Source organism: Pteronotus mesoamericanus, unplaced genomic scaffold, assembly GCF_021234165.1.
Source record: "Pteronotus mesoamericanus isolate MK-2021 breed Mesoamerican mustached bat unplaced genomic scaffold, CSHL_Meso_final contig_181, whole genome shotgun sequence".
Taxonomy (NCBI): domain Eukaryota; kingdom Metazoa; phylum Chordata; class Mammalia; order Chiroptera; family Mormoopidae; genus Pteronotus; species Pteronotus mesoamericanus.
The window spans coordinates 8918314-8990402 of record NW_026555077.1 but is presented as its reverse complement, the minus strand read 5'-3'; the positions used below and the strand labels follow the sequence as shown (position 1 = coordinate 8990402).

At 35.0% G+C, this 72089-nt stretch overlaps 1 pseudogene; it reads right to left on the bottom strand.

The window, feature by feature from the left end:
• Nucleotides 1-29682: 29682 nt before the first annotated feature.
• On the bottom strand, nucleotides 29683-40518 carry LOC129065603 (probable phospholipid-transporting ATPase IIB; annotated as a pseudogene).
• Nucleotides 40519-72089: the final 31571 nt, after the last annotated feature.

The window sequence follows — 72089 nt, the reverse complement described above, 5'->3', positions numbered from 1 at the left end:
AAGACAATAAGTGAGATCATGTCATGACTCTGTTACTTTTGTTTAAAATCCTCTAATAGATTCCCTAACATTATGAGTAAATATCAAAGTCTTTATATTGGCCTAACAATTTATATAGCCAAATTTTCTTCTCTCTTTCCTTTCATTACCTCTCTGATCTCAGCTCCCACTATTCCTCCTCCCTGGCTGCTCTCTGTCATATTGACCTCCTCAGTGCTCCTGCCTCAGTGCTTTTGCTCTTGCTCTTCACATTCTCTAGAGTACTTTTTCCCAGAAAACCCCATGGCTTGCTCCTTGACATTTTATAAACTTTTACACAAAGTTAACTTCAAGGTGAGGTATCCTGAAGACAACCTCAGGTCTCAATGGAGCCTGAATGAGTTTTCCATTACTAAAGATATTCCCATTTATTCAGAACACAGAATTTCATCTATTTATCTGCTCCTCTAGCATATTATACGTAAGAGATGTTATGATTGCAGTGGTTTTGACACGAACTAAGGACTGTGAAAATTGTGGTAGTACAAACACAGGGATCTATAACTTTCAGTAGATAATAAATAGGATATATATAATTTTTAAAAATTTAAATTTCTTTATTGATATAAATATTCTTAGAACTGGGAAATGGGAAAATATCACTGAATCACAGTGATCTATGACGGGGCTGTCATCGTTAGTCTGTGCACATCTATTTCTTCCTCATCCTTTGTGATCAGGCCTCTGTTCTAAGTACTTTGACACACAATTAGACACAGGAGTCTTTATGAAGCTTGCTGGTCTGGCCCTCATCTGGTAACTCATTTGGTTAGAGCATCATTCTGATACATCAAGGTTGTCAGTTTGATCCTTGGTCAGGACACATACAAGAATCAACCAACAAATGCATAAATAAGTGGAACAATAAGTCAATGTTTCTCTAGCTCTTGTTCTCACTCTCGCTCTCTCTCAAATCAATATTTTTTTAAAAGAAGATTGCTGGTCTAATAAGATCGAAAATACTCCCTATAACATATCCTTGCCTTGACCCATGAGACCTTAGGAGGTTTAGAAAATCATGAATGACATAACAAAAATTTTCCTCTGTTTGGAAGTTTAGTTACTTTCAGAAATAAGGAGAAATGTCTTCCTTTACCATTTGTTTCAGTTTCTAATGTAGTGCAAAAAGTGACATTAATAATGACGTGAGATAAATGCCTTTTTTTTCTGATGTAGTCTTTTTTCCAGACATGGTTGTGTCAGCAATGAACAGTAAAAACAAAAGCTAGTCACTTTGTATTTTCATAGCATGGTAAAAATTCTGACTCAGCTTCTTACAGGGCTTCTCTAGTCCCCCCAAATTATGAATTCTGTAGATCATAGATTAGCAATAAACAAAGTAATGAAGAATCACTTCATGTAGCCTATTTCAAGGTAGATTCTAGAAAATTCCATGGCAGAGATTCTTCAGAGGAGAAAAGTAGTAGAACTTTCTCCAAGCTAGAAGTCTGTCAGATATTCTCTTCTGCCACAAACAAAAGTTTTCTGTCACTCTGTTTCTTAATTTATTATATTACCAACATTGTTTTGATGACCACTATCATGTGTAGTCAGTGAGCACTTTCTATATTCTAGGCACAGAACAACAGAACTACTCACAGTGGGCAGGTACAGGACAGGGGCAAAAAAGAACAATACATCCCTCCAGTGTCTTTCCACATAACTGAGACTATAAGGCATCTAAATTTTTTAAAAAAAACTAAGATAATAAGTGTTATAATAGTTCAAAGAGTAGGATTCAACAGGAGAATGTAAGAGTCTTCCTCTCAGTCTCTTTAAAGCAGAGGAAATAACTATTTCATGAAGTTAGAAGTAATGTGTGCAAATTGTCCCACAAAAGGCCTGGTTTATAATTGGTTGCTAATAATAATAGTTACAATTCATTGAGAGTTTTCTATATATTAGGTATCATCCTAAGCTTTACATACATGTACTTATTTAATTGAAAAATGACTATGAGGTGAACACTCTTATGAGAAAACTGAGGCACAAAAAAGGTTAAGTGACTTGCCCAAAGTTGGATTAGAAGTGATGGACATGCATGTGAACATAAACACTCTGGCTCCAGACAATATACTCAAACACAACACTACATTATGAGAGATATTTGCAACAGCTTGACTAGAAGAAGGAAGGATGGGTTTTCTTTGGTATCTTCTCTCTATAGTCCATCAAGCACATCGTCAATGGATTGTTCTCCATACAAAGTGAAATTTTGATTATTAATTCTCTTTATCATGGAAGAGTGCAGTGAAACAAACATGGCTTTTAGAACCAGAAAGGCTCAGGATTAAATCCTGTCTTTTCTACCTGCTAGTTGAATGACGTAGGCACAGAACACAAACTTTCTGAGGTTAGTATGAAAAGTAAAGAAACATCTATTTCTCAGAGTCTTTGTAAACATAATAGTGCATGTCAAAGCACTTTAAGAACTGTGAAACAGAGTACAAATATTAGTTATTTTTTCTGTCATCCTGAAGGCTCCCTACATCTGCCTTCACCTTCAGCTTATATCTTAGTACCCCCTGACAACCTGTATTTGTGGCCAAAAATGCCATGGGTTTTCTTACCTGGATGACTTTGTTTATGCCCTTGATTTCCTCAAAAGCAAAAAAAAACCCCAAAACTCTGACACTAAGATTGTATGTATCCATAGGACCTCCTCACATTTCTCAGGTAAATATGATCCGATCATGTAAATTTACCCAACCACTGTAGAGAGTGAATTCTGAGATGAGCTTTATGTATCAGCTTGGAGTTCATAGGAATCTTAACAACAATTAACTAGGACTTGGCAAATATCAGACTAAGAATCAAAGATTAATAATGAGGAAAACAAAATCAATCAATTAACCAAACAAGAAATAAATAAAATCAAAATCTTTAGGGACAAAAAAAATTAACATTTTTTTTAAAAAAGAAGATAAGCTTGTATAATTAAATATTGTTGACATATAATTGAAACTCAAACTAGGGCATTAATAAAATAGTGTAAACAAATACTCTCCAAAATAAAAAGAAAGATTATTACAAGGCAACACAGTCAAATGAAAAGAAAGTAGCTGAAATAAAAACTGATATAAGAAAACTAACAATGTCATGGTAATATTAAATACAGCATACTATTAGCAACAAAAGTCGCTCTGGTATTGTTGAAACAGTACAAAATTAGTCTGATATTTCTGTAGGGCAATTTTTCGATGTAGATAAAACACACTTGAAATTATAAATATCCTTTTATCCATTGATTCCATTTCTGATTTTGTATTCTACAAAAATACTCTTCAGAGATATATAAAATGATTTCTTAACAAGGATGCTCATTTAAAATGCTAGGCTTTATTTTTTTTTTCCCCCAAAAAATGGATCTTGCTTTACTTAACACTCTATAGCTTATTTTTTTCCTCCAGCCTATTTTAAATTTGTTTTTATGGTTTAAAAATTTGAAGAAATAGATAAAACATGTAAAAAATATCTGTGCTTATATACATTCTAAATGACTATATAGTTGAGTGTGGAAAACTACACACCAAATATTGATCATAGAACACCACAGGAGTGTAGAGGGGAGAATTTGGTAGGAGAAAAGGGAGAATCAAGGGGAAAGGAAAGTTGTTGGCTGTTTCTTAATACATCCCAGGCATTTTGTTAAAAAAAAAAGAATATATTGTTTTCATAGTTTAAAAGAAAAAAAATCAATGAAGTATTTTTTAAAATTGTGTTTAAGAAGACAAAAATTTGGGAATTATCTGTAACAGTTAATTAAGATCTAATCAGTTGCTTAGCATACGAACTCCCCCATCTTAGCGAATTATAATAAAAGTTATTACTTGCTCAGGTTCACAGAGGATGTTTGGTGGGCCACTGCCACATAGTGAAACAGATCCTATTCCTTCCCTCATGAGTCACCTTATGTCTTGTAGTCCTTTGCTCCCTATAGCCTAAGAACAGGAAAAGAAAGGAAGTGGAGAAGAGAGAAGGGGAAGGAGTCTTTTAAAGGTCAATGCAGTAAGGGGTATATATCTTTATTGCCCAATTCTATTTTAACAGAAAACAGTTACATGACCCCGCCAAGATGCAAAGAAATGCTGAGAAATAGAGTTCCAGACTGAGCAGCCACTTCCCAGCAACTCAGTATCATGTGAAGGGCATACAGCCTCAGTAGACATTTCTGCAACTCATCTACATGTCTCAAACATGCTATCAACTTAAAAAAATGATAATAAATCTAATAATATTTGGGTAAGAGAAAAATATGTGATAATGTAGAAGGTATAATAACAACAAATTTGTAACAGGTTTTAAAATGATATTATAATACCATTTTATTAAAAAAGAAAAAGAAAAAAGAATATATGTTTGAAATCTGCTAGATGAAGCAGAGGAATGAATCAGCAAGCTGGAGAATGAGGTAGAAAAGAGCTCTCAGAAAGAGCAAGAAAATGAAAAAAGACTCAAAAAGACTGCAGAGGCATTTAGGGAAATGCAGGACAACCTGAAACATAATAATATCCATATAATAGGGATACCAGAAGGAGAAGAGGAGGAAGGGGGGGAGAACCTGTTTGAAAATGTCATGATGGAAAACTTCCCTAATTGGAGGAGAGAAAAAGTCACTCAAGTCCAGGAAGCACAAAGGGTCCCATTCAAGAGGAACCCAATGAGGCCCACTCCAAGACACATCATCATTAAATAGCAAAGATCTAAGACAGAGTGAAAATCTTCAAGGCAACGAGAGAGAAAGAGGTAGTAACATAAGGGAGCCCCGGGATGGCTGGCAGCTGACTTCTCAGCAGAAACGCTACAAGCCAGAAGCGAATGGCAAGAAATATTCCAAGTCATGAAAAGCAAAGGGCTGCAACCAAGAATGGTCTACCCAGCAAGGCCATCAATTAAAATGAAAGGCAAAATAAGGGGTTTCCCAGACAAAAGAAAGCTAAAAGAATGCATCTCGACCAAACCAGCACTGCAAAATATGCTAAAGGGACTGCTTTAAGAAGATGAAGAAAAAGAGTCTATGAACACTCAGTTCCTTTCACAGTCACCAATAGTTGATATTACCAATATTTTTAATACTTATTATTCTAATTGTGACAATGATGTGTTATTTTAATTACTTTATTATTTGTTGAAACTAAACCTGTTTTTGTATATTTCTTGCCTATTTCCATTATTTTTAAAAAGCTTTATATGACTTTTTGGTATTCTTTATCCATTTTCTGATTAAATGTTTGTAGAATTTTTTTCCCTAAAAAAGAAAAACTATTAACCCTTTTTTAGATGTTGCAAATACTTTCTTATTCTATGAGTTGTCCTTTAACTTTTTTTTATGTATATTACTGTATAGCCTTAAATGTTTAATATAGTCATATTGTCAATATTTTACTTTATAGCTTCTGGGTTTGAATATGTTACTTCAGGGTAAGAAAAATATTAGTTTGTATTTTCTCCTAAAACTCCTTAGATTTTACTTATTGATTTTTAACTCACCTGAATATTTCTTGTATAATGTGTGAAATAGGGCTCTATATTTGTTTTATGTCAAGTAATAGTGGTCCATGCACCTTATTTGTTGAGTAAGCCTTTTTTCTCCATTAATCTGAAACATCAATTTTATCATATATTACATTGTTAGACAGATATATACATTTGTTTCTAGAATGCTCATTATAGTTCATTGATCTACTTGATTATTTCTGGGCTGGTGTCATGTTTTAATTGCTGAAACTTTATAAAGCAGTTAAATTTTTTGATATTTTATAATGGATTTTGACATTTAAAAAATAAATAAAATCAATCTGCATTTAAAAAAAGAAAGAAAGAAGAAACTCCTACCTTTTGTGACAGCATAGATGGAATAGAAGAATATTATGCTAAGTGAAATAAAAGAGTCGGTGAAAGACAAATACCATATGATCTCATCTATAAGTGGAATCTGTTCAGCAAAATAAACTAACAAAATAAACCACAGGCATGGAAACATGGAGCAGACCGAAAGTGATCAGAGGGGATGGGGAAAGAGGACAATGGTGGAAAGAAGGGGAAGGGACTAGCCAAAGAACATGTATGAATGACCCATGGACATGGACAACAGAGTGGGAATTGACTGTGGGAGAGGTGGGTGGGGTGGGATGGGTGGAGGAGGTCAAAGGGGAAAAAGTTGAGACAACTGTAATAGAATAAACATGACTTAAAAAAACAGAAAACAGAAAAAATACATTACATACATACAAATTTCATTCTTGATTTCTCAATATTTAACTTTTCCAAAAGGTGAAACTAATAGGTGAAAACATATATTTAAAGTACTTATTGTGCTATTTTGATTTTTTCTTATTATTAACAATTTTTTTTGCATTGGAAATGTTTAGAAATACCTCATAGCACTAAAAAAAGGGAGAAATTATCCATACTTCCACATAGAGGGTATGTACCATAATGTTAATGGTTATTGACTATAAGTTTACATATTTTCAGTAGTTTTTATTTTCTTCTTTTACCTTTTTAGTATATTCTAAAATTTCTGCAGTGTGCTTTTATCACCTTTATTATCAAGAAAACTGAATACTACCAAAATATATTCTGTCTGCTTTTTCAATAATTTCTCAGAAGTTACCTTCTCTAGGAAATGTTACCTGAACAACTGTAATTAAGTGTTCTTTGCTCTTATTACAGCTAAATAAAAACCTCAACATACTTATACTGAGTCGATTCCACTTTGGAATGGTTCTCCTTGGGTGGCCTGTGCAGGGTCCCAGTGTGTGCAGGGTCCCAGTGTGTGGGTGACAGAAGGCCCAAGATCCTGTCTGGAACCAAGGCATTGAGCACTTCTTCTTAAGGGACTGCTCTGCCTCTATGTCGCTGGTCTACTCTGAGACAATTATTTAACCTCTCTGTGCCTCAGTTTTTCATCTGTAAAATGAAGATTATAATGGTACAAATTTCAATAACTTACAGACACAATTAAATAAGTTAATATATGCCAAACATTTAGAAAAGTACAGGCAGGTAGTGAACCAGCACTTGACATTAACTATCATTATCATTACACTAAATACTTATGTAAATTTCATCAAATCATACTTTGTCGTTATTTTGTCATATACTTTTCTATTATATTTACTTATCATATTCTCTTACTATATTATTTATCATATATTCTTTGAAATAGAAACCATGTCTTATGCCTATTTAGAACTTCTATGGAACTTAGTATAAAATTTTCACAGAGCAAACCTTCGATAAAATATTGATTGATTTCATTAGTAAATGCACTGAATGGGTAGAAAAGCTTCAAGTTCAGTGTCCTACAGAAATAACTTAAATATAAATGTTTATTTCAGTAATCTGTTTCAGGAAATTATATAGATAATGGACTTTATCAATGAAAAATTTTAAAAAAAGGAGGAGGAGGAGGAGGAAAATCAAAGACAAGCGGTTATGAGGAAAAGGAAAAGGAGCAGGCACACTGCTTTAAGTATTTTTGAAAAGAGGGCAGTGACACTCAGAATAACCAAAAATAATAATTATAGCAAATTTCTCTGATCGAGTGACTGTGAAGAGAGGTGGTAGCATCAGTTTGGATAACCATTAGCAGTATCATTTTGTCATTAACCATAATAGCACCTGCGTACTCCCAGTCAGAGCAGTTCTGCAAATTTCCCAGGCCCGCAAGACTATAAAGCTGCCAAATAGGATCCAACCCAAGCCATTCTGACTCCATGGACTGTGCCTTGTTTGACAAGTATCTGATCATAGCAAGTTTACCCCATGTAGGTTACAAGCACACTACCCTGCTAGTACTGAATGGTTTTTTGTTGTTATTGTTGTTTATTTCTTACTCTGTTTTCCAAGTTGGTGTTTATTTTACTTAATTATGCTTTGCAAAATGGATTAAGTGCTTTAAATTTGTTATAAATAAGTCTCTTTCACATATATAAACAATGCTGTTTTGTTATTTTCCAGGGATTTCCCTGGGCGCAGTCCAAAAACCCAAAGTTTCCAGGACTATGCTGCTTTTCTCACCGAGTTACTCTACTACTCACTACTGATGGCTGCTGAGGGAAAGGGCATGGTTTGGAATGCTTGAAAAGTCACAACCCGCAAACAGAGGGAGGCACCCTGCCAAACCCTTCTTATTTGCTTAGCTTTAACAAATAGTACCCCGAACCAATCTACACTTGAATCCTTCAGCTTGTCACTGAATAATTCATGGTTATTTAATTTTGGCCCCTATCAAAAGATTTACAGTGCATAATCTTTTAAGTACAGAGATTGTAAGTATGTCACAGAGTTTATATAAAGCTTCACTGTTCTGCTTAGTACATTTAACGTTGTCAATGAATAGATCCACAAAAATGGACATATTTTTTAATCTAATTTAAGATTAGACAATACATGCAAATAAAGAATGACATCTGATATCACCAAGTGTCTCCTTTACTATGCTTGGTATTTGGAACTCAAAAAAAAATGTCCAAACAAATTAAGTGAAATCACTTTCGGAAAGACAAAAGAAATGAAAAACATAAATCAAAAAACCAGCCTCGCTTTCCAGCTCAGATTCTTGAAAACTAAACTTTGAGTTAGCAGACTGTTTATTCTAGACCTCTTTGTAAAATAGTACTGTCCAAAACGATGTATATTTATATGAATTGACAGTATTTGGGGGCCATATGAGACAAGCAGACCTATCAGGATTAGACAACCCTGAACTGGAACTAGCAAAGCAGCATGAGCAGCTCCTAAAGCCCCTATGCATCCTGCATGTGCAGATCGTCCAAAGCAGATCCAACCGGTTAAGCTCTCATCCGGTCTTACTGAGGAGATTCCTCCATCCTGCATGCACTGCAGTTATATACAAGTAACGCCCGTGACAGAGATGTCAGTAAAAATGTTAAAGTTTTCATTACAAAATTCAAAATTTTATACAAAGAAGAGAAAGTAAGGACCATGACTTCTTGTTAAGTAAACTGCAATATATACATGTACCTATAACTTAAATGGACACAGTTAATGTGCAAGGAAGTACCTGTTCTGCTTAATGGTGTTCAATGAGATGAACATTGAAGAAGTTCCTATTCTGCAGCAGTAATAAGCAGATCTGAATCAAATTTCTTGAACCTCAAAACAGTATTTTTTTTTCATGATTTCTTGACCTATAGAAGAGAAAATCAATTTGGAGAACACCACTCCTTAAGGAAAAGGAAAATCTAAATCACATCAGCATTAGGAGCATGTTGCACAAAATAACATGCTGTTCCAGCCAAAGACAGCACAATTCGACCTCCACTGGCAACCACATTTGTAACACACATTTCTAAGCACTTGGGTTCTACTATCTTTTTTAAAAAAGTAAAGATTGGTCAAACAAACCAACAAAAATACACTTTCTTGCAAAGAATATGAACAAATGTCAAAAAAGCAAGCACTTAAGTTACAACAGTCCCCAGGCAAATGTAACTTCATGCTGGGTTTATGCTACTATCATAAACACCTCACCACAGGAAATCACTAACACTAACCATGACCAAGCTAGTCGTGTCTTTCCAGAATTTAAGGCATAATTGCTTTAATGAACTCACACAGTATCTAAAAAGTTTCAATGTGCAGCCATTCACTAAAGTAAATTGTGTTCCATATAATGGTTTTCTGTTTGGTCACAGATTATTGTGAATTATTTTGTAATTTTAAGGGGTGGTGAGCAACAGATAAATGATGTATTTTAACTGGGCAGCTATCAAGAGAGGAGCATTAAAATTGTTTTCATGTTTTTCTCGTGTGGGCAGATGTCAGTGAGTCAGGCAGCATCAGATCAATAGTACAATCTCAAATGTTAAGGATGTTCCTTTATGTAGTCAAATTTAGTCATGCAAATGTTCAATAGAGATGAAGAAAGATCAAGTAAGCAATTCAGGCCACATACACACCCCAGCAGGGGAAAATTGCTTCCTAAAATAAAACCTCTAATATTTTAGTACTGTTGACTTTTGTATGTCCCTGGCGATTAAGCTTCTATCACTCACTTTTCCTGCAAGACTATACTTGTAACCCAATATTTTCCTATGTCAGGAAGTGCCTTAAATTTTTCTTTCTCAGTTTCAACCTACAATCCCAGTACTCCACAGGATATTAGGAGAATGATTAAGCAGTTGTAAATCATTCTAAATATTCCAGATGTGCTATCCACAGTCTTAGAACCTAAAATTAGACTCGTCTTTATAATTTTTAAAAAATTGTATTATATTTTCTTTCATTATACATTATGAATAACAATTTAGTAAAGAGATGAACTACTTTAAAACAGAAACTAAGGATGTAATGTATTTCAGTTAATATGCTATATACTTTTAATTTAGGATACCATATTAATCCTCTCTTTTCCTTGATTGTTTTGTTACTCTACCCTACACTGTTTTGCTTTTTGCCATTCATCTGAAGCAAAGGATATTTTATAATTAAATGATACATTTTAATTAGTTTTAGGGAACAATTTTCATGCACCTTACTAATTTTTTTAATTTTTAATTTTTTTATTGTTCAATTACAGTCATCCCCATTTTCCCCCATTACTCTCCCCTGCCTTCCCCACATCCGACCTTGCACTATCCATCCTTCCTCCTGTTGGCTTTGTCCATGGGTCCTTTATACATATTCCTTGATGACCCTACCTCTTCTTTCCATTATGCCCTTCTCCCTTCCCCTCTGGTTATACCTTACTAATTTTATAATGAGAGACAAAACAGCCTCATCAGTATGATTTCTAGGCTTCACTCTTTGATTTTAATTCTTTAATCTTAACATTTAATCTCAACATATTAAGTTTAAGGACACATTAAGTGGAGGAGATGTCTAACTTGAGATCAACACTATGGAATATTTAGAAATGTATGTCTCTCTCAACTACTCAGTCTCCCTCATTAATACTTTCTCTTTACCCTTCATGCAGAATTCTCTTGATTTTGCCCCATGGATAAGAAATATTTTTCTTTATGTAAATTTGGAAACTTCTCAATACCATATGTCAGTGCTCATGCCCCAAATTATAAATGAGTGATTTTGTGTTTTTCAAGAACATATACTCCAACATTGGCAAAAATAACATTTGATATTTTGCTGTTTCTCTCCCAAGGTGTTTTGATGTTAAGTTTGTGTTTATTTTTTTTTCTTAAATCAATGTTAACTCACTTAACCCCTTATGGATGCATTATTGAGAATCTGAACAAATCCTATAACTAACTTCTTGTCTTCTCTGATCTTCAATCTTTAGTTAGCTTGCAGAAAAGCCATGTCATTTCACCTTTGACTTCAACATTGTGAACAATATTAAAAATAGTTGGCAAATATAATCTTAGCTAAAAAGAAATTTCAGGTTGCGTAAAACAATTGAGTCATAAAGCAAATATGTTACATGGAAGATGACAATTTATAGGACAGAAAATAATGCTAGAATATAATATTGGGTTTTAGAAATATGTTGTATATTTTATACTATATCAATTTCATTTGTAAAAGATGAAGACTTGAAAATTCAGACAGTAGTAATTTATCAAGTATTTGTGAATTTCATAAATGATTATGAAAGACTGTTGAAAAATCCAACACTATTACTATTTTTTTTTTGATTCTCAAAGGCGATCAGCTAATATAATGCAAAAGTCCCAGATTCCTTACAGAATGATCATTGAGGATTTCACCATTATAGAAATGATTGGCATTGGTTTAGATAACGGATGGTGAAGTCTTTATTGGGATGAGCAATAAATCAGGTTTCCACATGTAGTTAACTGACCTTAGGGTATGGTGAACTTTACTTGCTCTCACTTTTCTTCAAAAAAAATAATAATAACTGCTTAAGAATAATAGCCAACACAAATTCAGTGGTCACTTTGTTTCAAACTAATTAAAGGTTATAATAAAGAAACTAACTTTAAAGCATGCATGTATTAACTACTCATATAATTTCTGATAAATTTAAATACATAGGAAGACACTTAAAAATAACAGTAATAATTTCCTATATTTATTCTCATTCCTAATTTATAAATTTTATTAATACACATTTTGTTTTGAATTAATAAATACTAAATTTCCAGAAGTCAAGATCATTGATTGTAAAATTACATGTTTTCATTTTTGGAAGTATAGTAACAGTAGAATTACTTAATATAATTATTTTTCAATAAAAGAAATCACATCATGAAAATACTGAGAAGTAAATTAAATTACTTTTCTTAGATTTTCTGTACTATATTAATCAAATTAAGAGGCTCTTATAGTTTGAATGAAAATTTCTATACAATTTCTCCTTATTTGAATAAATTATAAAAATTATAAATGTACATCAGGGTATTAACTTTAATTTTTAAAACAGGAGAATCATAACTCAAAATATATAATGAATATATTTCAAATATTTTATTTTATTAATTAATGAGGAAATCAAGAAGGTATTATAATTAGTCAATAGAGAATTTGAAGACAACACACACTCATTTGCATACATATAGATACATATAGATGTCTACATAATCAATTAGAATTGCTGAAAGAAATTTGCTAAGAAATGTACAGGTCAGTAAACTTTTCTGTGTAAAAGACTAAATAGCAAATATTTCTGGCTTTGCAATCCACATTTTGTCTTGCCATAATCTTATTCTGGGTGTGTGTTTACAACTCAAAGAAAATTTAGAAACCATTCTTAGGCCATTTTAAAAACAGGCTGGTGTTTAATAGTTTGATGACCACTACTTAGAGCACTAAAATGTAATATTTGGATATGTCTTTCTAAAGGGCAGAAATCAATTGTATCTATATTACATATTATTTATTTGTATTTCTGTGGTTGAGAATAATTTGCCTTATCATCTTTTTTCTATAATTCAATTTCTACCTCTACAGACTCATAAGAGAGCCTAGTCAAGAGTAGGCAGTCAATGGAACACACCCCTATAAAACCAGAAAAACTCCACAGGGTCTGACAATCGCCAGCACTCCACTAAAAGTTCATACTGTAATCTCTTGGGCCCATTTCCAAGTTTTTGATTATATTTTTGCAAATCACCTATATGAGACAATAGCTAAGTATACGAGCTTACGTAAATCCAAGTTCAAATCTCTGGTACTCCGCTTACATGGTACTTGACTTTGGTGAAATAATTTAATTTAATTTTGGAGAAATATAAAATTTGAAATATTTATGTAGCTGTAAAATAATATTACTAACACTTTATTGGGAGTTTTAATGTTAAGTGATATAATACCGATATCAATCTGCTTCTCCTTCCCTATCCCTAATCTTTAAGGTTCCTTTCTGAAGTCCCAATACCTCAAAGTTAACAATGGACAGTTTTTTGTACGTGATTCAAAGCAGGGATCTTTTATGCTACCTCCATCATTATTCTCATCAAAAAAGAGATGAGTGTACAAATGTGGACTTTATAAATTTGAGCTAGTTATTAACTTCTTTGTGTCTCAATCCCTTCATCTGTTAAATAATAATACAAGGTTAGACAAAAGTAGGTTTAGAGTTGTGATATAAATAAAGAATACAATAATTAATAAAAAATAATACAAGAATAAACTTTGTGCTTTGTTTACTCACAACTATAAATCTACTTTTGCCCATCCGTATAATTTATTAGCACTCTCATAATTAATTAACTGAGCCTGACAAATAATAAACACTTGATAAATGCCAAAGAGTGTTATTAACAAGGTAAAAAGATGCTTGTCTTTTTCTAGTCTTAGGTTGTATGTCTCTATATTGTGAATTGAGGTTCAGATTGTCTGGCTCCAGGATGGTGCAGAGGAGTAGAATGAGGTTAGGTTAGGGTGGGATAGAGAAAAAGAGGAAGAAAAGGCAATCTCATCACAATCATAAAATGACTTTTATCACATAGTAACCATTAAACAAATGATTGAGTTTAATGCCCATTGAGAGAATTAAGTATTTATTTTATAAATATTTATTAATGTTATCTATATTTATTAGAGTAAAATGAATTTTAATGTCCAAAGTTAACCAAGGTAAATTGTCTCCATTATCATCTGTAGCCAGTAAATGGTTCAATCAAAGGGGAAGTATTCTGGTTTAAACATACTGGGTTCTAGGCTCTAGCTTTTCTTCTAGGTGCATTAGTCAATTACCAATTTTCATTGCTAAGGACCTGCAATATTAGTAATTAGTATTCTTCTAGGTGCATTAGTCAATTACTAATTATAATAATTGCAATATTTATAATTTAAATTATATCAATATAAATATAAATTATATATAAATTATAAAAGCTCCTTGTCCTGGCTGGATTACTAGGTTGTTTGGAATGTCATTCCATACACAGAAAAAGGTTGTGGGTTCAATCCTCAGTCAGGGCACATACCTAGGTTACAGATTTCATCTCCAGTCAGCATATGTTCAGGAAGCAGCGAGTCAAAGTTTCTCTCTCTATATATAAAATCAATAAACAAATCCTCAGGTAAGGAATAAAAATAATGATAAAATAAAATAAAATAAAAATTTTAATCTCTGTAGAAAATATATGTGGCCAACCTCCTAAGAAGAGAATTGACAGAAGGTAACATGTTTGAGGTTTAGAAGTTTAATCCTGAGTTCTTGAGAGAGAGTTAAAAGATCTAAAACATTCATACTGGAGAAATTATGTGATAGGCAGAGAACTCCATAAATGTTTTTTCCTGCTTACTGGAATAACTTTTACTTCATTTTAAATATACAGTTATCAATTCATCTTTTTTAAAATAAGGCATATTTCCTATTGATTCTCTTTATTACTTTTCTCAAATGTCACGCCAATAGTTAAACTTGTCTCTCAGGGGAATATAATTGAGTGTTAAGTAATTCTTGTATTGATTTAAAAATTTAAAAGATGATACTTTTATTTGGTTAATTTAGCCAAAAACCTAAAAATAAAAATCTTAAGTAAATCTTTTCATTAAGTCAAAAAGATTATTTGATGTTTGGTTTTAAATGTATAGGTAACTAATTTCACTGGTCATTGTGGTGAGTATGGAGGAATATTTTTCCATTTAATATAAAAGCCTATGTTTTTATTTATTTAAATGACTTTCTTGATATTTTGAGATAAACACAAGCTCATCACTGGTCTTCGTATTTTCCTGGACTTTAAAGAAATTATAATATCACTCAGCTTTTTCTCATTCAGGTATAAAAGCCAATTCTTTTATTTACCTTCAGGAGTTCATGACACTAAGGCTTGAATCAAGCTTTTACTTCTATTTACATATTTTTGACATTTCTATTAAGTTTTTTTACTCCAAACTAGCAGAAGATCATTACTAATTCACTCTTCCCAACATCCAAATGGAGAAAAAGTGAGAGAGAGCTTCTCCCTTCCCACATCTCCTAGATTCTTGATAGGTACTCACTTTCCTTTCACTTTGCCTCTCTATCCTTACCCATCATTCAGCTTAAATACCACTTCATCAAGACACTTTTCTTAACCCTAAATCAAGCTTTGGTTTTCCAATATGTATTATAGGTTTCTGAGGCATCTTTAATTTTTCCTTTGAAATAATTTTAAAATCACTGCATTAGTCTGTTTTTCCAGAGGAAAAGAACTAATAAGATGTATATAGAGAGAAAAAAGAAATTCTTTATAAGGAACTGGCTCACACAATTATGGCAGCTATGAAAACTGTAGATGGCCATACCACCCTGAACACGCCTGATCTCATCTGAAACCCAAGACCTGTAATAGGCATGTTGAGACCCAACAGAGCCATTGGTGTAGTTTCAGTCTAAGTCCAAAGACCTGAGAACTAAGAGAGCTGATGGTATACATTTTAGTCTGTAGGATGACAGACTGAGATCCAGTTCACGTCTAAAGGCAGAGGGAAAGAAAGCTGATATCCCAGTTCAAAGCAGACAGGCAAGAGGAGGTTGCTCTTACTCTTGGGCAGATCAGCGTTTTGTTCAGTTCAGGCCTTCAATTCAGGCCCACCTGCATCAGACAGAGCAATCTGGCTTACTTATTCTACAAAAATAAATATTAATGTATTTCAAAAAGGTTATCACAGGCACTCTCAAAATAATGCTTAACCAGATATCAGGGCACTCCATGGCCCAGTCAAGTTGACACATAAAAATTAACCATCATCCTAATTATTATTTTTAATAAGAACTGTTTCTGACTTGTTCATCTAATACCAGCAGTGACCCAAAATGATAGGCACTCAATAAATAATTTTTTGCATAATAACTAAAGAACACTAACTCAATATTAATTCTAATAACAGAAAATTATTATGGCTATGATGAATACAAGAACACACATATCTTTTGCTAGAATCTATATTTAAAATATACCAAGACATCCTCCCTTGAAAATTTTGTCCACTTAGCAAAGAATTTCTGGGCTCATTTGTAATTTTCAAACTAAATTTTAGTAATTTGCATTATAAATTCAATTCAGATGAAATGTCATTAGTTTTATGATGTAATTCAAATATTACATAAAGTTTTATTATATATAGAATTCCTTTAACTAATTCTTCATTCCCTTACAAATATATTTTTATTAGCTCTTCTCCACTGCACAGGCAAATTTCTTAAAAAGTTGTCGATATGTGCTGCCTTTATTTCATCATCTCCCTCAACACATTTTAGTCTGACTTTATCGTAGCCATTGCTAAGTTGCCGATGGCTCTTTTATGCCACTAAATGTAATGATTGTTATAAAATCTTTATCAAGCTTGATTTATCTAAGGCATTAATACTGTTGACCCCTCAATTCTGTTGGAAATACTCTTCTCCCTCAGCTTCTGTGACACCATATTTTCTTCTCATCTCTCAACTCTTTCTTTCCTGAGTCTCCTATGAAATAAACTTCCTTCCTAAACTTTCTGAATATTTCTCCTGGCTCCCAACTGTTGGAGGTCCTCCATGCTTTATGATAGGTCTTCTTCTAAACTGCATTTCCTTGGTTAGCTTTAACTACTACCCATATGAAAATGACTTACAGAGTTCTATTGCCACCCAGATTTCTCCTCTGTATTTCATACCAGATACCTGATTATGACATTTCATTTGTATGTTTCAAAGCCCGCCTCATTCTTTTCTTTCTCTAAATCCTGGTTTTTATCCAGTGTTCCCAATCTCAATGAATGTTAACCATGTATTTTCAGTACTGTAAATATGAATTCTAAGAATCTTTGTTGACACTTCCCACTCCATCACATTTTTATATCTAGAATAATCCTGTTTATTCTCTCTCATATATATCTCTTAATTTCCTCCACTTCTTGCTCTTTTACTCTCCCCTCCCCAATTTCACAATAACATTAACTCTGGCCTGCATGACTGCAATAATCTATTAACTTTCCTTTCCCCCTGAGTTCATTTCTAGACACTCCAATCTATTATCCATGCTGCAACAAGAGTGACCTTTTCAAAATGGAAGATGAATCTTATAGTATTCCCAATATGTAAAACATTTCAATGAGTTTCCCTTGTATTTAGCTTAAAAAGTAAAAATCTTAACCTACCTATGAGTCACTGCACACTCATACCTTCCTCTCCCTTTCCAGATGCATCTTTAACTATCCTACTCTGTCTTTTTCTCTCACCTTCTTTTCCATGCACTCTAAACACACTGGTGTCTTATTTGCTTGAATGCTTCATGCTTTTTCACATGGCATAGCCTTGTGAAAAATCTCCATCCCATACACTCTGACATAATCTACTCAAGTGAACAGATTGGCACAACCTTCAGGAAGACTTTCCCTGACTCCGTGACACTAAATGCTCTTAAAGTATCATGACCTCTCATTTAGGATACATGTAACTGTACATGTTTCATCATTTTACCTGTGTCTATTTTTCACAGTAGATTGCAATGTTCTTTGGGATAACTGTAATGTATTTTTTATTCACAGCTGTCCCCAGGCCCTCTCTGGCACATTCATTGATAAATTATGAAGCTCAATGAACAAAAAATTATTGAGTGTTGATTATATGTTGGCACCACATACATTATATAATAATATGGTGGAGATGGCCCCTACCCTCGAGGAGCTTATCTTTTGGTTTAGAAGATAAACATAAATAGAATGAATACCAAATACTACAGTAAGCAATTAACATCTAATGTTATAGCATGAGAAGTCACAACTCAATTTAAATACAATTAAGAAAACAATACAAGAAGTAAGATGCTTATAGTTAGAATGGTCTAATGATGATTTATGGATGAAAAGAGTCTTGAGCTTGCCCTTAAAAAATAGGAAAGTGTTGAAGTTTCTGGGGAGAAGAATGGCATAAACAACCATCCAGAGGCATGGTAGACTCAGGCATCAAGTTCAGCAGTGGTGCCTTCCCAATAACCCCAACGTTCCGTAGAAATGAAGACGGATTCTAGTCCTACAATGTGATAAAAGCCAGACTGTAGCATGACAGGAATTTTAATTACTGGAAATTTGAAAACAAAGCCTTCGTGTTATATTTCTTCAAGATACTAGGAGTACTCTTGATGCATAACTGGAATGTGGGCAGGGGAGGGGATCATGCAAATCCTATGGGTTGGTGTGTTTTCTTTTTTTAAGTTGTCAAACAGCTTGCAAAGTTGTAGTCTTAGTAGACTGTTTCCCAAAATTCAATAAGTTTTTTAGAATTATAAGCACATACAACGGGATGTTTTCTTCCTCTTACTAATAAGAGCTATTCCATGCCTTCCACATTCTACTTTTCATGCTTAGAGTTCACCCACAGAATCCTTTTTTAAAGAAAATAGATCCAAAGATGGTTTGCCAACAATTCTTGGAAACTGATCCTTCATTTTGAAAGTTTTTTTTTTTTGAAACACCACCTCTAAAATAATAGAGTAGCATATTTGGCCATCAGAACACAAACATATTATTTTATCTGTAAATTCATCATTTTGCAATAAAGATTTAAGAAATTTACAGCCTCAGAGAATTTCCTACATAGACACATTAATGCAATGTCAATGCTGTAGTGATATATAGTACTGCTGCTGGTATGCATCCATAACAAATATCACAGTATACCACAATATCTCCAAATCACAGTGACATCTAGATTGGAAATGATTCATTTTTCAAAAATAGACTTTGTTTAGTAGGACTTCTTATCAAATTCACGTATCATGTAGTTTTAAGAGTCCAATATTTCCACAAGACTTGTTTTGAAAAAGATCAGTTACCCTTCCTCCCCCCACTATCTTCCCTGCTCCCTGCTCCCAGAGACATCCACTTAATTGCTTAATTTCAGATTTAAGTCTTAACTATTGACTACAAGCTATGGAAGAAGGGAATCTTACTCTTGTTCAATCTCCTTCACCTACCTGGGTCCAATCATATTTACAGTTTCCATCCTTCATTCTCTTAATGTAGACATATCATAATTTTGTGTAGACACATTCAATGTTTATTTTAACATGCAAACCAATTCAATTCTGAGTCATATGATAGATGATGTCATTTTGTTTGTGGCACAATCTTTTTTTTTCCACAGTTAATAATTGTTTTGTTTATAGATTGCTTAATTTTCTTTCTCTTACTAGTAGAAATCTCTGCCAGTCATTTAATCCATCTCAATGAATTAAAACGCATTTGAGATTCTATCTACTTCATCTTTTTGCAGTAATCACTTATGTAGCCTTCTTATTCATTCCAGTCTAAATGCAGAGAACAGCTGTCATGAGATCTTCTTCTTGGGAAATTCTCTTTACCTATTTCTTCAGTTAAATCCAATGTTCCCTGGACTCATCGTCTTCTTCTTTCTTCTTTATTCATTCATTTGTATGGACTATATACTTGAATGACTTTCAAAGAAAGTATGCTACCAGATAAATGTTTTTATTCATTTTTATATCTTAACATAGTTTATTTTCTTTATATATACTGGGTATAAAGTCCCAGTATATATAAAGAATATATATATATATATAAAGAAGTGCCTTGTTTGGCACTTCTTTTCCCTCAAAATTAGGAAGGTCCTTATTCATTAACTTTAAGATTCTGTTAATGTTGTTGAAAAGTCCAATTTGGTTTTCAATACTTGATGATTATTATAAAATCTTGTTTCTTGAAAATTGTTACCTATTCTTTTCACTCCAGTGTTCTAAGGTTTCATATCAATTGTCAGAACACAGGTTTCATTTGACTCACCGTGCTTGTTACTCAGTAGAACGTCTCAGTCTGTACACATGCCCTTCAGTCTGACAAACATTCCTTCACTACTTCTTGGATGATCCTCTCTTGTCTTTCCCTTATTTTCTCTTTCTGAACTGGCTTTTTAATTTTCTTATTTTCTTTTCTTATATCTATCTCATTTTTCTTCTCTTTTTTTGAGGGGAGGCTTCCTCAGCTTAATCTTCTAAGCCATTTTTTTATTTCTACATCATATTTTTAATTTTGAAATAGTACCTTGTTTGCAAATATAAAACTATAACAGTGCTGTGTCCTTATTTTATAAAAGCAATATCTTCTCATATCTCTCTATTTTATGTTTTTTTCATCTTTCTTCTCTTACAGATTTTCAATTTCCTCCAAAGAGGGCTTTCTGTGTGTATAATTCTGTCTTAGGCTCTAACGGTAGAGAATTTCCTTCATTGCCTGATGATTCCTGGTTGCCTGCTCATAATAAAAAACAGTCACTTACCAGTGTATTAGAAACTCAATGCCTCTGATAAGGTTTCTTTATTGTTGAGTTCATTGTAGGGTCTGACTGGGCAGGTAAGATAGAGAACTCAAATATTATTATCTTTAGGTTTTTTTCCCTTAAGCTAAATTCCAAGGAGATCTTTTCAATCTTTTCTCGTGAGAGTGGCAGTCTGACCGCCAGTGTTCTGGGAGACAAGTAGTGTAAAAATATAAGAATACTTCACTTTCACATGTAATCATCAATTTAATGTCTACAGTATTTAATGCAAGGTCTTTATGGACTACACTTCTTCGCCACAGTCTCTTCATTCTACCTTTTCCTTAGAAGAAATTTCCAGTCTTCTGCCAGGGTAAGAAGGGACAATTGCCTAGCTACACACAATGGTAGACTGGATAAAGGTGACAAAATATTTCATGTATGAGCTTCTATTCAAATATAAATAGGTAGGTTTGTTAGAATTTTTCACTGCTGATTTATGATGTAACTTTCTAGAATCTGCTAAGTCATTACCATTCACCTATTTGCTTTCTATCCTCTAAACTTAGAAAGTTGTCTATTTTTTTTCTCATTGCTTTTGTGGATATATGTTGTTGTTTTTTTTTTTTTACAACTCTATTTAATATCATATCAATAGGGTTTCAAGGTAGTGGATATAAATATTTGTCCAACCTGTCACCTCTATACCTCTTGATTAGTTCTCTACTCCTCCTCATTAATGAGAATATTAATGAACATTTTTCAGTGTTCTTGTGAGGATTATATGAGATGATATTTTAGAAGTATGAATAAATGGGTCTGGCATTTTATAATAGGCACTCAATCAATATTACTGTCCCTTCCTTTTGAAAGAGCATTTACAATCATCTCTTCTGTCTTACTCCTTCTCCCTGGCTGTTCCATCCATTCTCACTCTGTTGATAAAGATACTGAGGATCAGAGGGATTCATATGAGTTACCCAAGGACATGCATACTATTAATGTCAGAGAGACTGAAATATGTCCTTTTTTGTACAAAAATAGCATTCTCTTTCGGTTTGAACAGTCATACAGAAGGATGTTAACTTTACTTTTTTAGAAAAATTTGGCTTGTCATTTCTTCTAACAAGTGAATAAACTGTACACAAAACATGATTATACAAATGTCCAAAGGCACTTAATTTAAAGGGAACTGTAACTGATTAACCATGGCAACAATTAGCTAATTAACAATGTCCATTGCTAGCTATAGATAGACTTAAACAACTCTCAGAATTTGCATACTTTTCCATTAGCCAAGTAAAAGTATAACCATTTCTAAGAAGAAAACATACTACAAGACAAGGTGCTCCATTTTTGCTTCCATATTCACTAGTCTTCAATTTGGAGCCAAACAGATTTGAACAAAGCTGAAGAACTTTACAAAATAAGATCCCAGGATGCACCTTCAGACAATATGATACAATAGGAAAGCCAGAACCTAAACTTCCATTGTAAATATCCTCAGGTGGTTGCAGGTGCACCCAGTTTTAGAAGCCACTCCAGTACAGTGCATGTTACCTAAATAGAACAGAAATACTTGGGCATATTTTTAATGGATCAGTGAACTGTCTCAAGAAATGCTTTTGGAAGTTTCTATTATTGCTCTCTATTTTCATGGCTCCAAAAGATCATCTGAGTAAATTTTCTTCTTGATCATACAACTCGGAGTACATTGTCTTGCTCTGGATGACCAAAGAGAAGACCAAATTAAAGTGGCAAGGAAGACACTCAGGGTCTTTTAGCATTACCGTATTATTCTGCAACAGCTTTCCCAGCAAATAGGAACACTGTGTGCTCTCAATCCACTGATAAATTAGTTAACAGCTTTGCTTTTGAGACCTAGAAATTAAATAGAGAGTGTTAACTGCTGTAGACACTCCTTGGATAGAATATGTTGGTCTTCCATGGAAATTACTATCATCTAGAGATTGCATTTAACCGAACTTTTACATAATTTTATAGCTGCAGAAATTGTACTTAGTAAGGTGTTTGTGAGGAATCAAAGAAATTGATGAACTCTTCATTTGCAAAAATAAGAAATTTTACCTGAACAAGAGAGTGTAGATAGGTCTGTATCATTATACTGATGGGTATTTTTCTTATGAACTGAACTTTCTTATAAATTCTTGTGAATTTAGCATGAGGTCCATATGGTGTATTTACAGATGTTAAGCTCTAAATGAATGCTTCAAATAAAATCACAGAATTTTATTGCCAAAAAGAACTAAAGATTATGCTGTCTACTACAAAATCCTCACTTTATTGGCAAATAAACTGAGGCTTAGAAAACCTAAATGTTTTATCTATAGTCATATATCTAGTTGCTGACATCACAGCCAGCTCTTCGAATGTCTGCAAGAATTTTATTTTTACCATACCATTCTCCCTAAACAGTGTTTTTTAAAAAGGACTGTCCCCAGTAATGTTACAAAGTGTTTGGTGGGGGAAAATACATACAGGTTTGAGTAAATATATTTTGAATTTCCACAAGGGTAACTGTGGACATTTTTTCCTAAGTGTTTGACCATATACAATTCTAGCCATAATGTCTATTGCAATTTCACAGAGACTCACAGAACACTTGGGATAATCACCTGTATCCTTTGTGGCTGAATTTTGTCAGCATTTTATATAATTGCCCTCATGGAGGCTATGGTGCTAGATCATGTTAACCTGGAACAGATCTTTTTCTTTTTACTGTTGGGACAGTAATATCCAACTTCACTAGTGAATAGGGAAGCTATGTACCGGAGTTCAAGTGATATTATAAAACTCTGCCCTAAAGAGCTGTAGCTAGACAGTTCTTTTGGGGAATGTTTTTGTAGTTTCCATTTCTACACTGAGTTTTCTGTTGCAATCTGCAGGGGCTGCTACATTTGTGCATGAGATCAGGAACTATGCAGTTACATTATTGTAACCACTTTGGAAATTCTTGACCTTGATCTATATAGAATATTTCTACACTTGCTTTAACTGTGCTATTATTACTCCCATTCCCCTTATTTCTATCTTTCCTTTAATGTGCCTTGAGTTCCTCAGATAAAAGTGTTATCAGAAGTACAAAGTGTTGTATTATTACTGCAAGCATAAGACCTTCTCTTCTGTTCATCAGTGAAAGTTTAGCCCATTGACGAAAATGGTCTAAATTTTTTGAAGTATGCTACCAACATATTTCTGAGGACTTATAAAAATTTTGAAGGACATCTAGAAAGTGCGTTCTGTCTTTTGAATGCTCAGATGTGAGTTTCTAAGATTATATGTTTAGAATCTCTAAAGACACTTTGAATGTAGCTTTTACCCCATTTTTTTCTGAGATGGATAGGAATAATTACATCCACCAGTCTTCTTTTTAATGGCAGTTTAACAAATGATCAAAGTTGCTTGTTTCAAAGATATTGAGTTTTAGTCAGTACTACCATCAATATTTACTTCTCAAAGGAGTAAATATTGTTGCAAATAGACAGATTAGCACTTTGGAACTGATGAAAATTTTCTGGAGAGTGCCTGTTTATGGAGGCTGTACAATTCAAAGGAAAATCCAGGCATTGGGATCTTTGGGAATGTGCAGTGATCATTTGCTCAGCCTACAAGATCTCAAACACAGAACTTGACTCCACCCCTCTGTATTCATATTCCTGTCCCAGCTACCACTAAAATTCTATTCTCCAGATGAGAAGATTACACAGAATATGCTTCCTTTTCACTCATCACCATCAGTCTCCGAGTTCTCATTACTGCGTATTTCTTTCTGTTTCTAAGCACTTGCACAATTTACTATATTACACCTGGATTACAGTATATTCCTGTCACATAATTTTTCTTTTTAAAGTTAGTTAATTTTACTTTCCAACCAAGGTTATAAACTTCTTAAGGACAATCACATTTTTATGCTCTTTTTATTTTTTTGTATACCTAAAGAAACATTGCAAACTTCACTGGTACTCAAAAATAGTTGGAACTCAAAATTACCTTTTGATTTTGATCAGCAATTTTCAGCCTTTTTCACCTCATAAAGTAATTTCTAAAATTCTGCAGCACACCAAGAAATATATAATTTTTGCTGACCTGACCAAAAAAATGGGTATGATTTTGATTCATTTACATCAGACTGCTATTGTGTTGGCTTTTGTCATTGTTTAATTTGACAATCTAAGGACAAAGAGGTCAGTACTTCTGACTAAATAGTCAAGTACTGCATGCTTTAAAAATCCTTGCGGCACACCAGTATGTCACAGCACAATGGTTGAAAATCGCTGATTCTGATTATTGAAGGCCAGAGATAGTCGGAAGTTCAAATGAAACACTAAGAGGAAATAGCTATATGCTCTGAATCCAATTGCAGACATTCTAGATACTACCTTCTGCGACAAACTTAATAAGACTAATCTCTGGAATGAGATGGACAAAAGTAGTTCAGTGACAGGAACGTTAGGGCCTTTAGATGGATTAAAGTAGGTTAAGATGGTGGAAGAGTAAATGATTTCAAATAGTTATGCTTTATTTTTCTGTGCAGATCAGAGCTCTTTTACCACCTTGAAAATTTATCTTATATTCATATTTCATTAGAAGAGACCTTTCATGTAAAAGGAAGAAGAGTGGCAGGAGAGTGTAGTTGCACTGTTGATTCTGATTCTTTTCCTTGTGGGTAGGAGAGCAGATTCTCACAAACTCTCAGGAGCTCTCATGAGCAGCACAGTTTTACGGTCATCAGGGCGGTTGGGACACAGGGAAGAAAGTCTTGCTCCTGTGCTTCTTCCCAATGCAGTAAATGGTGTCAGGTGACCCCACTTGTGAGTGGGGCTGGAGATGACCACCAGGGAGACATGTACAAACATAAAGATAACATTGCAAATAAAATTTAACATCATGCAATAACAAAAGCCAGAGGCTGGAAACCCAGTCCTCTCTCTCACCTGTATCATCTGTAAGCCAACGTCATTTGACCTTTCTGATTTTTAGCATCCTCACTCATGCAATAGGTAATAGTAATGACATTTACCTGGGAGAGTGTAGTGAGATAAAATGAAAGGCAGCCCTGGCTGGTGTGGGTCAGTGGACTGAGTGCTGGCTTGCAAACCAAAGTGTCGCTGGTTCTATCCTCAGTCAGGGCACATGCCTGGGTTGCGGGTCAGGTCTCCTGTAGGGGGTGGTGAGAGAGGCAACCACACACACACACACACACACACACACACACACACACAACAAAGGGAAAAAAGGAAAGGCAGATTTTCATGGAGTAATAAACTTTTTATTGACAGATTGATAAACAGACTGATTATTTACTCATATATGGCAAAAGAGCCTGCAAGAAAAACACTTGAAGACATTGCGTGTCCCAAAAATGTGGAAAGGAGAATGTTCCTAGATATGCCATAACCAGGTAGTCAGGTGGTAGTCCAGAAGTCCCAACTCAGCAGAGGCTTGCAGAGTAGGAAGTCCCACACCCTGGTGACCCAGAGCCAGGCCTTAGATCTTCATTGCCTTTGTTTTTGTCACCCAGCAACAATATCCATGGCTCTGCCATGTTTCAGGTCTCTATGATCTTAGTATTTGTTGAAAAAGAACTAGTAGGCTAAAAGAAATACCAATAAACAGAAGAATAGAAGGGTTAAGCCTAGAGATCAATAAAAACACAAATCCATTCACCAAATATAGTGGTGTGCAAGTAGAGACTGGAGACTGGAAATACCTATAGTATTATGAACCACAAGTAGTAATCAGTATATAGATACTAAGAATATGGGAAGAGTGGCAGAGGAAGAAGCCTCAATACCCAGGAATTTTATTAGACAAAAAATCCCCTCCTTGACCAAAAGATAGCATGTGAAAGAGGATGTCATTTTTTTTAAAAGGCTCACATTTCAAAGCTCTTTGCTTGCCTTTGCTGCTGCTAAAGGTAGAGACTCAAGATAGGAGCTTTTTTTTTTTTTACTTTTAATTTCTTATTTCTTGATTTTTTTAATGAAATACCTAGACAGTCCTTTTTGCTTGTAAAAGATGAAATTGGCACGGACTGAATGAAAACTTACAATGTTTGAAGAGCAATAGACACTTTGGAGTTTTCTTCTGACAGCCTCCAGAAGAAGCTGAAAGGACCCCAGAGAAACAGCATGGTAGGAGAAATGCTGTCTGAAAAGCAGAAAGAACAAACACTAGAAAACAGAGGCTATAAAATGGGGGAATGGTGTGGTAAATATTGGCTTGTTTCTCAGGCTTAACGTCCCATCTCCTTTTTTGTGTTTAACCTGTGCTGCATGGCACATGATCCTAATGGAGTCTTAGAAGGATTTCACATCTTTTCTACCTCTCCCTGCTGTTTCTATTGCAGACATGCGTGCGCACACACACACACACACACACACACATGCACACCCTGCCCCCCCACCACATCACATCACATACCACATTTAAACAAACCATAATGTCTAGCAAATGGCCCAATCTACAATTAAATATATAGACATCATTACAGTTAATTCCTGGTAAACTGTGTTCAAATTCCTCCCAATGCCTCCTCTCACCCTTCAATTTTTTTTAAGTGACTGACTGCTTTTTTAAACAAGATTCCCATCTAGGTTGCACATGGTACCTTATTGTTGTCTTGCAGCTAATAAGTAATATTAAGGGTGGTTTCTTTTCCTTGATAAATATCCTGTTCCTCCCAAATTTTCTCCAATAGTTTTAACATCCATGTGTGGTACTTGGTATGTGTTTTTAAAAAGATGTCTCTCCAGTTTTTTCTTTTAATTTAACATTTCTCTTTTTCCAAGTTCTGTCCAAAAGTCTGAACATAACAAAGCATGTCTAATAAAGTATGCTGATTTTTCTTTAGAAAAACAGCTCTACAAGCCTTTTTAAGAGTTATCAGAAAGCTCCTTCTCCCAGATCATTACTTTTTTGAATTTTGATCTTATCTTACTCAAGAAAATATCTTGACATTCAGTTAGAAAACTTGCTGTTTTCTTACAATACTAAAAAGAAACTGAATTTTAGCTTTATTTGCCAAATGAAGAAACAGGATAGGATGCCTAAATTTTCCTGTAGATATCTCTAACATTCAAGGAGTCTATCTCTGCCTGAAGTTCCCAATGAAACCTGAGATAGCTCTGAGCACACAGGGGAATGTGATGAGAGACTTGGGTCCTATATCTTCAGGCACATGTCAATCAAATCAAAACAAAAAAAATTCTTAATAACTTTAAAATTTGGTTTAAAAAAATCTCAGAGAATGTTATGTCTAACTTATCAGATAATTATTAGGCTGTGAACTGTAAAAATTTATTAATTATTGTTCTCAAAGACTCATTAAATAAAATGATTTAAATAGAAATAATATTCCTCCTCATATGTAACTTTTTATTTCTGACACAATACTCTTATTTTGTTACTTTTAACACCAGTTAAAATGTATCATTTTCATAAAGAACATAATTCCTATTATGGTACAATGCACAAAGTCTGTTATAAAGTTTATCACCTCATGAATTACACATATATCTTTGCAATGGGTCTCTTTGCCTCAATTCTTTAATAAACCTACTCTCTCCCTAAATGAATCTTTCAAAGATAGTAGTTTTTACATTTCAGGATATTGTGGGAAAATATCCAAAAGCTTTTCACTGCTTATAGAATCAAGCTTAAATTTAACGTTTTGAGATGTTAGTCTTTTGCATCTCGTTTGTTCTTGCCAGTCTCCCTTTTCCTTGTTCCCACAGAAATGTGTTGATTATTATGTGGACAGTCCCCTTTACCACACATATAGGCAGGTATACCTAGAAACTAATGAAGTTGAAACATCAGGATATCTCGCTTGCTCAGGCTATGAAGGGGCATGTCCTAATTTTGTTTTCATAATTTTATTTTATTTTCTCTAAAGAGAACTCCTCACACACAAATAAATTTAACCCCCACCCTTAGACTTATGTTAAATATGTTAATCCCATTCTCTTGTTTTAATATAGTACCCCAGTTTTTTGTAATCCCCTCTTCCTTCTTTTTTTTTCCCCTCTGAATAGTTAACTCTCTACTTAAAGGCTCAAATCAGCTCCTTTGTCCTCCCAGAAATATCTCAAAGTTACTAGGACCTACTGACAGTATTATTTTATATTTCTCCTTTTTTTTCCTCCTGTTTGAGAACAATGTGTTATCATCCTGTATTTTATGTGCCCTATAAGCCATCTGAAATACATTTCCCAACTCTCCAACCAGTAAATTTTGCCTGTGTAATACACATTGTTATTTGTTCTATATTATGGTTTGTTTTGTATTGTTTTGTTTTGTTTGTTCTCTAGACAAAGATATCCAGATATTTTATTGTAGCCCAAGTAATTGGATGAGAATTCCCAAAGTTAGTGCTAAATAACCCTCAACCACTTGTGGTATTTTATATACCATGAACATTCATTTTTTTCACAAAATATTAGCATGCACCTACTGTGGACTAGAGTCCATACTAGGCGTAGTCCAGCAGTGCAACAAATAATGAACAAACACAAGTCATTATATTAGTGCTATACAGAAATCATACATCTTTATAAAGAGATCATTTGACTATATTTCCTGTCCAGCTATGGAGAGAAGGGGGCATTTTTTTTTACATTTTTTGAAAAAAATTAAACTTCATCCTAGAGGGGGTCTTCTTGTGAAATCGTTTTTACTGTTGTTTTTTGTTTGTTTGTTTGTTTGTTTGTTTTTTCCAGTGCCTGGGTTTTATTCCAGTTGAACAGGGATGACTTTCTACGTCTGAACAGTAAAGAACGCACGTGAATGTTGGGAAACTGCAGAACACTAAATGCCTTTCATTTCAGTTCTCAGAAACCAGGGTAAAATGAATGCTTTACAGTAACTGAAATAATCAGGGTTCATTTTCAACGGAAATGAAAGCTGGTTCAATATGAAAATGAAATTTTGAAAAATAAAAAGGGGACACCCTTCAGACTCCATGTGCTCACCCTCCTGTCTCGGTGGCCACTGCACAGCTGACCCCGCAGCACCCCATGGTGCCAGCCAGGGCTTGGCGCTAGGAGGTCGACTTGGAGTAGCTGGGCAGGGACAGCTTGCACTGCAAATGCTCGAGGACATAGAATGGAAAGAAGCTGACCACAGTGATGGCCCACACCTTCTACATGACGGTCACTGTCGTGATAAAGGCCACGTCAAAATACCCAGGACAGCGGGTGAGGCCACATAGCAGCCGAGGCTGAGCAGCTAGGCCACGACCATCAGCCAGCATCGCGTCCGACGGTCAGTACCACCATCAGCAGCTCGGTGAGGACGAGGGCCATGAACGACGTGGCCATGTGGACAAACTCAGACTCAAAGAGCACCAGGGCCCCGTACATGAGGAGGCTGCCTTGGTAAATGATGAGCAAAACCCAGAAGACCGAGGTCTTAAAGAGTAAGGATCTGCTTTTGGTGAGGTCCTTATAGAGCTCTGGGTGCAGCATGGCTGTGTCCGACTTCACATCCTGGTCCAGCACCAGAGAGTACTCTGGAAACATGGTTTAGATGGTCGCGTGACCCCCCATGAGGAACCCCTGGTACAGGGGGACAGACGCGAAGTAGCAGACAGAGGAACACGGCTTACATGGTAAAGCCTGTGCATGATGAACTGGCCGAGCGCCACGGACCTCCGCAGCTGCTCCGCCCGTGCACACTGAGCACCGGCCGACGTGCTTGAACTGAGTGGTGGAGACGTCCGCCGCCGGAGAGGCCGCCTTCCCTCCCTTCCCTTCGATCCCAAACCCACAGTCTGCGACCCCGATCATGCTCACGCCGTTTCCTCCATCGCCTGGGAAGCAGAAACAATTGTGAGAGGAAATTTTAAAAACCTAGCCATGGCCTTGTTTTTTCTTTTATCCGCAGACTCTTGTGTTAGAATGTACAGTAACAGAGATGAAATCAACCTGGTGTTGGAGGTCCAACAGAATTTTGCTTAAATTTCAACACATCAGTTTCTGTTAAACTCTGTAGGGGCTTTGGGCGCTCAACCCCAGGTACTGTGTGTGTGTGTGTTCATGTGTGTGTGTTCGTGTGTGTGTGTGTGTGTGTGTGTGTGTGTGTTGGGGTGGGGTGAAATGGTTTTTTAAACGTCTCCTTCCTCTGTTGTTTCACTTTCAAGGAACAGAGGACTCTGATCCTAAAGGAAGGATAGAACGTGACCTACTCAGGAAAATCTGCTGCAGAAAAAAGGCAGCTCTTGAACTTTAGATTAGAGAGCGGAGAAGCTGTGTTGTCCTAAGGTTAACAACAAGTGCGATGGGTAAAACAGAAGAATTGTATTGATTGATTGATCGATTCTGAACCTGTGTTTGTTTGTTTGGTTTGATTTTCTTTGTGCAGGACACTGGCTATTTAAAATTTGCTAGCAGTATTTGGTTTCTGATGGTGAAGACATCAATTCACCATTATAGCAAGTTTTTTTTTGTTTGTTTTTTTTAAGAGAAATCAGTAAGTGCACCTTTTAAGTACAACACATGAAAGACAAATATCCACCCATGGTTCTAGGAGAAAACCGTAATGGCACTAAAGTCAGAACACAGATGTGTAGATTTAAGTGTTAAATGATATAATTATTAGAATTTTTTGACAGATATGCACCATTATTAATAAGGATAATACACATCCCATTCATAAGATACAACCAAACATACACTTAAATTCAAGCACATTGCACTTTTAGACATTTTTAAGCTCTCTCCTTAAGGAAAAACTGCCCAGTGAGTACCTCTTGGCATTGCTCCCATTCTGCAATTCCCTATGAGGAAATACTTGGCAGAAAGATATATATCTCTCTAGTCTGAAACTGTGTTTCAGTCCTGCAAAGACACTGTGCTTGGTCTGAGATTAGTAGGTAATAAAGGGAGGAAAAAAAGACTTCATTTGGAGGCTACCATAGTTGAAAACCTGGACTCAGAAACATGGATATGTGCTTTCATAATGACAGTTCTGTTGGGCTGCAACTTTTAAAAACCTGTCAAGATTTAAGGTCTTATCTGGAGGTTGGTTTGAGGCCTGTTGAGTCCTAAGAATAACTGCTTCTAGCAGTATTCAAATTCTTCTCTGCTCATACCTGTGTTTAAGCATTCAGTGCATTTTTGATAAAATACAACATACTAACTTAAACTATATTTCAAATTTTAGAAACTTAAAAATGGAGCCTAAATTCACACATAAAGTACATTTTTATAGAGATTTAAGAACTGGAAAAAGACAACAATTAAATGATGATAATCTGAAATGCTCTGAACAAATTTTAGGACAAAAATGGTGGATGGAAATGACAAATAATCCAGAGGACAGATAATGAAGAAGGGTAAACATTTCTAAGGGACCCAAGAAGAGGGTCTTGGTGGAGTTATGGACTTCCCCAATTTGTAGGATGAAATCCCCAGATCACTGTTGGACTGATAAAGGCAGACTGACTTGTTTTGGGAGTCACAAGTTAAGGTATTTAATAGCATATTGGTTTTTGAATAATTATAAAAAAGATCACAAGGAGAGAAATGGACTCTTCAGCACAAAGCACAAGAGACACACATATTATAGCCCTGGAAGACAATCAAAGCTGTACAAGGACTGTAAACCAAGCAAGATTTTAAATCATTTTAATTTTTAACAGACAACGTATTTCCAAGCTTTGAATCTAAAAAGAAATATAAGGATGATATTTAATGGTAAGTTTTTTCACACTCTGCCCCATGGCCACTCACTCTTCTGAAGCAAAGAGTATCATCAGCTTCTTGCATTCTCCCAAAATTTCTCTATGCAGAAAAAAGAATACATACGTACACACACTTACAGTCCTCCATTTTTTAAACAAAAGTGTTCAGCATCTATTATCGATTTGTTGCTGGTCGTTAACTTGTTTTCAATAATGTGTTCCTTCACATACTAGAGTAATAAATAAACTGAAACATATATTTTTTTACATGGGCAATACACTATAAAAACATTTTTAGAAATAAAATTGTTGTCAAAGAATACATACAATTTTAGAAAAACTTTTTAATGGATACCAACTTTCCTTAAAAAAAGACAAGCCTTATCTTATTAGAAGCTTCATTCTAACTTCTATGGTTTGTTATAAATGGTATATATAAATGGATAAAAATAATTAAAATATGAGAATTCTCAGCCCTTCCACAGCCCATGTTCTTAAAAGAGAAAGCTGGTTTTGCTTACTCAGTCTTTTTTCTCTTCTACCTTCACACATTTTTTTAATGTAAGGAAGAAGGTTAAGAAGGATAAAATATGTTGAGAAGATATCTGCTGGAGAAGATAGGAAGTATAAAGGAAAAGAATGCAAGAAGACTTCTGTGTACTATGTGAATTTCATGTTGTTTAAAAAATTCAAGAGAAATTAGAACTATTTTTACCATTATATACATTTTGTACAGCAAATCACTCTAACAGTGGACCAAATGGATCTGATCTTTAATAGGGCTACACTGACAATAAACTTTTGTCATTGGACTTCAGATCTAGATCTAGGCTGAATATTTAATTTAAATTAACTTTATAAGATGAAGTCAAACACAAGTTTTACTATAAATACAAAACTCTTAAAACTGCAGAATTAATCCAGATCTTGGTGGATCTTAAGCTAATATAAAGTCAGAAATATCATAGGGCCAGTAGTGAAGTCAGAGTTAAACACCATGGAAGAATGCCCTGTACAGATCCGTAGCTAGCAGCAATGCAAACAATATATGAAGTGCTATTACTATTGAATTAATTTAAAAAAATGAGATTCCCCCTTTTTAGCAAGAAGCAAACTAGAAATAAATTTTTTCCCCAGAATCTACAGGCACTCAGCTCATGAGCTTATGATTATTTTGTTTTATTTTTATTTATTTATTTTTTACTAAAAATCCTTTTGAGATTAATAAAGGTAGATCATGAAAACACTGTTCACATTAGTTCAAAATTCTGCCTGATACCCTGCAGATATGCTAAGGCTATAAGATTTATGTAGAGTAAGAGTACAAGCTTTAGGGACAACCCCAATTTGAACCTTATTCCAAAAATTTTTGACTTTGTGTGCCTTATCATTTATTCTCCTCATACCTCAGTCTCCTGATATTTAAACTAAGAATAATAACAGACTTTACCCATGGGATTTTATTGTGAAGAATAAGTTAATTCATAAAGAGATTTTGCCTGTGGAATAGCTTGTAGCATATCTATGATTTTAACAAGAAGAGCTAAACCAAAAAAAGTGGAATTTAAAAAAAGACAAGGTTTCTTAATGTGGGATCCATGAGAGAATGTATGAAGTTTGTGAACATGAATGGGAAAAATTATTATGCTACTGTTTTTAGTCATCTCAGACTAAAATTTATCATTTTATTCCATCGTAAATATAAGCCAAATCCACACTAGTATTAGTATTATCTGGAATATTATGAACAATAAAACTACAGATACTTTTACTCCTTATTATACTTGTAAACATCTTAAGATATGATTTATACTTATCTTCTCTGCTGGTTAATAGTTTATGTCAAATTGATTGGGCCATAGTGCCTAAATATTTGGTCAAACATTATTCTGAATGTTTCCATGATGCTGTTTTTTGGATGAGATTAACATTTAAATCAGTGAACTTTGAGTAAAGCAGATCGCTCTCCATAATGTAGCTGTCCTCATCTAATCAACTGAAAGTCTTCATAGAACAAAGACTGACCTCCCCTGAGCAAGAAGGAATTCTGCCAGCACATAGGAATTTGGCTTGAATTGGAAATTTGGCTATTTCCTAGGTTTCCAGGTACTGGTTTACCTTCCAGAACATGGTCAGCCTCCATAATTATGTGAGTTAATTCTTTAAAATAACTCTCTCTTTCTCTCTCTCTCTCTCTCTCTCTCTGTCCTATGCATCCTACTGGTTCTTTTTCTCTGCAGAACCCTGATTAATATACCCCATTTCAAAATTAATGAAAAATAAAGAATATATAACTATAAGTTTAAAATATGATATAATTTCAATATTAGTTCTAATTGTTATATTATTTTATATATTAAAAATATTATTCTGAGAAACTATCCATAAATTTTATCATATTAACAAAGATATCCACGTCACATTAATAGTTAATAATGCCTGGTTTAAAAGCATCAAAGAACTGATCTTAAGGAGAGGAAGGAGCAGAAGAGTGAAGCTAATACTCTAAACCAATTTTCTCCTTGATGCATTTGCTAATTTTTATATTGCATAGAAAAATATATAAGAAAGCAAAAATAAATCAACTGAAAAGCTGAGCAGAACTTTTGGATGTATCATATATAGCACTAGAAAAAATTACTGTTAATTTATTTAAAATGTTTGGGTAAGATCCTTAAGCTCTCAGTTAGAAACACTGGAAGGCTACCTTTACTTTAGGATAGAGAATAAAGCAGAAGTAGACTGAGTCTTACAAAGATTTTTGACCCAATCCCCTGACACCTCAGTCTTTGACTGGATTATGGTTATTTTCCCTTATTTTAGCTGTCTCCTAGAAAATAAGTGGTCTCTGGGTAGATGGATAGATAAGATAGGTAGGTAGGTAGGTAGGTAGATAGATGATAAATAGATAGATAGGTAGATAGATAGATAGATGATAGATAGATAGAACATTTTATACAGAACATCTGTCATTCAGCTAACAGTGATCAAGCTACCACATATAGAACCACGAGAAGGAAAAAATGGACAATAGAAAGGAATCCACAAGTGATATGGAATTTGAAATAACAGATATTTAGAAAAAACTATAATCAGTACGGTCAATAAGATAAATGACAAGATTAAGCAATTCATCATAAAAATTCTAGAAGTGAAAGAACATAATATCTTAAATGGAGAACTTAGTTTATGGGTTTAACAGCATGTTGGACATGGAAGAATGATCATTGAACTTACATATCAGTAGAAATATCAAGAAGGATGCACAGAGAGAAAAAAAATGTAAGTACAGAAAGGAGTTTTTGAAATCTATGAGAACTGGTGAAAGGTCCAATGTATTATTAAGATACTGAAAAGAAGAAAACAAAGTGGGGCAAAATCAATATTAGTAAAGATTATGGCCAAGTTTATCCAAAATTAAAAATATCAAACCACAGAATGATTGTGAACTCCAAACAGGATAGATAAAAATAAACATACACCTAGGAGCATAGTAGAAACTGCTAAAAAACAAAGACTAAGAAAAATATTAAAATAGCAGGAAAAAAACATATTTCCTTCAAAGGAGCAATGATAAAACTGACAGCTAATATCCCAACAAAAAGGATGAGATGAAAAAACAGTAGAAAAATACCTTTAAAGTGCTGAAAGAAAATAACTGTCAGAATAAATTTTTATATCTAAAAGTTATCCTTTAAATTTCAGAGAAAATAAATATCTTCAGACAAAAAAAGAAAAATATTGAGTTAATTTTCTTTGGCGGACCCACAGTAAGTATTCAAACAGAAGAAAATGACCACAGATAGAAGCATAAATGAAGAGAGTAATAAAGAACTATGGGTATGGCAAATATCATTTGAATCAGGATAAAAGCTACATTTGGGAACGAGAATAGTAACCATATGTTGCTGAGAAAGAGCAAGATTGGGGTGGTAGTGAACATGGGTGTGTTCATTTTGTGAAAATTCATCAAGCTGTACATATTTCATCCACTTGTCTATAAGTCTGTTATACATAAAAGTTCACACACATACATGCAAATTTTGAATAACCTACGCATAGTAAATACTCAAGAAATGTTAGCCGTTATTATTAGAGGTAAATACATGGGGCACTAATTCCCTCCTCTCAGGCTTTTGAAAATCAGCTGTGATAACTGAGCCAGAGATGACTGCAGAAAGACAGAGGGGGAACATGCACATTCCCAATAGAACAAGATGAAAATGAGGAATGGACTAGAAATCGTATGTGTTTGGGCTGCACATTTAAATATTGTTCATCCCTATCAGTGACCACAACTCCTCACCGGAAGCAAAGAGTGACTGAACAAAAATCATTAATTTATTACAGTTCCAAATCTTTCTCTTTTCTTTTTATGCTAAAGAACATTCTGGCTTTTGCACTCTTAGTTTCTTGCCCTCTTTCCAAAGAGAATTCTGCTCTTGCCAGATGGTTTGTTGGGTTTTTGTAATGCAAAATCAGTATAAGGAGAAGGAAACAATATTTGGGAAATAGCAGATTAAAGAGATAGTGGGAGAAGAAGGACAATAGCCAGATGGTTTACATGTCCTCTGAAATGAGGAGATGTAGCTTGAAAAGAAATATTTTTTTCTTAGAAAAATTAATGTTGAAAAGAAACAAAGAGGAAAAAAATGGGCGAGAGAGAGAGAGAGCAAGCTGAATGAATCAGTCAACATCTGGTTCAAGAAAAACTCCCCATGATCAGAGTTAAATATCAAGTGATGCCTGAGTTCAGAAGACTGTGAGACATAACTGCTGAAAAAATGTCATATGGTCATGAAAATAGCAGACACCTGTCAAACAATAACCTCTAAATGGAGATTGTACTGTAGGTCACAGATTTATCAATATAATTTTTTTCTATGATGGAGAGCAAAATGGTAGAGAGTTGTTGAAGCAGCACCCTTGACACGATTGCATCAGTCGCAAAAATAATTTGAGCTTGGGGTTAAAGCGTGATAAATAGTTTGTAGAAACAGAAATGTCCTAAGAGCTTTGTCCTTCAGTGTTGGGGAAACAATGGAGAGATGGGAGAAAAGGAGGTCTCCTGCCCAGCCACGTGTGGCGGTGAAAGCGTGTCCCTGTATTCACTTTGGTTCACTCTGGATTGGTCCAAGGCTTCTGATGTGGCCACTTCACCTGGTTTCCTCTGTCATTTTGTTACAGGTTTCTAAACCCTTGATTGAGATCAGTGTTTAATCAGTTAGCAAACAGCGATCCAGACAAAGTCATATCTCTTGTCTGCTCCTCTGTCTTCCTTCCTGAGGAGCCATGGAAGACTGCAGAGGAGCAGTAGGGTAAGGTGAGGATTACCTACATGTTTTTTTAAGATACATGATATTGTGATTATCTTTAAGCACTGTTGACCTTTCAGCAATAGATATCCTTAGACCAGAATTGTGCACAGTTTTGATATTCAGAAGTGGCCCCAAATTTTAGAGAATACATAGGAGATATAGTCTTTATTTTTTTTCTTCATGATAAAAAAAGGGAACTGAAAAGGAGGATGTGCCTAAACGTCTAAGTTTCCAGCATGCTCTGCCAGAAAGAACACTGCACCAATTTCTACTCCACTGGGGTAAAGTTAAGGGTTTTCTAACTAAACAAATGTAGAGTTGAGTAATAAAAAATTAGTCTGCACCGTTTGCGCCTACTTTCAACATTTAGGAATTATTCTCTTGGAGAGCTTCCCTTTACCTTGAGGGAGGGTACAGCAATCTTTGCTTACTGAGAAAAGGTGAGTGTCTAGCATTTTGCCCCCAAAATAATTTCTTTCTCAGTTCTCTGTTTATATTGGTTTGTTCAGCAGTGGCTGTTGAAGATAGAGAAATAGATTGCAAATGGGTTGACAGTAGGATCAGTTTCAGTTGGGCAGTGATTTGCCCCAACTCAGGGTAGCTCCTTGATCATCTAATTCAGAGTACTTGGAGTCGTTTGTTTTATTTCAAGTGCTGGCTGCAACTCTAGGACAAAGAAATTTTTTATTCAAAACCTTGTTAGTAAGAAATGAATGAATTCCTCCATAACAGTGGTTCTCAGCTTGGTTCAGTTTTGCCTTCAGTGGACATTTGGCAATCAAGAAATATGTTTGCTTGACAGAACTCCAAGGGTACTACTGGCATCTAGTGAGGAGAGGTCAGAGCTATTGCTAAACATTCTGTAATGCACAGAGGAACCTCCACAAAGGAGTTAATTCAGTCCAAGTGTCAGTATCACTGAGGTTAAGGAATCTGGGCTAAAACATATCTCTTGGTCCATCTCAAAAGTAAAATCTAAAGTTAACAACAGAACTATGGGAACCTGGTAGTCTTATAGACTTCATGTCTATTGGTAAAGATGATTATTCTGAAAACACAATTAGCATTTTTATATGTTTTTGTAAGAGTTGCACTCCAAAACTTCTTATTCCACAATTTTTGTGTGGTGAATTCCACTTCCAACATTAGTATTTATATCTCCAAATGTAACCTAGCTAGTATGTACACCTGTTTTAGGTCAATAAAAATTAATGACTAAAATTCACTATCTCTCTTCAATGAGATTGGCTTCCCCAATTTTGACAAGTCACTGAAATTTGATGATAATTTCAACAATCAGATGGAAAATATGAAAGGAGATTAAGCCAACAACTGTATCTCTTTCACACTCTTCTGAGGTGCCATCAAACCAACTGAGTTTATTGTTTCACCAGAAACAAGCAAGTAACTACAAGTAACTGTGTAACTGCTAGGCCAGGTGGTAACGCAACCTACAGGTCAAACAAGCAAATTGACATAACACTTTAAAATATGCTCTTTTGTCATGGTGAATGACAGGTTTGTTATGTGCATAAAATCACAGATTTATCTGAATGCTAAGTTACTTGTCAAGGAGTCATTTTACCATTCTTTTTTATATTTTTTCCTTGTGTCATGTAAGATTCCTTGAAGCAACTAAAAAAAAAAAAAACAGCCATAATCCATTTGATTTTCTGCCTTCCCATGAGAAAAACTTTGACAGATGATAAATAGCAACTGCTGACAATCATCAATGTGAAGCTATCATGCTTTTACATTAAATACAAAAACAGAGCTGTAAAGTCACAAGGGATAGGACTTTTGACACATAAGAGACAAATATATAATTCTCAGAACTAAATCACTGCTGGGATCTAAGCAAGTGCAACAAAGCACAGCTGCTTTTAGAATCTCCCAAAGTCAAACTATAGCTAACTTTGATATCTGGAACCTAATGTATGTTCCAATCCATGAGCCATGCCTTCTTATCCAGAAGCTCCATTTAAACTTGCAAACATCAATGAATGCGTGTGCACAAAGAAAATACACATTTTATCATATCGTTTCTTTTAATTAAGGCCAAAAAGGAGATGAGAAAACAAATAAAAATACCATAAAACCTAGAGTTTTGAGTATCAGATGTCTGTATCTCATTAAACCTGCACTAGAGCTAAGCATGTATGAACCTTCAAAGAAAAACAGTAAATTATCCAGATCACTTGTCAATATGAGGGAGTCATCTGCAAAAGTACCTTCCTTTATAGTCTAAGCTGCTCCCTCTTCTGCCTTTAACAAGTAATCAGAGTGGTTCACATGCCATCCTTTCACTTATAGCTAACTCATGGCTATTTAGTGACATTCACTTCAAGTTAACTAACCAATTTAGTGACCCTACGTACCCTTGGGGCCCAATTTCCACCTCACATTTTATATATATTTTTGTACTTTGAATTAAATGACTAATCTTAATGGGGAAATCTTATCTAATAGGCTGGGGAATAGCAGTTATTTCAAATTTTATCCTATTCTGAATGATCTTGATAACAAATTAAAAAGGTTTTACATCATATTGTTTATTCATCTAATTACTAATACAGCAGGCTTTTGGTTCTTATCTAAACTTGTTTTTCTCTATTTTGCCTAATTTCCCATAGAAGAAAATAAGGTGAGAAAGACAGAGTTAGAGAGATTATTTCCCATTCTCCAATCACCTTCTCTTCCTCCACACTCATGTGCACACATACGCAGACTGGTAGCTCTGCATGGGTTGCAGTGCTTAGCAGAGTCTCTCCACCGTCAAAATCCTTAAATAGCACCACATTTTCTGAAAGGGCTGCCATGGGGTTTGGGGGTTTTTGGGGGTTTTTTTTGTCATTCTATATAACTGTGAGATTTTTCTACATTCATTCAACATGTCTATATGTCTAATTGTGTCTTTCCAGTAGGCTGATCAGTTTCAAAAATAATCAACCATATATAAACCATATACAGTTTATGTATATTTAGAGGACACTTAAATGGTAGCAACACCTACATGAAAGTGAGCAGGAATGATGAGGGTGCCACAGAGATTTCATGAAACACTTTCCATATATGATTTTTATTTAGTCCCTACTACAACCTTATTGGGAAGATTATGTTATCCAAATTTATAGTAGTTAAGTAACATTCAGGATTACACCTTCAAGAGGTAGAAGAGCCAGAGACCTTTTTTTGACCTATATTTTGGTCCCTGATTCCCTTCAGTCCTACTCAGAGAAATGACAAGTTCAATCACTTTTTCCTTCTATATTCTTATTTAACAAAAAGTTTTACAGTATCTTTATTCAAAGGAATTAAAGAACGTGTATGTTCAAAGTTATACTGACTCAGGTAACACAATTACATAAAGAAAGATGGTTTGAGAAGCAATTAAGTTTTAAATTATTTTTCTTTATTTTACCCTTTACCGAATAATGTTCTTATTATATTTATACACTTAGTCATTGATAAAAATATACATGATAAAGAAATTTTTAGTTTTTCACACTAACCAATTATTAGTTTCATAAATTATTCTCTCAAACTTTGAAATCTGAGAGAATCTAAGCAGGTCTTACTAAAAATTGAAGTAAAGACATCAAGGAGCACAAACCAACATGGTTATTTCAGGTCAATGGAAATGACTAGAATTAACATTACCTGGAAGCAAATCATAGTGTCCCAAGAAAGTTAAAGGCACTGAAAACCTATATAATACACATTTACAAAAAGAAATACTTGTTTGTATTTACATGTTATTAGAAAAGCATATAATTACTCTAACATTAAACTGTTAACTTCTAAATAAAATGAAATACACAATTTGTATAAATGTCAGCCATAAGCAGTATCTAACATTGGTTACAGTTCTTTTCCCATTAAAGTTGAATAGATTCTATAACTAATAAAGTTGCATACTCTGAGAATACTCAAAAAACAGAGCAGGTGAATGAACCCATCCTGGAATACATTGTAGGAGTATTTATTCACTACATGCTTCACACGGTTGATGAACTATACTTTCCTTTTGTTATAGATTAAAGCAGGAGACCCTCATGTAAAAGAAGCCAGTGCTGTTAAAAATTCTTAGTCTTTCATCCTCATCTAATCTTAATTGATTGTACTTGAGAAGGTAAAGACATTTTTCTTCAACGCACCTTTTGTCATAACATCTCTTTATCAGCCTATATAAACCAAATAATATAAAGGCAGGAATATTATGATACCTGGATGATTGTTCTAGGGACAGAGGCAAGGATAACTGTAAACCGTGTTGACTGGCATTTATGTATAATGTCTTAGTCTTTTGATGCCACTATAAAAAAATGCCTTAGAGTGGGTGGCTTAAACAGCAAACCTTTATTTCTCACAATTCTGTGGTCTGGGAAGTCCAAAGTCAAGGCACTAGCAGATTAAGTGTCTGCTGAGTGCCTACTTCCTGGTTCATAGACAGTGTGGGCTTTGTGCTATGTTATTACATAACAGAAGGGTGAAGGAGCTCTCTGGAGTCTCTTTTTATAAGGGCATTAATTCCATTAATGAAGGTTTCACTCTCCCAAAGGCCTCACTTCCAAATAGCATCACATTAGGGATTAGGTTTCAAAAAATTATTTTAAGGAGGACACAAATATTTAGTTTACAACATTCAGTATAGTACTTAATTTCTTCTTTCATATTGATAATATCACACTTAAGAGGGAACATTCAAAAGAAATCTAAAATCAGAAAATAACACTTTTGCAATTGAGTCTTACCACCTAAGCTCAGCATTAGGACAAAGGCATTTGTTTCCACTTGCATCTCAATATGTGGGTTTGGGGAGTGGGTGTGGGATGTGATTTTATTTTCCCAGAGCTAAAGCATCTTATTATCCCATAGGTATATTAAGAACTTTTGTCATTTTATCTGTCTCACGAAATGGTATCTAAAAATATAGAAGACAAATCAAATTGTGGCAATTTATCACTTAGTCATAGCCAGTTTGAAAGACAGTGATCTTACTAACTAAATCATAATGCAAGATAACTGATATCCCAGTACTAAATATTTCTCTAAATCTTATATTCTTGCAATTTAAGGAAAGTAAACTTGAGGCAATCAATGGCCCCTCAGTAAAGATCATAACACCTGTTACATCCTATTCTTTTTCTAGGTATATTCTCTGGAGGTTATGAAAGCAGGAAAATGTGGCCAGTTAATTTGACTAGCTCTGAGTACTCATAAGGATAAGGTCAAAGGTTGAGTCCTAAACAGACCAGTAAACTTCAAACGAAGAAGACATCTGTTCTTCAGTCACATGTTGTTTCTCCAATAATCCTGGCCAGCTGTCTCAAACATTTCAGTCACAATAGGGATCAGCTGGAACTGTGGAGGTAGATCATTGGTCCAGTATATATATGTCACTGCTACAGGTAAGAGAGATCAAAAGCCAGTCTTCCACTGATGTCTGTTAGCAATTTTAATGTGCAAAAATCTCTACTTATTTTTAAAAATTAAAAATTGTTTTTGTTCACACAATGCTACAAAAGCATGTATTCAATGAATGCATATCAACCACAATATTCAACACTGTATGTAGAACAAGTAATATTTCAATATTTTGTATTTTCCAGCTGCCCCCAAGACAAAGCTTTCCTCTTTGTCTTATTGCATTTGTTTTCAATTGCATTCAACGTTTGGATCAAGTTGACATTTGAAAAACCCAGGAAATGTTTATTTATTCCTTTTGCCAAAGAATAAGGCATGTCATTTACCCTGTGACAGATGGACAACAAAACAATCAGGGAGTTTAGTGGCTCTTCCAAAGAATCAGCCTATTAGCAAAAGCATGAGCCTCAGACCTGGGTCTCTAAAATACATAAATTTTATTGTGCCTCAGACCCATGGTAAACCAGTCATTATTTAAGCACATTTTGGATTTGGGATAGTAAATTATTTCTGAAGTCTTATTGTTTCAGAGAGTTTTTAAAGACCTAACAATTAATCATAGTTAATGAGAAAGACATTATTTAAAACCTAGAAATTATTTCCAACAAATCTAGTTCTTCATTGTCTCCCACAGCATTACCTGAGATTGTCTTTTCAAAAATATTGAACAAATGATACCAGACAAGTCACAAAGTGTTTAAAAATTTGCATTACTTTCTTACCAGACAATCCAAAGCTAAATAAACCAAAGTTGAGTTCAAATATTATTTGCTTTATCTAAGGGGGGACCAAAAAGACAGTAAAAACTCTTAATTTTATTCTAAAGTTATTTAAAAACTGAGAGGAGAGAGAGAGAGAGAAGGGGACGCTATTGTCTGTCCTGGGGAAAAGTCTAAGAACATGTGTTGACTCTCCTAGAAACAAGGAGAAAAGTTAATCTAGAAGACAGAGGTTACCCAGTACTTGGAAAATCAATTAGCAATTTAAAAATCAGATCATTTTTAATTAACACACCCAGGATCAGGAGTGTACCTGAATGTTAGTATTTCTGTATCTGATTGCTGGTTCTCCTCTAATATAGCATCAACACCTTTACTAATTTTTTGAGCGTGACTGGATTCTTCTTATTCATTACCAATTTATTTTTAACCACCAGTGATTTATTAGACTGTTTTATAATGTTGATCTATACATGATTTAACATAAATTTGGAGGGTGTGTTAAATGCAGCTATCTTCAAATAAATCTGGCTAAGCGCTTATATGGCCTTAACTGCAGTAGCTAATTCTAATGGTTATTAGAGCTTTTGGCTTTTTATGGATTTCTGGAGAGCATCTGATTTTCAAATGGCAAAGCATATTTTTGGGGAACTGTGCAAAAAGGGAAAAAGGACTCATGGATGTGGGCAACACTGTGGTGACTGCAGTGGGGAGGGGGTATAAGGTGGATAGAGGGCAATAGAAAAAAATAAAATATAAAAATAAATAAACACACACACGAATAGGAAGAATTTCCTTATATCCATGAAATGCCATCGTTCAATATTAATGTTTCAATCTGCCTATGAAAGAAGTTAAGAGGATGTTTGGAGGAAGAAAAAATATAATGTAAGCTCAATGTTTAGTTACTTTTTGCAATAACATGGCTGAATTTTCTCATAAATACCATTTTTTTGAAGGATGGAAACAAAAATGCCAGCCTCAAGCAAAAGAACAATTATTAAAACATCAATTACTAGAAATGTACATTTCAGAATAAAAAGTAAGCCTTTTAACTGAAAGATATTTGTGTATTTATTAATTTATTAAACAAATATTTATTTGGCACTGAAGTTTTAAAAGACTAGCCTTGAACCAAGAGGGCAACAGATGAGAGGAAGGGCTGACTGTGTCCATGAGCATTGAAAGAGCCGAGACATCTTCATTCTAAAGCCAAATATGTTCCCTTATGTTCAAAATTCCTTCTACCCTGTCAGTAAGCCCAAACAGAAAGCACTAATCCTCCCCGTTTCCACAAATACACATGCCCTTTTGTCTGTATATCACCTTTTATGAAAGTTTTCACTCTTCTGATCTGCTCTCAAGGCTTCTTTCAATGCAATCATTGCAAGACATGGAGGCCATACCAAGAAATTTACCTGATTCCATTCACCCCATAAGGACACTTGTAATGAAGGATGGCACAGCTCTACAATTCAACTTAGATCAGATTATAAACTCAGGGGAGGCAGGCACCACTGTTCCTCTTTCATCATTGTGCTCCAGAGCTTGGAGTATTGGAGTATTGTAGGTACTGTGTGCGTGTGTGTGTGTCTGTGTGTCTGTGTGTGTCTGTGTGTGTCTGTGTGTGTCTGTGTGTGTGTGTTTGTTAAAGGCATAAATTTTTAAAAAATCTTATAACTAGAGAAGTGAAAGGGACACTCTAACACCAAGATATAGTAAAGACTTTATCCTATTTTTACACAGATTTTTATCCTGCTACTTCCAATCTCACTTTTCTCTTTTCCCAAAATGCTTGTTCATGGCTGTTGAGAACCCTTCTCATAGTTTGACCTGCATAAGTATTATTTATGAGTCTATTTCCTTGATTAGACAATAATTTCCTTGAGGCCAAAGAATGCAGCCTCCTTCCTCTATTTACACAGCTGGTACCTAGGAGAATGCATTTCACAAGGTAGTGCTCAATAAATATTAGAAGGAATTGTTTTGACTGGTGTGTTCATGTATATTACACTTGACTGCATTGAGGCCCATGTTTATAAAGAACAAAAGAATGCCCAGACACATATAATTGCATTAAACATAAACAACTGCCTTAAGTAGGTCTCATTAAACTCATTTCAGCTTTGGAGACTTGAATTTAGGGAGGTAAAGCAATTTGACTTAAGTTGTGAGTGTTAATAGGGGCAGAATGCAAATTCAAATATGCCTTTCCAACTCCAATGTCAATGCCCCTCCTGTTATATTATGTTTCCTCTGTGTTTGCCCCTCAAATGCTCAGGACAAAACTAAACTAAAACTTTAGTCCTTTTTAATATGTAGCCTATATACTAGCTACTCACTTTGCAGTGATTAAATATTATGGTACTAAAACCTTAAAATTTTACCAATGGAATGGTTAACTTTATAATTTAATCCGTTTTAATATCTGTAATAATGGTACTTCAACAACTTCCCGTAGTAAGCTTTCCCATTTGTCTGATGGACTCTCACTATTAGGAAGTGTTACCTAATTTACATTTTCCCTTTTGCAATTTCAAGTTGTCATCAATCCAGCCTTTCCTCACAGTCTCTAATAAACCTCTTACAGTTCTCTATTTAGTCATATTTCTTAAGATCATGTTTGCTAAAGCTGGATAATCATTCTTGCATAATGCTCTGTCCTCTTAAATTTTAATTTTATTTTGTTGCCCTCCATCCTACCTCTTTAATTTTAGTGATGTCCTTTTAACAGAATAATATGGTGGTCTTTAGTGTACATAGCATGTTATTCCAAACATGGTTTCACTTCCATTATTGTCTGTCAAAATAACTCCAATTGATCTAGAATCCGTAAGCTGAGTAGCCATTTCCTCTTCCTTTCTCAAATGTTTCTAAGCATAGACTTTGTAACCCTTTTTCCAAAGTATTTTATAGTGAGAATTTTAATATATTAATATACTTGTACAACCATTTTCCTCTGCATTTGCTCAAGCCAGAGTCTATACTTCGCTTTGATTTGATTCTGGCCTTTATGATTTTCTATCCCTGTTCTCATTACCATTATATGAAATCATAAGTCATTTGGAATACTATAAACTGATTATACAAAACATAATTATGTTTGCTGTGTTCCTAGTATTTTCTAATTCTTAGCTAAAAATCTGTGTCATAAGCAGATTTAGATGTTCTGTAAGAATTCCTTACCTAAGGTCATTTCCACACTACTGAAAAATATACTTACGTAAGTACTTGAGAACTCAACTAATTTCAGTGTTTATTACTTACCGGTTTTAATCCATTTTATATATTTTTAAGTTTCACGTACATTTTTAAAACACAGAGATATTTTTACATGTAATCATTTTGTCCCTTATCATATTTGTTTTCTAATGTACTATAGTCTCAGTTATTTTTTTATGTATCTGTCTTTCTAAACCTGCACTGTCCAAAAGAGTAACTGCCAGCTACATGCAGCTATTACATTCAAGTTGATTAAAATTAAAACTAAATTCTTTTATTGCACTAGCCACCTTTCAAGTGCTCCATAGTCACATGTGCTCGCTGTCTGTTGTATTGGACAATGCAGATTTCAGAGCATTTTCATCATCACAGAAGTTTCTGTTAGACAGCACTGTCATGAAGAGTATATAGACCCCCAAAGGGACTATCTCTCTGAGTATTAAGTCTCTCTCAGTATACTGCTATTATACAGCAATCAATAAATATTAATCAGTTTGTTCTAGGATAATTGATATTTAGAGTTCATAAGGTTGGATTATTTTAAATATTACCCTTTCTAATGTCATCACTTTATAGATGATGGTGTTCAGCTCACAGAGATTAATTTATTTCTTCAAAGTAAACCCAAGACAACATTGGCCTCCTAAAGAAAAAACTACTGCCCTGGCTGGTGTGGCTCAGTGGATCGAGTGCCAGCCTGCAAATCAAAGGGCCCCTGGTTTGATTCCTAGTCAGGGCACATGCCTGGGTTACCAGCCAGGTCCCCAGTAGGGAGCACATGAGAGGTAACCACACATTGATTATTATCTCCCTTTCTTTCTCCTTCCCTTCCCCTCTCTCTAAAAATAAATGAAAAATAAAATATTTTTTAAAAAGAAAGAAAAAACTACAGCCCTCTTTTTATTAATTCACACTGAATTCCTTATGAACTCATAGGCTGTAAGAACTCATGCTGACATCAAAAGTCACAAAGATAGAGAAAAAATGTGGTACCATATTTGAGAAAAAAAAGTAAAATAAAATTGTAATCATCACTGTGATGCAACCATTAACTATTCACTACATAGTGACTGCATATCTAAAATGATATTAAAATTGTATAACGTGTGGACATGTAGATCACTGTTACAGTTCACAAAGAGTTATACATTAGCAGGTACAGACAAGAGGGGAATGTGTGCATTTATTCATTCAGCAAACATTTATTGAGCACCTACCATGTATTTGGCACTAAATATATAATAATTAACAAAGCTTGTGACTAGGACAAAACTACCATTACCATACTGTGGGCACAGCAGCCTTATCACTAGCAGATTGCAAAGAGGGTTGTACTAACAATAGAGACCAACATGGAATTTCATAAAAAGGATTCCAAACTCCTCCACAGAGAAAGTGAGAAAAAGCTTATTGGAATGACCTTGTGTTCACCCATTCCTTCAACCAACAATGAATTCACATATAGTAAGGGCACCAATACTGTGAGATAGCACAAATATAAAGAAGCCAGGACCCTATCTCACTGAATCCTTAATCCAGCCTAACAGCCCACTCTTATGACATATTCAGTGTTAAAAAAAGTGACAGATTATAAGAGGTCTAAGATCCACTAAGATCTTATACTAAGACGCACTATGACCATCATTCATCGGTCACTGACCCAAGCTAACCACATCCATGACCATGCAATGAGAGTAATTGACTGAAACAGGTGTGCTATTGTTATCACTGAGTAACGGCTAATCTTTTAGAAACAAAGTGTTTAGGATTCTGATGCAATGAACAGGACCATTGTTTTTAAAGTTTTTTATTCCAAGCAGCAATAATTCATACGAATACTAGCAAGACCTAGGAAGACCTGTAAAACATGTGGAATTTGTAAAGTAAGTGATAAGCATTATGTGATTATTATATTAAATTACTATTCAGTGTAGCAATATTTCATGCATTTTAAAAGTGCAGCAGTAATCCATTTAAAGATTTTTATAGCAAGGTGATAAGGACAGTGTTCGAAGTTGACTCTGGTATTACTAAATTATGCATTACCAAACGTTTGGTAATTGTCAATTACTTAAATCCTAGAGTGGGTCTTTCCACCAGCTTTCAAGGTGACTTCTTTTTGTTTCTGCTTTAACACCTATAAATCAAGGTAGGAAATTCTGAAGTGATACTTACTGCCTACTTTTGAAAGGTCTTTGGATAATTGGTAGGTTAATATCTATAAGCACACTGAAATAATTGCATATAAAAGAGGAAAGAACTTCAGAAGATTCTGTCTTTCCTGGGAAGTTTTTTCCAGGATACTGTGTATGTGTGTGTGCATGCTTTTTCTCACATATGAGAATACATTGACACCCTAGAGCCCTGTGGTGAGATGTGGTCTTCAATGACTTATCAAAAGTATTCACTAACACTGACTGGTGTGGCTCAGTGTGTTGGGCTTCATCCCACGAAGCAAAAGGTCACAGATTCAATTCCTGTTCAGGGCACATGCCTGGGTTGTGAGCCAGGTCCCCTGCTGGGGAGTGTGGGAGGCAAACTGTCGATGTTTCTTTCTTACATCGATGTTTCTCTCCCTCTTTTTCTCCTTTCCTTCCCCTCTCTCTAAAAATCAATAAATAAAACCTTTAAAAAATATTCACTGAAAAACTGTACTATTTGTTACTTCCTTCAGAATTCTAGTGAGTAACGCTTTTAAACTAATGCTCTGTCAAATTTAATAGTTGTAATTGCCTAATTATCTGCTCTAGTGTGATGGTAAAGCCTTTTAACATCTCACTTCTCCCCAAGGAGATGCATTGCAGTTTCTTGAACACAAATAATTCATTTTGCTCTCAGCTAAATAAACGTTATCCCCATCCTCAATAGCTATTTTGTTGTTGTCGTCTTGTTGTTTTTGGTTTGTTTTTTTTTCATTCTTTTTGTCTCCCTTCTTAGGTCTCAGTTATACAAAATGTTTTTAATAGATTAGCATTCACATTCATAAAACATTGTTGCTCCTTTGTTTTTTGAGTTTGTCAATTAATTTTATGATATTCCTTTCCAAAGAGTCTTTTTCATCTTTGCCTTCTTGAATATTACATGTCTAGAAATGTGTCTTTCACTCTCATAATAATTAACACACTCCTTATGCAAGGTCTAAAGGTGTATATCACTTCACACAATACAATTAATTGGCATTCATGACCAGATGATCTTTGCACTAAGACGAATCAATTTTTATTTGAGTTTATTTTTATTTGCTTATTTTGATTTTTATACAATTTCAGCTCAGTGAACTCAGTACCTAACTGGAACATGCAATGTATACATTATCAGGACATTATTCTTTACCTCTAACCTTAAAACTGTGCCCTTGAACTCAGTCTTTTACTATCTAGTCCATTTGGAGATACAGTGTGGTGGATGCCAAGAGACAAAGGTGTGATCAATAAACAAAGATGCCGGCCTACACTGAGGATGCAGAGTGCCTCTTTTAATGAAGGATGCAAAAAATTACAGAGACAAATCTATAAAGCTAGAAATAGAAAAAAGTGTGTCCAGCTGGGGAATAAAGCTTTCCAGGTACTCCAGACTACTCCACAGGAATGTAGGGCACCTTAACAGGCCTACCAATCACTAAACACAATCGCTAGAGCAAAACAATTCCAAAACATTCTTGAATGACTACCACTCAACTGGATGAAGCAAAAGTCAGTAGCTAGAGGAATACCACTTCGGCCCAACCTTCAGACCTACTTGAAGTCCTCTCTTCAATTTTATATTTTTAGAGTATCAATTCAGCAAGTGAAATATCTCTTACATCCTAAGTGAGTATCAACATCAAATCAAGCCACCCAGTTGGGAAGGTGTTTTATTATTGAAACAAAGTTCTTCATTTTCTTTTACTTCTCAAATGATTTGACCACCCATTTCCAATCTGAGTGTACATGCATCTGCACGTGTGCATGCACTACCAAGTTCCAAAGGATCTATCATATTGATAGATAGCCATGACTTTTATGTATCACACTTAAATGTTCATCTTGAAAATTCTTGCCCCAGTCATGGAATGACCTCTTCTATAAGGAACCCTGTTTCCTTTCAGTGAAGGGTAATATTAGAGAACCCAATCTGGAGGTGAGGATGATCAGTATATTATACAACAATCTATTGGAGATAAATAGAATGATGCAAAGTGAACAGGATATTCAAATCACTGTAGCAATTGAACAAATAATTAACCTTCTCCTCAATAGTCATGAACTCTGGTTGTTATTTTCAATTAATATTTTTCTTCTACCTTGCTCTAAAATGGGAGATTTTTTTAATCATGTTTATTCTATTACAGTTGTCTGAATTTTTCCCCCTTTGCCATCCTCCACCCAAAAGAATTTTTTTTTTCATTCTCCCCTATTGACATTGCTTTTTTTCATTGTTCTTAGATAGAAAGGAAGGGAGAGAGAAAAACATCAATTGGTTGCCTCCCATATACACCCAGACTGGGGATGGACCCCACAACCTGGGTATGTGCCCTGACCAGGAATCAAACCCACAACCCTTAGGTTATGGCACAAAGCTCCAACCAACTGAGCCACACTGGCCAGAGTTTAAAATGGGAGATTTTTAATTCACTTTGTCCTTTTTACTTAAAGCATTATGTCTATACTGTCACACTTAACAATGTTTTTTAGCTTCTTCTTTTTGACATTATGCTCAAACACTAGGAATTGGTGGCAGACTTCCTAATGATTTTTTTTTTTTTTTAGTGTCACTGGGACATCAGCACTCTAAAAAGAAAAAGGTATTCCAACCTTAAACCAAGCAAACCTCTCAAAATATACACACGATGCTTAAATTCCCAACAGTCACAAATGTCACAATAAAGAAAAATGCATGCTTACAATCCTCTTTTGGCTTTTGATTTCTATAGGCCCTTGTATTATTATTAGTCTTGTATTATGGACACTTTAAATTATTTTAATTTCTGATAGTTTTTAAATAAATGTAGGAATTCAACATCTTTGAATTGCATCAGTCTGTGGATGAAAAGGAGGCCATGAACTATACATGACAAGCTCAGTGGAGGCCTGTGTGGTGACCTTACCAACTCAGAAGCCAAAAGTAACCACATAGGATTGTGTGCAATTAAAACTTTTTAACTACAAGTAAGTCGTGGTGCGTAGTCATATCCTAGGCTCATATTTTCCCTATTGTTTTTCCGCATCCATGGTAACATGCCTTTGGAAAGTCAGGGTAGGTTCCTTTTTCCATACCCCTGAGAGCACAATCTCCCACCAGATCCTGAGATTACAGAAACCCCTCACTGTTGCTGTTATCGTGTTAATTGTCAACTGTTAGCTATTCTGTACCCACCAATGTAAAAGAAGTATGTGTCTGTTGATTTTACTTTTTACCCAATCCCAGAGATATCCCCTCAACCCCTGCTTTGCTTTCTCCCACCTCCCTAATCTGTCACCAGTGGATTTGACCTAACCCCACTAATGTCTTCCCCTCTGATTCTGATATATAAAATAAGTGGTAAAACTGCCATTTCCCCAAGCATTTTCTCAGTCTATGGAGATTTTGCTCCCCGGCAATTGCCATCAGTTTGGCTCAAATAAACTCATAAAAATTCTCTGCAGGTTTAGACATTTCTTAGGTCAACAAGTTTCACTTTTTCAAAAAAAAATCTGAAATGACAGAAAATACCATGAAATTAACAGAAGAATCAGCATACAACTTGGAAAACATTACCTCAAAGATCAAGCAAACCACTGTGATAGGTTTCAGTTTTTTCATAATACTGCCTAGTTTCCACAAGAACCTATTCTTAAAAGACACTAAAGCCCTTGGATTATAGCACATTTTAGTTGATGTTCTATATTCATGTCCTTCAGGTAACTCCCAGTAATACCCCTTTAAGTTTTTCCCAGAAATTTTTGGACAGCCTCTCGAAATTTTATTTCCACTTAAAGTGATCAGAGTAAATCAGCTTTTGTGAAAATATACAAAATGTAAATGAATTAACATGTACACTCTCAGATTTTTGCATCCTGTGGTGTCAGCATGATCTTATGGAAGAGAATCAGATGAAAAATCCTCAGTGGAGCAAAGTGTCTCTTTAGGTCTACTCTACAGGATTCCTACAGATTAAGATGATGCAATGAATTGAACACCAAAGACTACCAAGACCATGAGGCAACAAACCCCTTTGAATATAAAACAACAATGGGTTTAGATTCCACCAAGGATGTCAGGTACTACAACTACTAAATACAGATAAAGAAATATGAGATATAATTCTAAAGAGCAAGGAAAAAAATAATTAAAAATTTTAAAATGAAATATATAACCAAAATTATAAAGTAAAATATACCATAGATAGAGTTTTAAAAAGATTGGGGACACACAAGGAATAGAAATTTAAAAATAAGTAACTGATGGAAAACTTAGCAAAAATGTGAATAGGCACTTGACTATAAAAGAATAAGAAACATTAATATGCATTTGAAAGCTATTCAGCAGCACAAAAATTAAAGAAATAAAATTAACATAATAATAAAAATAGCAAGTGCTGGTGAGAATGGGGAAATATGAACTTTCTGCTACTATGTTTGCTGCTTTTTGGGTTGTAAACCGATGCAGTCATTTTGGTAAACAATCTGGTGGTAGTTAAATTAAGCATGCATATATATTAAAAACCATTAATTTAACATCTGTGTATGCACCCAAAAGACAATCACACACAGGTACACAAGCAGGCAGGATCATGAAGGAGCTTAATAAATGCTTTTTTTTTTTATAAGAAATGATAGGGATAATACTTTTTCTGTAGCTCTCTTTGTTCTTTTTATCTTCTTTTCTACATTCTTTTTTCCTCTTTCTTCCCCTTTCCTTATCTCACTTCCTTTTTCATCTCCTCCTCTTATCCAGTCTCCCTCCCTTTATTCCAAGGTTCTCTATTTTCCTTTCCTTCTATCACACAGAAATAGGTCATTCTGTCTGGTCACTTTTTCAACTTTCAGCATTAGAGTATTTGTTTTATCTGCCTCCCTCAGTAGATTGTGAGTTTCTTGGAAAATGTTGAAACACACCATCTTTGTACAGACATTACCTAAGTATAGCATCTGATATCTAGTACGGTACCACAGCACAAATTAGCAATGTACAATTGCACAAAATTTCTATCTGTATTATTAAGTTGTTTTTGAATAATATGACATACCCATATATTTATGTGTGATTCAAAGTATTAGAAATTTTATTTGTGAAGGATTTTATTTTCAAATATATGTTGTTTAGATTCTAAAGATAGTCAAGGACAACAAGAAGCTCCTCTTAACCTCAGATTCTGACTAAATAGTATAAACACCCTTGATTTCATGAAGCATTCATGTTGAACTTTTTAAATATGAAACACGTATCTATAAACTATCATAAGAACCTTGGCCTCTGTTACTAAAATTTTCCTTTTTATTTAAGAAAGATAAATTCATTGTAAATGGTGATCAACCTGCATTTAAAGAGAGCTTTTATTTTTCCCATACAGCTCAAAGAAAGGGATAAACTTTAGAATAAAAGTTATTTAAATTGAAATATCTTTTGTTTCAAATTTATTCCCCCAAAATACAAAATAAATCATTTTAAATGTTTATATATGTTTTGATAATATCAAATTTCAAGGGAAAATAAATATGAAATAGTTTTCAAATCTGTAGCAAATAATTAAAGTAGAACAATGCACAAAACCTGAACCAATAAGGACATTTAAAATGCTCCTTTTTTTTTTTACAATGGTACCTCATCTGTAATGCAGAGAACATAACGCCAACCTAGCTCACAGTCATATACTAGAATTTTTTTAAAGGTTTTATTTATTTTTAGAGAGAGAGGAAGGGAAGGAGCAAGAGAAGGAAGGAAACATCATGTGCAAGGGAAACATCGATCGTGTGCACCTCCACCGGGGACCCGGCCTGCAACTCAGGCTTTGGCCTTGACAGGAAATCAAACCCACTGCCTTTAGCTTTACTGGATGATGCTTAACCCACTGAGTCATATCAGTCAGGCCTTATATGATAAAAATTAATTGAGAACTATGTAAAATAATAAGCACAATGGTTGGCACATAGGAAGCCACTGATAAATATCACACCATATTTCTCTCTCCTTACTAGAAGAGGAGTAAATTGAAGTATGGAATGCAGGTTGTTTATATTTGTATTTTCATAGCATTAGTAATGTAGTTCCTTAACATATAGTCAATGATCAATAGAAGTTTTGTGATTAAATATTTTAAAATATATATCCTGTTGTTATCTAGTAGCAAAATTATTTAAAATATAATGCAACCTAAAACGATATTCTTTTTAAAATTAAATGTATTGGTATTCTAAGGGAAGGAAAAAAAGGTAATAAATAAAACATTGCATTTGGCTATTTATATGCTCTCATAGAATCATTACTGTTTTGAGAACTTTGAGAACTTAACACAGTGAAAAAAGCGAGTCTTCAGAATCACACTCTAATTGCTGAAGGATCTTGATTAGTTTCTTTTATTTCTCTGAGTCCCACCTTTTTTCCCCTGTGAAATGATGCATATAATCCAGGGTATGGAATTGATTAAATGAGATAAAGTGTATAAAGTACGAGCCCCATACTTAGCCCATAATATTTGCTCCATTTGTGTTAGTAAACTCCCACCACTTCCAACACCTTCATACTTGTCTTATAATTTAGAAACAAACCTATCACTGCACAATATAAAAGCTGCCTTTAATAAGATACTGGGCCCAAGTATGAGAAGGTAGACAGGAAAAAGCCTCAATTGAGTTGAATGAATCTTTATGAAAGTAATCAGAAAATGAGTAGATATATGTTGATGACCATGATATTTATATTCCTACCCCATAATGATGCAGATAAGTATAGCCAACTGTTTATTTGCCAACTCTATTTGGAAAACTCACTGGCACAGCAATTACGCAAAATCTGTGCCCTAAATCCTCAAAACTTACTTTTTCACCAATGTGTCCTGTCTTAGTGAATGGCAAGATACTCATTCCAAGGGTGAAATCTAGTATTTTAAAATCATTATTAACCTCTACCTCTCCAGTGATCTCTCCTACCACCACCACCTTATATGACTGTTGACTTTTTCCTTGGAAATATCTCTTGAATCTGTCTAATTCTCTTTATCTCCATCACTATTACTTTTGTTCAAGCCATTCACATATTGTTACAGAAGGGGAGAGAGGAACCCTAGTCAGGAAGACTTCCTTCCCCCCTCGGTTCTTGTCTTGCCACAACAGATGAGTTCAAGCGAGAGACAATTTGCATAATGGAAATGAGAGAGCATGTTTATTTATGAAACACACACAAGCACAAAGCTGCAGGGAGGCACAGGAAAGTTGTTAGTAAGTTTGTTGTGAGTTTGTTCTATACATTTGAGTCGAAGTTACAAGTGGGTACCTAGCTAATCTAGCTAAGCATGCCAACTATTGGGGTTCAGGGGTTATATACCTCAGCTGGCTTCTAGATTCCCCTCCTTCTCCCCCTTGGGAGTAATGTACAGCTCCAAAGGCCTTCTTTCTCAGTAAAGGTTCTTTGTTTTAGTGAAATTGTTACAGAAGCTCCCTTTCTCAACATAGAATCTGAAGGACTATCCCTCTCTTCCTGTACTATTCCCGCTTGTGATGTTCAGGACACCCAGCAGTCTTAATAAGATCATTACAGAAGCCCCTTTTTCAGCACAGTGTCGAGGACTCTCCCCTCTTCCTATGCTGTTTGCTTGCAATGCTCAGGCCACCTGGCAATTTTATCAAACCGAGATCAGGACTGTTGAGTCAATTGGTGAGACATGTTTTTCTTTTGCTCCTAGCCTCCTGCATGAAGTTCTTTGTTATATTGTGATGGCGAGGGGCCTGCCTTTATTTCCAATAGTTTCTTCACTTTTCTACTAATATCCATGCTGGTACATTTCCAGTTTATTCTCCAAAACTGGAGCATCACAAACAAACAACAACAACAACAATAAAAAAAAAACCCCTAAAAACAAAATGAAACGAAGAAAACAAAACACTGAGTGATATCTTTGCTGAAAACACTTAACCCGCATCTGTTGTCATGGTCCATAAGCCCCTGCATTGTCCATATAGGTCCTGCTTAGCCTTTTAGCAACATCTCCCACCACTTACTAGCATATCCCCCTCACTCTGCTCTCTACTCACATTCAAATCTTCAAAGATATTATGCACCATCTTGCCTGAAGGACTTTGCACATTATACCCTCTGCCTGGGAGGTTCTTACTTTTCCTGCATCTACCCTCCACCTGCTTAAATCCTCTTCAGTCTTCAGAGTTCATCCTAAACATCACATCCCCAGAAAAGCCTCTTCTGACCTACTAGACTACATCAGTTCTCAGCTCTGTCTCTTAGAATCCCTCTACTTTTCTTGAATAGGGTTCATTACAATCTGTATTTACATATTTGTGCATCATTTGATTAATTTTTCCCTTCCATTTCAGACCATAAGCTCTTTAAGTCTATTTGGCTCAAAACTACATTCCTGTTAGGCTCAGTACAGCTGGCATTTCCCAGATGTTAAATAGCTACTGAATAAAATAATGGATGGATGCATATAAACTAAGCTGAGGCTATCACTATTTCTCATCCATCCACTCCCCATCTCCTCCTTCCCTGCCTCACAAAACATGGGTGATTGTTGCTTATTTGATTTTTTTTTTTTTTTCAGAGAAGAGAAATGAGACCAAAACATTGGATAAATGAGCATATCATGCACAATGGAAACCTTTTGCTAAAGTGAGATCTATAGGCATTTATAATAACTATAGGTAACCCAGCAAACAGATTAAATCAAAGAATCTGTTTTGGCCTTTAACACTATATTTTATCTGCTTTTCTATATTGCATATGCTACCTTTTTTGGTACTAGTAGTCTGTCTGGAATGGGAAGCAGGCTGGTACTCAAATCACAAATAGACAGCCTGAACTTTAGCCTCTGTTAGAGAAAAAGACGGGAATCTGCTCCCTACCATCTGGAAAGATCCATGTGAGCTTTTTAAATTTTATATATATATAAAATTTATATATATACAAATTTTGGGTGATCTAAGACCAGTCTATAAGGGGCTAGGAAGATAATATATCTGTTTAGGGTAGAAATGACAATGTTATATAGGCTTCATCTCAGGAGCTGATTGTGAACTATTGAGTGGTTTCTCAAGGGATGTGTGTTGACAAAGATTCTGACACCACATTTAATCCAAGCCAAGAGTGCTATGACCAATTAGTAATGTCAGTCAGGCTTTTCAATGGGTACTGGTGGAAATCAAGGTAGGTATTTGCATTCACTCTTCAGAGACCAGGAAGTGGATAGGAAGATGGGGTGGGGATTGGATTAGCATTCCATTCATTCCCATTAGAGGATTAGAAAATACATTTCTTTGGAATAAGAACTCACTATCTCTTCCCTACCCAGGTCAGACATGCAGTTCACCATTGCTGATTAACAATTTGTAAACTGGCCTGAGAAGTGTAGATACAGAAAGGCTAAGGGATTCCAACCAAGATATTTATGAAAGCTTATTACAGGGTTAGAAAAATTTTTATACCCATGTCTTCTTTTAATCAATATAGGCTTATTTTAAATTCCACAAACTGTGAGGTAAAATTACCTGAACATGTTTAATGAGATCAATTAAATATTTAGCTTGACATTGTCAACAGGAAATAGAACATTTGCATGGAAATAAGCACCACTACCTTGACTATTCGAAGTAATACACTACTCTGCAGTTCAGTCTTCTGTTCACACTTACACCACAGCAAATGTCTCTGGAGATAATGTTAAGCCTGGCTACCCTTAGAGGAAGGTGAAGAGTGATGCATTATTTTTTTTTTTCTTATTGCGAAATCCAAGCTCAGAGCTTCTTATCAGTTTTTGCGGAAATATACATTAAAGAGTTTACTGAAATCTATCTACTTCCACCATCAGTTGTCAGTGTGACATGAAGTATGTGATAAATGTCTCTTGATTCTCTGTGTCAACCCTGAAAACACACATATATTGTTTATAAACACGTTTTCTCTCATCTGCTGTTGTTGTCTTACCTTGCTTTAAAATACCTAAGTTGATTAGAGCTGTGTGGGTGGAGTAATATCTGCAGTGCCAAACCACCTCCACAATGTAATATATCACCCATGTCTCTGGGGGATCTAACTCACTAATTACTTCTCCAGAAATATACAAGAGGTCACTTGTCTGCTACCTTTCATCATTACTTACCCACCGACAACAGCTTTAAAATGGTTGTAAAGATACAAGGAGAAAGTGAAGAAGAGACATTTATAAAACCCAGAAGTCAGCCTCATTGGGAAGAGCCCAAATCTCAGTTCAGATGTAAATGCTGTAGGAAGCAATATGGAAAACAGGACGGTCAGAAAGATGAGATCAATAAGGAGGAGGAGGAGGTTTCCACCACCCTTAAAAATCACATAGCATTGAACTTATGATATATATATATACTTACACATTAGATTTTTTTTCCTTGTAAACTTTGCAGCGAACCCTTAACTTTCCACTGTGTTCTAAAATGGTCATTTGTATACTTTACCCAGAGATTCTAAAAATCTTTCTAGTGTAATCCAGTAAATTGTGTTTCCTGCTTTCAATTGAAATGAGGAACAAAGCTGAAGATATCCATCCCTGGCTCTCGTGCCCAGAGATCTGCCAGATAATGAAACTACAGGGTCAGGCAGTCCTACTGTCCACTCATAGTTTCAATCCCTCTGTAGTGGTTTCAGCATCTCTGCACAATACTAGGCAAAGCCCACTATAGAGGCTGGAATTAGCCCCTAAACAACTGATTCAAAAGGGACTTTTCTCTACTTTTCAGGTATGTGTGGGACGGGTATGGGGAATGGTGATGGCCTCATTGTTCTGTGGAGAGGGAGGTGGGAAGAATTCAGATCTATGCTGCGTTGAGGGATCAAGATACTGAAAATAGGAAGGGCTCAAAAAATTATTTTGCTCTTGAAACACACACACACACACACACACACACACACACAATCAAGTTGTTTCTCATTTTAGGTTAGAAAAAGCACAGAGATGAATTCTTTTTCTTAAATTTTTTTTTTATTGTTGTCTAAATGCATAGTAAAACTTAATTTCCAGGACTCTGATTTAGTTTTATAATCATAACAGTGCACTTTCCCTCTGGTTCTCATATGTAAGAATTGACATTTCTCTAGTGTGCATGTATAAGCATAATTTCATGTACTTCCAAATAGGATAATGCTACACCCGAAATCATTCTTTATGAAGATAAAGGAACTGGCCTGTTTTTTTGTTGTTGTTTTTGCAGTTAGTTCTGGACCTCTATATGCTATCACTAACTCCTTCAGGTCCTTACAATAACTGCTTTAAGATCTTTAAGATCAGGTATATCATACATTAAACTTGGCTTCCTCTTTGGCATATTGAGAGTTTTGGTGACAAATAAGAACAGAACTCAGAACTTTCTTTGAAAACAAGTTCACATGACCTTTTAGGGGAAGGAAATCTTAATTTTCTAAGCTCTAGGAGTTAAGAGTACTTGAAAAGTTTTAGGTGGTTTTCATAAAGCAAATTTCCTGTCCTACACTTTCCCTGAGAAAGCTGACAGAGAAGCCACAAATGGAAAGAAGGAACTCCATTAGTCCACAGTAATTTCCCTTGTACAAATTAATGCAAGGTGGACACGGAAATAGCTATCGGCTTGCCTTCCTGCGGGGGTGCTCCCGTGAGTCTTTGCTGACTCCCTCCGTGAGCAGTTGGGTGACAGCCTGAGGGCACTGCCGACAGAAGAAATCGGCTCTGAAGAACAGACGCCTGCACCCTGAAGACGGCCTCCTTAAGAAAAAAGTCACTTTTCACGTGTCTCCCTTGGTTTTCACCCTTTGTCTCCTTTAAACAACCACGACCCACAAGCCCTGCCAAAGGGTGTCTGCTGTAAACCATATGACTCGCTAAGCTTTCAGCCCTTGGCTTCCATAGTTTTGTCCTCCAGGATGTTAAAATATTTCTACAACTCACTAACAGGACAAGAACAAGACATGTTCCCTCTGGCATCCTTCCTTTGGGGGAGAAAAAAAAGAGAATCTGAAAGCTGTACTTTATTAGTAAAAATTGCCAAGAAAATCAATCCATTTGATAACTCTCTCCCCGCCCCACCTCAAGGCTGAGTGATCATCCAGGTATGGCAATGCATTTTTCTGTTCTAGAAGGAGTAAGAAGCAAGACACAAAAGTTCAATATCTGGGTCATCACATGATGTTGAGAGGAAAATCATAGCTCAAGTGGTGAGATAATACTTTCATGCTACTGTTCGCAACAATAACCCACCAGGACCAAGACTCATAGTTCTGCCTCCATCTGCTTCCCTGTCTCTGCAAAATTTAAAAGAGAAAGGGAATTTATTTACCGATAGACAGTTCCCTGGTAGCATTCTTAAAATCTCGGCATCCTGCTTAATCATGCTATATCTGAACTATTGGGCTCATGGTCTTTAACTTGTTCTTATAAATTATCCTTGCATTTGAAGAATAGCCACACACAGAAAACAAAAATTAGATATTTTTCTCGTAAGCAAAATAAAAGAAGTAAATCTCTCTGGACCTAGGATTTGTGCTATTATATTTCTGCCTCAAGCATCTACAATAAAATATTGAAAATGCTTAGTAGAGATTTTAGCTCATAGGAAGACCTGAAGCACAATTTTCATTCCAGCACAAAGATCATTTCCTAGGGACAGAGGAAGGGAATTGTGAAAGAAGACTTTCTTTACTGAAGCAGCATTCGGTGAGTACTGGATAACCCTCTTCACTCAATTACTTATGCTCTGCATAACAAAGCTGCACATAATTATTTGAGGGAGAGAAATATGTCATGTTTTTAGATACCCTCAGGTAGGAGTTACATCTCTTTATGGAGCATTTTTATAGGACTCTAACAATTGTTAGGAATCGTGTAAGTCAATTTTTCATGCAATGCAAGAACCTTTTCCACAACATCATTATCAAGTACCGTAGATCTCTAGTGTCTACCTTTATATATTAAAAAAAATATTGCCAAACACTAAGGAAAGTGGTAGGCTAAGCACATGCAAATATTTTTTTAATGCATAAATCTTGCCCTCAAGATTCTCACAGTCTAGATAAAAAGAGATACATGCAATAAATTATAACAATAATGTTAAGAAAAAAAGGTGAAAGATAATAATTCTGAGTGATAAGATAGTAAAAGGAATCACAGAAAGCTAACAAAAGGATGAGATCTTACAGATAAGGAGATTGTCACCAGATGGAAAAGAGATAAAAGGACAAAAATAAGTACATTGGGAAATGTGAAAACTCTGGAAGTATTAAATTCATTAAGGAACATTTCTTTCTTCTACAGCTACATTGTCTAATATGGTAGCCACTGTTAATATGGCTGTTAAGCACTTGAAGCTAGTTTCAACTGAAGTTTGCTTTATTTTTTAAAAGACTATAAAATGTTATTATTAGTATATTGCTTCATAACAACTTACCCTAAAATTTAGTTGTTGAAAACCCTAATAATTATCTCAAGTGTTGGTAGGTCAGAAATTTGAGAGAAAATTTTGCTGAGAAACTCTAATGAGTTTACAAGACAGATGTCAGTCAAGGCTGCAGACATTTGAAGGCTTGGGTGAGGCTGGAGGATTCATACCCAGTATATAGCTCACATTTCTGTTGGTAGGAGGCCTCAGTTTTGGCTTCAGTTTCTTGTTGGCTGTTGTTGGTCAGAGACCACGTTTCTTGCCACATCAACCATCATCATAAATAAGAGTTTGTATGATGTGGTAGCTGGCTTCCCACAGAGTGAGTGATAAGAGAGAAAAAGCCAGGAGGAAGCTGCTGTGCCTTTTATGACTTAGTCTCCAAAGTCAAACAATATCATCTCTATCTTACTCCATCCATTAGAAACTATTCATTAAGGCTAGTTCACACTCAAGGGAAGAGGAATTTGACTCTACCTCTTGAAGGGAAGCGATATGTTAAATATAGTTCTCCCTTTGTCTATATTCTATATAGAATATAGAACAAGTTATCTATATTCTTCCTGCATGCGAAGTATGTATATTCTTTCTCAAGTACCCCCAAAGTCTCATCCCACCACCGTATTGGCTTGAAGTCCAGAACCTTGACATCTGGATCAGGTAAATGTATATGGAGCTGTGAAGCTCTTCAAGTACAGTTCCTCTTTATCAGAAGACCTGTGAACTAAAGAAACAAGTTGTATATCCTCCACACACATAACATTCAATGGTGGGACAAGCATAATTTTAACCATTACAGACACCTCGGTTTCCAAGGGGGGAAGAAAAGACCCACAAAGAACTTTCTAGTCAACAACCTTTCTGAAATTAAGCCAGGCCAGTGTTGGATATCTCTTGACTCAGTCCCATTCCTTCCCAGGAATCGTTGTCCATGGCTTTCAGCCCTACTCTCTGGGCTATTGGTTCTACCTGCTGACTCATTTTTCCTTTTCTAAGAAAGAAGACTCTGCAGTTGCAGTTTTCTCAACCTCCCTCCTGCCTATAGAACTCTGATGGTTGAAAGGAGTTTCTCTTCATTTTGTATTATCTTATGCTTTTCTGTCCAAACTGGCACTGTTTCTGTGCATATTATCATCTTTAATACTTTGTGCATCTCCTGTGATTCTTATTAGGGTTCATTCTATTAGACAGAAGTCACACCTGCAATTCCCTTCAAAATGAGTCCCGGTTTATCTTGAATTTCCCCCAAGGTGGGTGAGGGACAAGATCCTTAAGTGTTTAGAAGCTCTACTGTTAGGGAGGTTCTGGGAGGTATGACTTGGAACTCTTTAGAGGAAGTTTTGTCTGACTGAACTGTACTGCATTCTGAGGTCATACCTATTACCTTTCTGAAATCTTAACCAAAGATTTACAGTGCCATCTGCAACTTCCATCTTTGAACCATGCTTTCTTGACAGTACCATGGATTTGATCTTTGTTCATGAAATATTTCATTTTAACATCACTCACCATCTGAGATGACTAGAAATTTTCAGAATCATCAAGTTCTTGTTCTTCTTTGTTTAACAGGTATTCCTTTATTTTTCTCCTTTCTCATTTTACTATAAGAAGCAAGAAGAATCCAGTTGCCATCTTCACCGCTTTGCTTGAAAATCTCCTTAGCTAGCTCATCCAGTTCATAAAGCGAATTTTCTACATTCCAAGTGATTATAAACAACAAGGTTGCTAAACTTTTTTGAAACTACATAATAAGACTTCACTCAATTTCTTTCATTCACAGAGAAGGGCATCATGTTTCTAAAAACAGGTTTTACAAGGTTCTTTTAATTTTTTGTAACACTCTCCTTAAAGATCTTACAGCTCCTACCCACTGCCTGGTTTCAAAGCCACGCCTACATTTTTGGGTTTTCTTCCAACTGCACCCCACTGGCGAGTGCCCAGATCTGTACTAGTTTAAAATTGTTATATAACAAGTTACTTCAAAATGTTGACTTTAAGACAGTAAACATGTATTGTCTCAAACAATTTGTGAGGGCTGCAAATATGGAAGTGAATGAGCTGGGTTGTTCTGACTCAAGGTCCCTCATGAGATTGCAGGCATGGAGTTTGACAGTGGCAGCACAGCCTGCTCCATGGTGGATCATTTTTGTGGCCTCTGGCAGGATGCCTCACTCCTCTCTGGTTGTTGGCAAAAAATCTCAATTCTTCCCTACATAGGCTTCTGCACACGCCAGTCTGAGTGTCCTCACTACACAGCACTGGCTTCCCTTAGAATGAATGATCAAGAGAGAGCAAGATAAAGAGAAGCCACAAGGCCTTTCGTAATCTAGCCTGAGAAGTGACATGCCATCTGCCACATTCTCTTGGTCACATCAACCAAGCCTGATGCAGTGTGCAAGGGTATCACACAATGGGAATCAGGAGTCCTTGATCTTGGCACAGATCAGTAAGGGTCATCTTCATGCTAGTTATCATGTAACTATCAATCATTAATTTTATATTGACTATATATGATTTGTACCATTGTATCATTTATTTAGCAAAATACATTTTAAATATAAAATAGACAAATATATGTAGATAATATAAATGTTACATACCAATATATGTGAAGTATATAAATCTAACAGATCACTAAACACTTCACCTGCTTATTTTTACTTTTATCTTAAAGTGGCTACTAAGTAATTAAGTTGTATATCTGGCTCATATCATATTTCTACTGGAAAGCAATATCCTAAAGAATATGTAAAAGAAACAAAAATAAGATTGAAGAAAAATGCAGAAGACGAATTGTGAAATATCCTGAATCCTCTCTTAAAGCATTTAAATCTTCTTCTCTAAGCAATAAAGAAATCTTGATGGTTTGAGCAGGGAAGTGACATTATCAGAGATATGTTTCAAGGTGATTACATCGAACAGCAGGGTGTCAGACGGATTAGCCCAGAGGAGACTCTGAAGAGAGATCCAAGAGACAGTGAATTACAAAAGGCTTAAGCCCAGGGGGGGGAAAAAGGACTAAGACAAAAAAAAAATTGGGATTTGCATCCTTCATGATCATAGTTGAAGGCTTGCAAATGATGAGCCCACTACAAAGGACAGGAGTAGATTCTTAAAGGAAATGTTCATTTAGAAAGACTAATATGTGAAGAAGAGCCAGAGAAAAGAGAAGAAAGGAGGAGTAATAAGAGAGGATAGCAAATGGATTTTTCTGTCGTCCTTAGAATTATAACTGTATGTTCTAGGTTTAGTTTTTGGTACGTGCAGAGTCTCTAGAGGAACAGAGCAGCATCACACAGCAACGGCTCCACAGGAGAGTTGTTTTTTCTTCTTCACCTAGTAAACATTGCTTTTAAAACAGTACTGCTTTGTTACTCACAGGTGGTGAACCCCTGCAGATCAAGCAATTGGCAGAGCTCTGATGAAGATATCTTGTCTTCATCTTTTGCCAGCTCCTATCCTCTCTCAGACTTGTGGGAAGCAGGCAGTTGTGGATAAGCAGTTTTGGTGTCATCCTGAGCTCTGGTCTAAATGTTTATGATGTGCTGTTATAGAAGAGGAAGTGAAAAGAACAGCTGGCTTTATTCAGTTGCGATTGAAAAGGCTTTTAATGAAAAGTTTAAATTGCTCTTCCATCTTTGAAAAAGTGCTTTGTCAGGAGCCCTACAAATGGTGAACTCAGTAGCATTTTGCGTTATGTAAAATATAATTCTTTAACTTTTAGGAAACATTTTCAGTGACTTTTCCCCTTGTGCCAAACTTTTTTTCTGAATATTTATATCAGTTCCATGGTTGAATAAACCACCATTGACTAAAAGGCAATAAAATTTTGTATAATATGGTGTTAATATTAATCACATTCACTGACAATAAAAAAAAAAAATTAGTACTGCAAGTAAAGATCCAAAACTATACAAAAGAAAAAAGAAAAAATGAACCAGTAACACATTTGGAATTTTTTAACTGGTTTTCCAATTTGTTACTAACTAAAATTTAAAGCAGTATATACTATGAGTAAGGCTAAGCTTAAAACAGAAGTTAGAGAAATAACAAAGTTTCTATTTTGATGCATTTTTTTCTCCCTTAACTTCTCTGCTAATTTAAAAAGTATAGTTGCCAAATTTTTTTTTTTTACTGCCCACTAGAAATTGGAACAAGATCAACAATTCTCAAAAGACCTAAACAGTCTTATTCATTGTTGTTAAGACTTGTTCAGTTGATTATGTTTGATAAGTAAATATTTATTTTTTCCATCAATGTGTAAAGCTTTTTTGATCAAATAATTTTATGTTAATTATATCCTGAAAATAAAGAAATTACAAAAACAGTTGTCATCACAATTCCAAGAGTGATTCAGTGTAAAAAAATTTTAAATCCATTCTTTATCTGGGATATGTAGCAAAGTAAAGTGAACATCTTTTAAAGACATTCTACGATGTTCCTTTTCTAACAGGTAGCCTTGCACATTGTATTTGATGAATGGATAAAAATAAATAAGCAAACAAGCAAAGGAAAGGGAAGGAACTCCACACAACTAGAAATAAGCGTGGAATTTTTACCTTGCTTTTTTGCTTGCTTCCTCTCATACATTCAACCAATATTTATGAAACAGCTACTTTATCTTAGGCATGCTTATAGGTACTGGGAAATACAAAGCTAAATTATAAAAACAGTATATATGAAGGTCCGTCTGGAAAAGGTCCAGAATGGCTGGACCATTTTCAGCCATTCTAGACTTTTTCTATCAATGTAACCTGACAGCCAAGAATTGGAGGCTGGAATGCACATGCGTGAACAATGATGGCTTCTCTGTACTGGTCAGTAGGAGACAGTAGACACTGTTAAGTGAGCATGTGTACTTTGTGGCCATCACATTCTAAATGTGTAGTCCCCCCACGGCCCAGATTTGGCACCCTACAACTTCTGGCTTTTCTTAAAACTAAAATCACCTTTGAAAGGGAAGAGATTTCAGACTATTGATGAGATAGGAAAATGCAACGGGACAGCTGATGGCAACTGGGAGACCTGTGTGAGGTTCCCAGGTGCCTACTTTGAAGGGGATTGAGGTGTCATTGGCCTATGTATCTTATATTTTCTTCAATAAATGCCTGTATTTTTCATAGTACATAGCTGAATACTTTCTGGACAAACTTATGTGTGCATGCGTGTGTGTGTGTGTGTGTGTGTGTGTGTGTGTGTTCCATCAAGGGAAGAAAACATTTATACAACTAACAAAATCAGTTACACAAAGTGATAAGTATTATCATCATAACTTACATCTCTGAAGTATTTACATATATTGTATATACAGCAAATCATTTTCACATGCGTTATTTCATTTAATATTAATAACAAACTTATTTAGTAGGTTAGTTATTATATCTGACACTATCAATTAATAAAACAAGCAGCTGAGCCATAACGGTAGTGCTCAACACCACACCCTTTAAGGAAAACAGAAGACAGGAATTGGAGTTCAGTAAAATTTTTCCTAAAAAAGTACAATGGATCTTACAAGAAAAAGGAATATTTTAAAGTGAAAAATGATTAAGTTTTTATAGAAAAACTGACAATGAAGCAAATTCTTCATGGAGCAATACCATTTAACTCAGGAGGAAGAACCTTTCACCCAGAGTAAACTTTCCTTATGTAGAACTGTTCCCACGAATGGCAGGTTCTAGGATCAGAAATTCTGGAGTTGTGAGTGATGATGTTGAAAGGTAGATTGTAGCCTCTAGGGGAGAGACTGCAGCTTGTCCAAAAGGTAAGGAACCACTTAGGAGGTACTTTATTCTTTAAGCAAAAGAGTAAAACAATATAGGTTTTGTGTTTTAAGAAGACAGCGTGGGTGCAGGTATAAAGAAAGATCTGGAGGCAGGGAGAGCAGTTAGTGACAATACAGTGGACCAATGGGAGAAAAGAAAATTGCAAGTAAAGCAATGACAATGGGGAAGAAAGGTCTGTGTGGAATTCAAAAACATTTAAAAACTTTAAAAAAAAGCAGATAAAACCTTGAGGAATCTTTCTCATTCTCTACTGCCAAAGAGATCCAGTATCCAGAAAGAAGTGAAAGAGGCAATTAGGCCTATTGTGCTGTACATGTTTATGCAAGAAGTTTAATAAAAGAAAGCCTGTATATTCATTGCTTGATGAGTCTGCCAGATACCATGAGTATGCCTGGCAAAAGGTAAAGTCTATAGATGTAACCAAATATTTCTTAATCTGTAAAGAAAATCCACAGCTGATTTCATTTTGCTTAAGGGTATATTATAAGCTGTAATTATTACTATATCCCACAGAGATTTATGCATTCTGAATAGGTAGTTAAAGATGGTTTTTCAGGTTGAAGTGCAGTATCTTGTCATGACTTTGCAGCTCTTCAAGTGTGTCAGTGTTCTTTGTTACATAGGCAACCTTTGTGTTCTCCAGCTAATAAAACAGCAATAAAGTACAAGGTCCCGGGGCCAGTGTTCTTTCCTCAGGGAAGGAGCTAGCAGCTTAGCAGGCTATCAAACACTTGTTGGGACTCATTCTGCTAAATAACACTCTTACCCAAAGGCACTGAAAATACTTAGGTTTTCCTTAATAATCCTGAGCATCTTTGGTAGCACTTTCTAATCATTAATTAGTTAATCTAAACACCATCCCTATGAGATGTGTAAGGATAATTATCCTCATTTTACAGATGAGAAAACAAGCACTAAGAGGTTAAAAGACTTTGACGAGGTTATTTAGGGAGCTGAGGTGGCAAAGTGAAAATGCAGACAACTTTCAGACCTACAAAAATACAATGTTCTTAACTTCGGTGTGAAGCAAATATAATTCTAGTATATTTTAGCAATCCATATGATGTAATTGTTTTCTTTTTGATCTAAATGACTTGAGGCCTTAAACCTAGTCTACTGAATCATTATTCAGTGATGAGTAGTGACTAATAGAGCAATATATGTTGCTGTTGGCTGCCATCAGTGCTAAACTGGCTACAAATGGTGGGAAAAAAATGTTAAGAGGATAAAAAAATTGTCATAGAAAGTAACTTTGGCATTGAGTTCAAGTGAAGGGAAATTATTAATTTTAATGACCCTATAAAAAGAGAACTAACTCCCAGGAATTAGAAGTCCAATCAAAGCACATATCAAAACATTAATAACAGATCAGGATGTTTTAACCCATGTGATATTAACAATGCTGTCTACAATGTAAAAAATTAATAAACATAATCTAGAAATATTTGTATCAATATCTGCCAAAAAGCACTAAAAAATTCATGGATTCCATATATTTCAAAAAACCAATTGGTTAGGGATTAATTCAAAGTTAAATATTAATATAAAATTTAACATCTGTAGTAGCAATTTTCAACCATTTTCATCTCATGGCACACATAAACTAATTACTAAAATTCTGTAGCATACCAAAAAACCTATTATATTCTTTTGCTGACCTGGCAAAAAAAAATACGTACAATTTTGATTCATTCGCAGCAGATGGCCATTACTGTGTTGGTTGTTCTCATTTTTTTTTTAATTTCACAATCAAAAGAAAAAGAGCTAAGTGCCCTGATTAAATAGTCAGGTGTTGCATGTTGTAAAAATTCTTGCAGCACATTGGTTGAATATAGCATAGATCTTTAAAATAAACAAGTTTACAAAAAGCATGGATGGGTTTTTTCACATTGACTATCTATATACAAAAAAATGAATCTATAAAACACAAACTGAAGTTAAATGTTCTTCTCATCCATCCTGCTCCTTCCAAAATGCAGTGAGTTCACTGCACTATTGGAATGATTTTAGCAGCATTTGTTCACTTGCAACATGTCAACAAGAGAACATTTAGCCTAAGAAAAAGTCTTATAAGAGTTTATTTGAGCCAAACTGATGACAATTTCCAGAAAACAAAATCTCAACGGGTTGAGAAAATGCTCCAGAGAATGGCAGTTTTGCAGCTTATTTTATACATTAAAATCAAAGGAGGAGATACAAGGAGGGTTACATAGAATCCACGGGTGGTAGATTAAGAAGGTAGGAAGGAGCAAAGATAGGAAACCTCTGGGACTGGAGAAAAAGTAAAATGAGAGACACATACTACTTTTATATTGGTGTGTATAGTGTAGTTAATAATTAACATTTACAGCATATAGACGTGGTATTTGGGCAACAACATTGTAACGAGGAGTTCTGTGGTCCTGTGTTCTGCTAGTGCATACGCCCTGAGAGGTCGGGAAAAGAAGATTACTGTGACATTTCAAAGGTATATTATTTTAGATGCAAAAAGACAATAGGCAGGCTCACTTAAGGCAAAAATTGACCTTTGTCAAGAAAGCTACAGTACTAGGATGGGACTACCCACTGCGATTCACTTTTAGTTAGGAATTTTTATGTTCAGACCATCCTGTGTGCTTACTTTTGGTCTGTGAGTTTGTAGGACCCACCATGCAGGCCTCCTCTGAGCTTGTCAGGTTTAGTGTGCGGCCCTGTTTTTGTCCACAGGCAATCCTCATATGAACAGTTGAGTTGTAATTTCTTATCAACATTAACATTAATAGATATTCATAGGCTGCCAACTTGCACACTGGCTTCTATGGAACATGTGTTATGCAACTTCAATGTCTCAACATTCACACAGAGTCATGAAGGTTATTATTCATTGGCTAGTATAGGTAGCATTTGTGATATTAGGCTTTTCTTCGTTTTTCAATAGAATTCTCAATCTAAAACTAACGCGTGTTCTAGGAATAAGCAATCTCCTGGGGAAACCTAGAAAGAAGGTAAAACAAGAAAAAAAATCCTGTAAAATAAAATAAAGCAAGAAAGAATTCACTGTAAACAGCACATCTGAAAACAATCTTTTATATCCTTCCTTTGGTTTGCATAGCATGCCTTTTTATTTTGAATTACACATTTTTTCCCATTACAATGGACATTTTAAACACAAATATAATTGGAAAAATTCTCAATATTGTCTTCAAGAAATAGATTTACTTGAGTCCAAAGCATTAAAGAGCGACGTAAAAATTTTAATGACTTCTCATAGAATGAAGTAAAGTACATCCGTTTTAAATTCAATTACAAGGTTTCCTCAAAATCTCCTTGAACCATTTCTCATTTTCCTCAAAGTTTATCTGTGTTGCTTGCAAATATGTCTTCTCACTCTCCCGCCAAAACCTGTCTCTCAACACCCTCCATCTCTAACACCCCTCCCTCCATTGCCCCATCCACGTCAACTTCACTCCCACTTTTCTCCCTGTACCCTTGGACTGCCTCCAGGTTTATCTACCCTGCTCCTCATACCTTTTTATTTCTACACCATTATTCAACTTTTTTTTACTTTTCTCACATGAATTCTCATCTATCTGCCCAGCTAAACAGTAAATGTTCCTGTAGATTTTTTTCCGTAAACAGTTCAAGAAAAAGAGAATATAAATATTTACTGTTTGATATTTCTGTTGTTATAAAT